This window comes from Streptopelia decaocto (genome assembly GCF_964273445.1).
Source record: "Streptopelia decaocto genome assembly, chromosome: 18".
Taxonomy (NCBI): Eukaryota; Metazoa; Chordata; class Aves; order Columbiformes; family Columbidae; genus Streptopelia; species Streptopelia decaocto.
The window spans coordinates 11,001,575-11,052,669 of record NC_138673.1 but is presented as its reverse complement, the minus strand read 5'-3'; the positions used below and the strand labels follow the sequence as shown (position 1 = coordinate 11,052,669).

The following is a 51,095-nucleotide window of genomic DNA, read 5'->3' as shown; positions in this document are numbered from 1 at the left end:
GCTCCTGCTCCTGCTCCTGCTCCTGCTCCCGCTCGCAGGCAGGATTAGAAGACATTGATTTTTTTCTTCCTTTACGATGGCCATGACTGAAACATTTCACCACCTATTTTTGTTGCTGTTGTGGTTGTAATTAGTGTAACTTACTCTGTAAAATATCAGAGTTATTTAGTAAACATGTCTGTAGAGATTTGTCCCGAATAACAGTGCTTTATTACAGATAATCCTTAGCCACTTAGCTCAAACAACTTTCAGAGCTGGAAATCTCTCACAAAGAAGGCAATTGTGAATATTAAAAGGGATTTAGAGGAGGAGGCAAAAATTACATTTTTCAGATATTCCACTGAGTTGAAGATTTAACCTAGCAGCATCCCTGAATCCCTGCGCGGGCTCACAACCTCATTTTGTTTTGTATTAAAAGACTCTTGGCTGCATTTTAATTGTGTACATAATATTATTGATATTTAGCAATTGTTTCTGTCACCTTCCACCTCAATCAGCATTGCAAAACACAGCTTGAACTAACTGGAAAGTAATTTCGTGGCTAATATTCCTTCTCATCTCCTGAGAGGAGCTGATATAACAGCCAGCGAGGCACGGATCAAACAGCCCCCGTTCCACAGATCTGCTCTTTCTCTGGGCTCCATGTCAGCTCCTGTTGAAGTGAGTTATTTTATCTTGCATAATGAGCGGATGGATTCTGAGTTCTCCCAGCTAAGCAGCTCTTCTCAGTAGCTGAAGCAGGATGTGCAACGTGACTCATAGTGAAGCACGAGAGCCCGTGGGAGTGTCGGGCGCTGCCCCGGCTCGAGGGCTCGAGGGCTCGAGGGCTCGCTGTTCCGCGGGGCTGCGGCTCCTGCTCCCCCGGGCGGAACAGGGGGGGAGAGTTTCATCCCAGCCCTCGATTGGCTGGGGTGTGCAGGAGAGACCCGAAATGCCAGCCCACAGACAGAAGTCTTGAAGCACACAGCCCTGGCTTTTCCTTAGTTGCTGTTTCTTCCTTGCAGTAGTTTCTTATAGCGGTTTTTGTAGTTAACAGAGTAATTGCATTGTCTGCTGGAATTCCCCACTTGCCATTGCCTGAATTGCTTGTTTGGGAGCATGGTGATTGTTTATTGACACTGTGAGCTCCCGTGCTGGGGTCAGACCTGCAGGCAGCCTGCGCCGCAGTGTCGGCCGGTGTGTGCTCTGCAGGCCGCGAGCCGTCCCCGTCGCTGCCCGCGGCCGGGGCTCGGGCGCTCGCTGTGCTGCTGGGCAGGCGCAGCCGGCTCCGTGCTGACAGAGTGGCGTGTAGAGAATGCTCCGTGTGGTTAGCGTGTGACCAGCTACGTGCTCCGGGCCCAGGTCACTTGTTTGGTGTGTGATGCACGTGCTGTGCGGGGCGGCGCTGGCCCTGACCGCAGCCGCAGCGGCCCCGGCTGCAAGGAGGAGGGCGGGCATGGTCGCGGTCGTGGTTGTGGTCACGGCCATCCCTACAGGAGACTCGCTGGCGTCTCTGCTCCGGCGCGCAGCCCCCGCAGAGCCCTGCTCCGCTCCCTGGGTCGTGTTTTGGCATCTGCTGCGGAAGGCGCCGCTCGCTGTACCAGGTACCAGGCGCAGGATGTGTGCGGCACAGACTGGTTGTGGTCGGCCCTGGTCCCGTTCTCACAGGCCGCTCATCGCAGCGGTTAATGGTGTCACATCCATCATGCCAACGGTACCTGTAGTCTGTAATGGAATAGACACGTCTGTGAGGGCTTTTGCTTTTCTCCTGATCACTGGTTGTTCACCAGCATTTTGCCGGCGTTTGGAGGGGACTGCGGGGCCATACAAAGCCCATTTTCTGAAAGGAAAAGCACGTTTTCTTCAGTGAGCTTTGAATCAAGCTCTAACAGTTCCAGACTCAGTCAGAAGTGGAAGAGGAGGCCATTTGGAGAGAGGTGGTAGGTCTATGTATTATAATATCTTCATGCTATATATATATAAAATCCGCTTCGCTGTTCTAATTTAAGTGTGCACAGCACGATAACATGAAGACTCTCTGGCCATCTCCTGATTATGCTGCAGCAGGGAAGTTTAATTTAACCTTTTGCTATTCTGAATGTCTCAGAAAGACTGTTTCTGCTGGGTACTGTAAGAATTTTCATATCACTAAATATTCCTAACAAGCCTGTGCTCTAGTAAGGAGCGAAGCGCTTTGGTGCCCCTGATTTTCAATGAAGGGTATCAGTGCGAGCCAGTAACCTGTCCAGAGCCCCTCGCCAGGCCCAGCTAAACCAGCGCCGGTGCGCGAGCCGGCCCTGCGGGTGGCGCCCGGGGGGCTGCGGGGGCTCCCGCAGGAGACTCTGCTGTTCCAGCGCTCTGCGCTCGTGTCAGTGGTGCAAAGGAGACGGGAGATAACAGCCAGGAGAAGGAGCATCCCGTTCAGAACAGCTGCCAGCCCAGGAGGAAATACTGCCCAGCAAAAGGAAATCCAGTTGATTTTGAAATTCACCACTGTCAGAATCACTGAGCGCTCACTCCAGGACATAATTTAATTGAGATAACTGCAACCGAATAGGCAGTGTTTCTGCTGGAGAACGCTTATCTATCTCTCGCAGTTCCTGTGCACCGATCTGGGAGTGTTTTGTCCATCCGGGAGATGCAGCAGACGGGGGGTCCGTGGGGGGAGAGGCAGGGCAGCGTGCTGCCCCCTCGCTCCCCTGGAGTATCTGCTGACTCAGCAGGCCGAGCGGTGCTGGAGCGCTCGCCCGCGCAGCCCCGAGGCCCAGGGCCTCGTCTCCCGGGCCGGGGTACCAGAGGCGGCCTTGGGTGCTACGAAACAAGAGCCCCGAATAACCAAGGGCAGCGCAGCCGCCGCCCGGCGCGCCGCTCCCGGGCCGGGAAAGGTCCTCCGCGGTGTAATAGGATTTTTTAACTTTTTCTCCACTTTGCAGGTATTTGGCTTCTTTTGCTGCTGATTAAACGTTTTGCAGCAAGACGTATCACAGAAGGGATTTTGCGCTGGTATCCATGGAAACAATAGAATGTTTCCGTCTAACATACATATTAATTTTTCCAAGCTGTTATTAGCTGTTCCTGCCAAAAGGGCTTAAAGCAGCATTAAGAAAGCAAAATAATGTAGCAAAAGAGTGGAACAGAATTGCTATTACAGGGGTTATGAGGACAGGACCTTTTTCCAAGGTTTTTTCAAACTATGTTCCTACCTAAAGCAAATTTTAGACCACATCCTTTAAATGTACGGGAGTGAAGACATGATCATAAAACACTGACAGCACGTTACGTCACACTTGTACTGTCAGAAGACCCATTTACATTCTAAGAAAGACAGTCAATATCTGAGAAATTCATTTAAGGTGAATCAGGAAAAAGAATGTCTGGTTTGATTCCATATATACCCACCCTCTACATCTCCGTAGTCTCAAATTTTGGATTTTGCCGTTAAAAGTAGCAAATCAGATTTTTTTTACAAAATCATTTCAGTTCCAGTCTGCTCTGCGCCTCAGTCCCTCTTTCCAATGAGCTGGAAAGAAGGAGGGCAGAGCTGGGGGGGAACGGCAGGGACAGGGCAGGGGGTGGGCAGCACCCCTCCCCTCCCCTCCCCTCCCCTCCCCAAGGGAAAGAGCAAAATCAGCAGCTGGGAAAGGCCCACGGGTGATCTCTCAGATAGTGTGAGCTCTGGAATGATGCTAATTGAGCAGGGCTTCCAGCTGTGTGTGCACAGAAAACCCATGAAGGTCTCAAAGCAGTCAGATGCAGGTCAGGATGGTTACAGGACAATGTCACGTTTCGGTGACAGGAACCAATTCTGTGTCTTTGTAGAAAACAGGAGACTGAAATTGCAGAGCCAGGATTGTGGCATAGTTGTAATATCATGATCATTACTAATTCCTTTAGCTTTCGTTATTGTTAGATGAATCATAATGAACTCATCTGGCATTAATATAAATGTAAAATGCAAATCCATGAAAATTCCTGTGTAATTCAGCATAATTTAATGTACCATTAAACTTCCCCGTGAGCTTCTCTGAACTGAGGTCTGTCTTTGAAAGAGTCCAGCTATTACTGAGGAATAAAGAGCTGGTAATTTGGCTATTGGGCACCTCACGGGACTAGCAGAAGGCAAGTTAGTCGCTGGCAGTGACTGTTGAGAGACTTCTTAACCCAGAAATTAAACTCACCCAAACTGGGTGAATTGGCATTTTATCTGTTTTCCAGTCTTCTTGCCCTAACAACCGCTCCCAAAAGGCTTTGGGAAACATCCCCAGGGAATCAGGTTCGGTGATGACTTTTCTGCTTTTATTTCTGGGAGCAGCTGCCCGTAATCCTGCTTTGTGTTCTGCTGTGTGTTCTCCGCTCCTCCTTCCACCCGCTCTGCCCGCTTGGGGCCTTAAGCAGCGTCCTGATTGAGACAAAATCCTCCTGACATCAACCCGTCAGACCGTGTCCTGTCAGACGGGCTGTGAAACTCCAGAGGATTTGGTGGCTGTCTTCTCAATGGAGTGCAACTTTTCATTCTAAGTGCTATCTCTGTAAATGCACAGTGAGCAACTGGGAATAAATACAGCGAGTGGCTTTCCGATCCGCCCTGGTTTGATAGATCAGCAGTTTTCTCGTCTCTGCTCTATTTCCGGCTTTTGTTTAAATGTTCTCCCCTGATAATGGAATATGTAAAACTCCCACCTTGGAGCAGCCAGGGGTCAATGCGGCTGACGCGGAGCACAGCAGATATATGGGCTGCTGGCTGCGCGTTGATGGAGCCCGGCCAGCACCCCGTGCCAAGGGCCTGGCTGTCCCCTGCCACTAAATCTGTCCCCGGCCCAGCAAGGCGAGCTCAGCTTTAACTTCAGCCACCAGGATGGTTTGCGGGCCCGACTTCCACAGTTTGCTGCATCAGGGCGTCATCGAGAACATATATCTAACGGAATTCCCTTTTTCTCCCCAAAGTGCATGGGGTTGTTTTTTTGAATCAAGTTTTCCATAACTTTTGAGTCTTGTGCCAGTGCCGTGTGTGTGAGCCTGTGTGCACCACCTTGGCTTTTCAGAAGTGGCAATTAATTTTGCCTCAGGCGCTCAAAAAGAGCCACTTGGCCTTTATGAAGGACTCACAGAGCGGGCTCCCCCTTGTGCTGGCCGGGTGAGTCCGTGCTGGTCAGGGTTGGGACAGCCCTGGATCTCGTGACAGCTTTTTCCCCGCTAACATTTTTCTGCCTTCCTTTGTAATCCTCCTGTATTTTTTTCACTTCTCCTTTTCCACGGGCTCACACAAGAAGAACACAACTTTCTCTTCCACAGTTTTTGGAAGGGGGTTGAAATAAGAAACTATAACTGCTGTCTTTCCTTTTGTGCGTATGTTTCAATCGTGTTTCACATTTGCTCATTTTTCGTTTGCAGAGGTCAGAGCACAACTGGCGCCACCAGAGCTGCCCCGCGCAGCCCGGCGCCGCTGCCGCTCGCCACCGTGGCTCTGCCGACGGGCCCTGTCCCGTGTCACACCGTCTGCTCCTCCGCGCTGGGGACGCGTCCGTCACGGTGAGCTCAGTAATGTTTTCGTTGCCAGCCCTGCAATTACTGCGTGGCAGTTCAGATCTGGGCATGGGGAACACGCAGCCGGGCTCATTTGGCATGGAGAGGGTTGTGTGAAAGCAGCAGGCTAATAGCGAAGATGCAGGGGATCGGGAAAGCCTGCCTCCCGGTTTTATGCACCAGAAGTGGGAAATTACACGCTTTCTAACTGCAAAAACCTTGAATGGCAAGTGGGTTTTGCCGGGAGGTGCTGAGGAAAGCGTTCCATCGCTCGGATGTTTCTCCCTCCCGCGCTCCCCACGGCCGGGGGTTCCCGGGGGGGGCGGCCGCAGCGCGGCGGCTCTGCAGGGCCGCGCGTCCCCTCCTCCGCAGCCAGGGCTTTGTTACAGGTGCGTGGCCGTTTGGAGAGGGATCTCAGGCCTATTCGAGATCAGTGACCGGCCTGATCAGCACCTGGCTGGTACGAACACCAGTGGGAGCCAAGCTGTGCCGCTTTACCGTCCCCACGGAGCCTGCCCGTCCTGCACCGGGGCTTTGCCGTCCCCACGGAGCCTGCCCGTCCTGCACCGGGGCTTTGCCGTCCCCACGGAGCCTGCCCGTCCTGCACCGGGGCTTTGCTGTCCCTGCTGCTCCTCTGCGCTCTCCATCATCCTTCCCCGAGGAAGTGGGAGGATATTTCAGTGTGTTGTGGACGTTGTCAAATTATAGGCAAAATACCCTGTTCGGGCACTGCCTCTCACAAGTGAGGCCAGATCCTCAGCTGCTATAGGCACCCTTTTAAATTATAGATGTGGAAATAGTCCCCCAAACTTCATCTGGTTTCCTTCAGTTATGTCTACAAACCTAGAATTATAATCAGCACTAAATTGTGGCTGGGATTGTATTACACTATTGCTTAGATCCTTGTTGCTGCTTTTGAATTTTCATTTTCTACTTTCTTTTCACAGGCTGTGATATATAGTGCTCAAATATATTCCTATAGCTGCAGGTGAGTATCACATTCTTTAATACAGTTTAATGAGACTTTCTTTCCTTTTCTAATTCCATGGAAATGGGAGTTGTACTGGATAAGATCACACATGAATGTTACCATAACTCTGCTCTGTGTCAAAGATATGATCTCATCAGAGCTTGACAGTTTTGCTAATTTGAGAAAAGGGCACAAGCATTAAAGCTGAGATGTGCAACCTTTAGCAATACTTCGGTTTGTACGGAAGGTATCTGGAATGCAAATTGTTGGGCATTATGCTCTGAAACGTTCCAATAACTTTTGAACTGCAAAGTGATGTGACTGTCAGAACTGAGGTCAGTTCCCCCCTCCTCCCGCCTGCACCGCTGCTTGGGAAAGACGAATGCTGTTAGTATTCAAATGGGTTTCCTTTTCCGTATGAAAAATGGAACACTTCATTTCTGAAAGTAATTTTGTGTTAAGCTACCTATTTATGGTGGGTCCTGCACTCAGCTTGCATGAAGTAGATGTATAAATACTCTTTCCACCCAGGGCTAAATCTCGGCCTGGCTCTAAGGGCTGGGTCCGTGTGACTGGATGCGGTTCCAGAAGAGGAGTTCTGCTGTGTTCTGTGTTCTGCTGGTCCCGCGGACACCTCACCTGTGATGGCTGGGAGGTGGAGCAGCACCAAGCATCCCTGCTGCGGTGTCTCCACACGGGCACCCAGCAGCCAAGGGACCTGAAATTGCACCTAATTTAGACAACATAGGCCATAAAATGGTGTAATTGGAAGCTTGACCGTAGGCCGCTCTGGCTGTGGCAGTTGCTGGCAGCACTCGGAGCGCTGCGGCTCGGGGCCCTGCTCCGGCGGTTGGCGGCGCGGCTGCTGCTCCTGCTCGGCCTCTCCTGCTTTCCGCTCTGTTCAGAGGAGGCTTCGGTGTTTCAACGCCACCCTTCGCTTCACCGGCAGTGCAGGGAGAAATGCTTTTGCAAACCTTAACCCGTGTTTCTATCGTTTGTTAGAGCCTGTCGTTTATTCCGCCCTCCTGACATGCAGATCTGGCCAGGCACGACACGAAAGCTCATCCTTGCCAGCTGCTCACCGCTGCGCAAGCACGTTCTGTGGGCGGCTTCCAGCAGCCGCGCAGAATGCTAACGTTACAATTACTTTATGGTGGGTTTTGATGGGATGGGCTTTAAACGCTGGCGTGTTTAGCAAATATAACAGCTCCCTTCACGTCCTTGGTGGTCAAACCCAGCTTGCGAAGTGGTGAACGGCGCAGTCTGTGTGTCTTGTTTGAAGAGAACAGAACACTGCAGTCGGTGCTTGCCCTGGGCTTTCAGATCCCTCTGGCTGTCCTTGGCCACCATGGGGTGGCCCTGTACACAGGGAAAACACTGCAAAAAGCCTGTGTAGAAATATTGATAGACTTTATGGATGTGGCTAAACACAAGTGAAACGATGCTTATAAATGTGGGTAGAGCTTGTCAGTGGCTGTTTAAAACTGAGTAATACCATTTTAATTGTTATCCTTACTGCTGTAGATCACAATAAGGTTATGTTGATGGAACCATCAAGCACAGTAAAAGCTCTAAGTACAATATGTTAGTACTAATTATAGAGTAATCTAACAAAAATGCGTATGAAGAGGGCAGTTTTGCATGCCAATTCACTACAGTAAATTTAATTGTATCAAAGAAGGGGAAAGCAAAATATTTTCAATAAAGAGTAAAATGGTAGATACCGGGTTGCTTTTCCAGTGCCGGTGGCGTTCCTGACTCCTTTGGAGGGGTCGCCACCCCTGACCATACTGAGCATCCCTCTGGTGTGTGTGTCTTTGCAGGACACAGGACATTTCGGACCGATTGCTGGAAGCAGCTCTGACCCTTCTCTGCCACAGCAAAACTGTGTCATTTTTCGTGGAGGAGGAGGTAAGCTGGGAGCTGCAGTGGTGTGGGGTGTTAGCGGAGAACGGGCACTGGGAGTCACACCCGTGGGCAATGTGGAAACAGGCCCGTTTCGCGCTGTAGCAGCCGGAGCGCGGGGCGCACGGGGGGCCCTGGAGCACGCGTCGCTCGCCTGGGGAGCCCCTGGGCCCTGCGGGGCTGCTGCTCGGGCTCTGCGGGGCTTCAGGCACTAACAGGTGAACCTGCCGTTTATTTACATAGGCCTCCCAGCAGTAATTTGAACTTCCAGTTCTTGTAAAAAGAAACGAAGAAATAACTGCACATTGCGCAGGACCAGAGAGAAATGCCGCCAGATGTGGCTCCCGGGGAGGACAGAGACCTCTCAGAGCTGCCCACGAAAGGCTCCCCCGCTTCCTTCTGACCCTGAGACATGAGAACCAGTCCATACAGGAGCCAGGTCGGTGTTCCCAAAGCCTCTCCTTAAAATCATTTCACTCAAGATAGTCTTGGTTATTAGCCCCTTATCGCACAAGTCTCGCCTCCTTCTAGGAGCCATTTGGAAAAGGATTTCCCCAGGGGCTATTAACTCCTGCTGTGATTCCCTGCTGTGTTTGCTAATTCTTCTCTTGCCTTAAATGGGTCTGATACAGATATTACAGAGATAATGCGTATAAGGTAAGGCCCACTCGGTTGCATCTCCAGTGACTGCAGGTATTCCGTGGCCCTAAAGGAGCGCATGCTCTGCCAGTTGAGTTCCATTAATGGCTCAGTGCAGGCCTCAAGCCAGAGACTCTTTTCTCAGGAGCATTCTTCAGACGCACTTCCGCATGCCCTCTTCACCCTTTAACAATGGTTGACTGCACGTTTAACGTACCTTGGTGAACGTGGACTATATGGCACCTTTGTGCTACCTGCGGACTAACAGAGCCGTCGTTTGGTGAGCTGGCTGGCTTCTTCCCACGGTCTGTTTGCGGAGCGCGGGACACCCAGCGTGCCCGTGCCTGGGCCGTGGGGGCCAGCCCGAGCACCTGCTGTGGCTGGAGCCCTTCCATCACTGTGACAGCCCGAGCACCTGCTGTGGCTGGAGCCCTTCCACTGCAACAGCCCGAGCACCTGCTGTGGCTGGAGCCCTTCCATCGCTGCGACAGCCCGAGCAGCTCCTGCGGCTGGAGCCCTTCCATCGCTGCGACAGCCCGAGCACCTGCTGTGGCTGGAGCCCTTCCATCGCTGCGACAGCCCGAGCAGCTCCTGCGGCTGGAGCCCTTCCACTGCAACAGCCCGAGCACCTGCTGTGGCTGGAGCCCTTTCATCGCTGCGACAGCCCGAGCAGCTCCTGTGGCTGGAGCCCTTCCACTGCAACAGCCCGAGCAGCTGCTGCGGCTGGAGCCCTTCCATCGCTGCGACAGCCCGAGCACCTGCTGTGGCTGGAGCCCTTCCATCACTGCGACAGCCCGAGCAGCTCCTGTGGCTGGAGCCCTTCCACTGCAACAGCCCAAGCACCTGCTGCGGCTGGAGCCCTTCCATCGCTGCGACAGCCCGAGCAGCTCCTGCGGCTGGAGCCCTTCCATCGCTGCGACAGCCCGAGCACCTGCTGTGGCTGGAGCCCTTCCATCGCTGCAGCAGCCGTGTTTTATCGACTGCTGGAGACGTGCTCATGACTGCTAAAAACCATTCATGGCTTTTGTTAAAAGTTATTTAATTCAGGTGTTGACAGGCTGGCTCCTGGCAGCACTACCCCCAGTGTAAGTGCTGTGCAGAAAGGGAACAACGGGCACTTTGGTCATGAAGGTCTGCAGCTGTGTGTAACTCGCGCCCGTGACAGCCCGTGGGCTGCTGTGTTGGTGTTCAGCAGGAAGCCAGTCTCAGTGTTGTGGGGAGGGAAGCCCCTCTCCGGGCAGCGCCCGCGCCCCTCACCAAGGAGAACAACAGACTGTCTTGGAGCTGCTCGCTGCCGGGAAAATCATTCCTGTCCCTTTCCACATCGACATCAAAATTAAGAGGTATAAAAATAGAGATTTCACAAAGGAAAAATATAATTTCTTTAAAGCATCTTTCTCAACCACGTGGTAAATTACGGTTTCAGGATAGAAAGAAACATGGTTATTTTTGAAGCAGAAGAGGACAGCGTGGACTTTTTTATAGAGTTTGTTTATTTTAGTCAATAAGCAGACACTGGGATGATACAAAGCACTGCTTGGTGTGGAAAACGGCAGGGAAGGAACCCGAATGGGGCGCAGATATGGGGGACTAATGAATTAGTAGCACAAATGGGAAATGCAAAGCATGTGCCAGTGCCAGAAGGAGACTAAATGGCCCCTTATCTTTAAGCCTGTCAGATAGCAGTGCAGTTATTTCTGCAGTGAGTTCTTAGAAAGAAAACATTGTTCAGTGACAAAAATATTCAAAAGGCTGGTTTTAATTTGGGAGAAAATGAGGCGACGTGAGAAAGCTCGGCTTGGCCTAATGAACTGAATCGATCCATTTCTTTCCTGCGGCCGTGGCTCTGTTTTGGTGACATTGCTGTTGGAACAGGCTGGCACTGAGCTGTGTTCGGGGTTCAGCCACGCGGGCCGTCCCGCCCTGGCCCCCCCGCTGCCCGACGTGCCCCGTCCTGTCTCCCCTTGTCGCGATGCGTCACAGCTGTGGAGGGAGGTCAGGAACACAGTGGGGCAGTAACAGGGCTTGAGCTGCGGCCGTGAGGACAGGACGTGGCATCGCCACAGGTCCCCGAGGTTCGGTTTCCACCGAAGCGCTGACGGGCCGGGTCGCTTGGCTTTGTTCGGGCTGCAGACGTGGCTTTGCTGTCAGCCCCAGGGCTCACAGTCCTCAGCACCGAGCTTGGTGTTAGATCCTTCTGGACGGGGCCACGCAGCCCTAACAAAGCACAGGATCAGCCAGAGTTGTTCTTAATAACACCATGCCCAAAAGTTCCTGCTCCTGCCTTTGATCAGTCACCACAGGAAGGGAATGTTGCCCTTTTACTTCCCATCAGCATTAAGCGTTTACTCACTTCAGAAATGTCTCCCCCACCTCGCAGTCCAGAGGTGAGAACAAGAGGCTGGGGCTGGTGAGGGACCGGTGGTGTTCACAGCTGGGGCCGGTCTCCTAAACGAGGTGCTGCCGTGCCCAGCTGGGGCCAGTCTCCTAAACGAGGTGCTGATGTGGCCCAGCTGGGGCCAGTCTCCTAAACGAGGTGCTGCCGTGGCCCAGCTGGGGCCGGTCTCCTAAACGAGGTGCTGCCGTGGCCCAGCTGGGGCCGGTCTCCTAAACGAGGTGCTGCCGTGGCCCAGCTGGGGCCGGTCTCCTAAACGAGGTGCTGCCGTGGCCCAGCTGCCAGCGCTGGGGGTGGAGGGGCTGCCAGGGGCCCATGCCGGGCTGGGGGCCCTGGCCGGGCTGGGCGCTCTGGCCGCTGTGCCCGCAGGACCGTGCCGGTGGCCGAGCGGGTTGCTGCCCTGCCGTAGGTGGGCTCTGCTGCGGGGACGCTGCTGGGCAGCCCCTGCTTTCTGCCCCACTGTGGGCAGGGGCTCCTGATGGTGCTTTTGCTGTGCCTGAGGCTTTGAGGAAACTCCTGATGAAGTGGAAAGTGCTGGAGAACCACAGGACCACTGGCTCTTGCAGGCGTGTTGGGTCTCTACATGCTCTGTAAGTAAAATGTTTCCGTTTTTTTGGATCTTAGTTTTGGGAAAGCTTTGAGCCGGAGCAAAGGCTCAGATCACTAGGGCAGTGTAACAAGCCTTTCAATGACCTTGTTAAAAAAGGATGGTGCTTAGAGGTTGAGCTGCCTTGGGCCAGCACTAGAAGTCCAGCTGTCGTGGCGCCTGGGCTGAGCCGGGCTGGCAGGACGCTGGCCCGTGCTCGGTGTCGCTGGCCGTGGGGAAGCAGAGGGTCCCTCCCGCACGGACCCTTCCCGGAGCCGCTCTGCCGCTGTGTGTTGTGCTGTTAGTCCTGGTAGTGGTGTTGTGTTGAGAGAACGTGAATTTGTGTGGTTGGTCTTTTGTGTTCCCCTTTAAGAAGATGAACCAAACAAGAACAAGGCACTGTGCAGCTGGGGCATTATTGAAATCTGTTTGGAAACCTCACGCTAATATTTAAATTGCATCTCATTTTAATTGAAATATTTACTTCTGGGAAGGTGGAGGCATTGCTTGCAGACGTTGGCACAGCCGTGGTGGGTGATAAACACCAACCTGCAGAAAAAATCAATATGTAGAAGCATTTTCTCTGGAGTCTTAGCGATGAGAAAATAGCGAGTTAAAATGTTTTAGCTATGTGTTGGAAAAATTAGCAAGAGCCTGTATTAATTGCAGTTCAGTTCTTTATGTATATCAGTTCCTTACCCTTTTGGGATTCTTAGCAATAAGAAAGAGACAGAGCAACAGATTAAGCTAAACGTTGGCAATGACAGGGATAAATTGAGGGTTTAAAGCCTGTGTTAAGACAAGTCGCTACTAAAAACGTGCTTGGTCTTTCCTTGTGAGACCAAAGGCTCAGTAATAGAGCAGCGCCACTGGCTGCGAGCCTGGCTGTGGCGGGTATGCGGGGTCGGGCGCTGCGGGTGCGATGTGTCGAGTTCCTGCGGGCGGGTGCTGCGGGTGTATGTGTCGGTTCCTGCGGGCGGGTGCTGCGGGTGTATGTGTCGGTTCCTCCTGCGGGCGGGTGCTGCGGGTGCGATGTGTCGGTTCCTCCTGCGGGCGGGTGCTGCGGGTGTGATGTGTCGGTTCCTCCTGCGGGCGGGTGCTGCGGGTGTATGTGTCGGTTCCTCCTGCGGGCGGGTGCTGCGGGTGTGATGTGTCGGTTCCTGCGGGCGGGTGCTGCGGGTGTGATGTGTCGGTTCCTCCTGCGGGCGGGTGCTGCGGGTGTGGTGTGTCGGTTCCTGCGGGCGGGTGCTGCGGGTGTGGTGTGTCGGTTCCTGCGGGCGGGTGCGGGCCGTGCCGCCCCAGCCCGCCCAGACGATGCTGGCCCAGACCCCGGCCCTCCCACCCCATCCCAGGTCTTTCTGCTGTGTTTAAAACAAAACGTGTGTTCTATGCATGGCTCGTGTAGGTAAGCTGATTTGGTATTTTGTGGTATTGTTCTGTTAATTTCCATCACCTCTTACCGTGCAGTTACTTGTTTAATTTGGAAGTCTGCAATCTGGCTCGGTAATATTAGTACATTTTAAATCAGCATAAATAATACAGAAATAAAACCTACGAAAGCAGGCGCGATTTGAATGTGGACGCTGTCAGAGGCTTTAGCTGCCTTCTGAGCTTTCTGCGTGTTGCTGACACATTAAAAATGATTTATAGAGCGTGTGTGCGCTATTGTTTCTGATTTAAATACGTCCCTGGCTGTTTAAGACCTGGGGGGGCTGCTCTGTGCTCTGTGATGCCGATCGAACAGGCGGTGGCCGCGGTGCCGGGGGCAGAGGACGCTGCTCGGGCCGGGGTGTGCCACTGCGGCTCAGAAGGGAGATGAAGTTTTTGTCTCTTGTTGGGTGTGATTGTTTTTCCTTCTTTTTTTCTTTTTTCCAGCAAGCTGATTGAAAAGTGTTTTGTTGAATTAAGATAATAAAAGCTCGTAACCCTGGGACCTTGACACCGATGAAGTTGTAGCTGTGGAATCTGGAAATTTAAGTCCGAGGTGCAGTGAATTCAATAGCCACAAACGGGGTCACTGGTCTCTGGATATTGGGATTATTTCTGTGTTTCTTTGATAGCGACTCGGCACCGTCGCAGCTGAGCAGCGTTTGTGTCTCTCTCGTTGAAGACACAACATGAGGCAGCGCTGCAAGAGCGGGGCTGGGGCACAGACCCCGCGGGCACAGACCCAGTGGGGACAGGCCCGGGTGACAGGCCCGGGTGACAGACCCGGTGACAGACCCGGGTGCCCCCGCGGTGACAGGCCCGGGTGACAGGCCCGGGTGACAGACCCGGGTGACAGACCCGGGTGCCCCCGCGGTGACAGACCCGGTGACAGGCCCGGGCGCCCCCGCGGGACGCGGCTGCCGGCCCGGCTCTCGGCGGCCCTGGCTCCGCGGGGCCGGATCGCAGCTGGAACCGGGCCCGGCGGCCGTGGCGGGACAGGCCGGGCGGGTCCGAGCCGCGCGGTCCAGCGCCTGCGCCGCGGTGGCACCGGGACGTGCCGATGGAGTCACTTCAGATTAAACAATACATGTCTGCGTTTGTAAGTAAACAGTTGTTAAATTGGCTCAAATATTCAATTTGTTCCATCCCAAGGATTTCCAATCAATATTGTATTCTAGCAGAAAAATAATGTAGTAAGCTGTTATTAGAATGATGTTGTTTTGGTTTGTTGATGCTCACGACTGACAGCAAATCTTTATTTTAATTAATTCTTAGATTAGTTAAATAAAATCTGCTCTTTTATTTTTTAAGTTTTATTGTGCTCTAATACAGATAAAATTGGCAGCATGGACCGGAATTTTTGTTTCTGACACTAGGTAACTCATTTCTGAACGCTGTTGATGCAGGCCTGTGCGTGTTTTTGGAGGTCAGTACAAACAGCGATATCGGTTCTCATAAAACTGTGGAAACAAGTGGTTTGGGAGTCCCACTCTGCTCGATGCTGACTGAAGGTACTTTGCGCAGGTGCTCATGCTGTGGCGGTTTCCAGCTCGGCTGTGTTTGCCCTTCGCGTGGGTCTCGCGGGAGCGGTGGGTAGCACGGCGTTTCGGCTCTGCCGGCGCGGCGCGCTGCTGGGCTGGCTCGATCACAGCGCCGAGAGTCCTTCTCGGCAGCCCGAGAACATCAGTGGGCGCTTCGCATCCTCTGTTCCAGTTCTGACCGGCCGTGTAGTACAGCACTAGCAAACAAAACGTGATTAACAGTCCTTGGTCAAATAATGCAGAAAGTACATTGAAAATAACTTTGTGCCTGCTGTACGTGGAGAGTAGATAGAGGTTGTATAAGTGTTTGTAACGAATCTCTATGTTTAAAAAAGCTCAGAACTTAATTTTAATGTTGCTGTAGATACGAGCAGGAAGTTTTGTTTCCTGTCCCAGAAGAAATTTGAGATTTTAATTTGTTGACCCTCTTTACTCTCGTATTGCTGCTACTTTAAATGAGAGAGGAGCGGACAGTTCGTGTGTCCGTGAACGTCGTTAGTCTGAGGAAGAAAACCGGCCCACAAGGGATCTTGCTTCACCTTCAGTTGCTCAAAAAGCCACCAACTATAAACTGAAATTGTCAGGCTGATGTCCTCCGAGCTCAACTGCTGTTTTTCATGAATGCTGCCTTGGCAGCTGTAGGGCCTTTTCCAAGTCTGGGTCTCAATGTGGGATGCTGTGAACGTGCCCTTTTTCCAAATGCGGTTTCTGCGAGAGCGGGAAAGGGTGCGGGACGTTCCTTCGGCGCCTTCCCGGGGCTGCTCGGTGACCTGGGCCGCAGAACCCGCGGGCCCTGGGGCTGTTCATTGTTCCAGCGGCGCGGTGAGCTGGAGAGCTGCCGAGGTACCGGTGACGGTCACCGGCACGAACTCGCAGGCAGACCAGCCGGAGCACCAGATAACGTCCTGGGGCCCCGGGGAGTCCCTGCGCATCGTTCTGGGCTGGGTGGCCTAACAGCATTTCTGTCCCTGGCAATTGGGATTAATCCTGTTCACGGATGGTCTGTCAAAGGCAGAACTTCCTGTCTCTCTCCTTTCTGAATGAGCATTAGAAGAAATAGATGCATGCTTAGAGCTTGGGCCTGTTTCACCCTTCGGTAGAGAAATGGAATCCTGGCGGCTCGTTCCGCGGGGCTCACGGCGCGGGGCTCACGGCGCAGGGCTCACGGCGCAGGGCTCACGGTGCAGCGCTCATGGGCACAGCCGGGGCCTCGAACACCCCGCTGGGAGGTGCGTGCGCAGTCACCTTGTACGTCTCTGCCCCTTCCTCCGGGAGCTGTTTGGCTTTCGAATGGGCATTGTTGTGCAGGCTGAACTCCGCTCGCCACGGCGTTTCCGCTCCCCTGAAGCGGTGGGCGCGGGTAGCTCGAGGTGCTGCGGGAGGGCATCTCCTGTACCGAGGGTCCTGAGGGTGTGGGAGAAACTGTCTAGCAAATTGATCTTTATTGGCCTTCTGAGCTAATGCAGCTCAATTTAAACATTCAAAATTGACCTTAGCGAACTGGAAAATGAAGACGCTAGTGCTGCCATTTGGTTTGAAAGTGAATTTCATCCTTTAAAGTTAACTTTCCCAGTGCTCTGAATAGGAAAGACATTTTTTTCTAATTTATACCAGCTTGACCTTCTCAGTAGCAAATGTGCTATAAAGCAAGTAGCGGTCTGTCCGCGATGCGGCGGCGCGGGCCCCGCGCTCTCGGTGAGCAACGGCCGGCGCTGCGGCCCGGACACGGCGCTGTGCTGTGCGCCCGGGCGTCCTGTTTGGTGTGGTCATCAAACACAAACCCTTCATTTATCTCCTGTTTGGGACTAAATTGTTATTAATCCTGAAAACTGAAATACTGCTTCTGCTTGATTCTCTAAGACTATAACTATGCCAGGAAAATCCTTGCGAGTAGATGTTTTGACGAGCTACGGACTGAGTGGAAAGTGGCAGCTACACAGTTCAAAATGCCGAATCCTGCCCTCCTTTGAAGGACCTCGGCACGTTCGTAGTCTGCCGGTGCTGGGCTGTGTGTAGATGTTCTGTACCGAGGAGAAAAGTACACGCTTAGTTTAGGTCACTTTTTTCCACTATGTGCTGTTTAATATTTTGACACAGCAACTTACATCATTAATATTAAATAATCGTAACCTGTCCAGAAAAGGAGTTTTCTTTTAACCTTTGAAAACTGTATTTACATGTTTTAGTATATATGAATAATGCATAAAGTTAGGCGCTAAGGTTCTCTTCAAAGTCGGCCATTTCAGGATCAGGCTGTGGAAAACAGGGAAAGGGAAGAGCGGTTTCTTTTCTCTTGCTTCCCGCTTGCTGCAGTTCCCCAGGATTCAGGAAATAGCATTGAAGTCTTATGCCATCGGGATTTCTCACTGAACTTCAAAGCTTGATTTAGTCTCTGCTGGAACGGAGAGCGGCATCAAACAGGCACGCTGGAATCCGTTTAAATGAGGGACTGTGAAAGAAATACAGTTCTGGAGAAAACCAGCGTTCTGCGCGGTCGTGTAACAAAAGGACTCGGTGGGGCTGGGGGCCGGGGGTGCGGGGGCCGGGGCTCAGCGGTGCCCGGGGTCTGGGGGTGCAGGGGCCGGGGCTCAGCGGTGCCCGGGGGCCGGGGTCGCGGGGGCCGGGGCTCAGCGGTGCCCGGAGGTCGGGGCTCAGCGGTGCCCGGGGTCTGGGGGTGCGGGGGCCGGGGCTCAGTGGTGCCCGGGGGCCGGGGCTCAGCAGTGCCCGGGGGCCGCGGGACCCGCTGCCGTCGCACGGCGCGTACTCGCACACATTTGACGTTTTTCCAGAACATCATTTTAATAGGGTAAGGCAGCATGGAAGATTTGGTTTATTTTCCAGCGTATTTGATGCTTCATGAAGGATGCAGTTTTACTTCAGATCGCTCCTTTATAACCCTACTCGTCAAAGAAATGTTCTTGTCATTAGCAAGGTGTTTCCTTTAAATCATTTCCCTATCTGTATATTTTATCCATTGTGACATGAATTTTCTTCTACGAAATGAGCTGTATAATTTTGCTAAGCCAGTGCTAAGTGCTTTATTTTAGAAGCATTATACGTTAATGCAGACTTGTGACATATCTTAAAAAACCAAAGGCTGTGATCGTTTGTTCTGCCTCTGCAGTGGTTTTATGATAATTGCTTGTAATCCAGTCAATGCGTGTATGCAGGAGCTGCTCCAGCTACGCAGTATTTCTTCCGACCCACTCCAGTGGTGCAGAACTGACCTTGAAGGATGTCGCCACCACGGCCGCGTGAGGAAACGGTTCTGCTTGTCCGTAACGCGAGAGCCCGCGGTGGCACGGCCGCTCCCGGGCGGGCCGGCGGGTGTTCCCGTTGCGCCGGCAGGACCCGCGGGAGGCCCAGCCGAGGCTTTGAGCCCCGGGCCTCGGGGGGTCCTGCTGGGGTCCCGGGGGAGCGGGGCCAACGCGGGGGCTCCACGGCGGGGAGGGGACGGGGGTCCCCGAACCAGAAATGCAGCTCTGCAGGAAACAGCGGGGTGGGGAGACCGGCTTGATGAAATAGCATTAATTAGAATTGATTTAATTTAAAAATTTGTGGGCCTATTGCACCATTTAAACTATTGCATAAAACATTTCATTTTAATAATGCACTCTAACCTTTTCATTTATGGGAGTGCTTGACACCGGTTCCTGTGACCGAGAGCAGCCGTTGTTCTCTGTGCGGTCCCGCAGGTGCCGTGGTTGGGAGCGTGCATCCACTGACGGTGGCTACGTGCAGAAATCATGGACTTTCTGACATGTTCCTTGCATTTTCTTGGACACGCATGTGAGTTGCTGTATTTGTAACAAAAATAGCGGAGTGGTGCCACCGGAGAGCCCTGCAGGTTGAATGGGCCACGGTGTTGGGCTGATTATTGCAACAGGAAAAGCTTCTGACCTGGGAAGCATTCGTCGCAAATAACGAGATGCAGAAAAGAGCAAGAGCGAATGCCGGGGGAGAGCTGCATGTGCTGCTCCGAGCACAAGGCAGGCTAAAAAATGCTTTCCTCTGAGACACTGTGGTTCAAAGGGGAAGAGCTGATTTACAGTCCATTATAATTTGTACATTTGGAAATTTGTTAGAGTAATTAAATGCTAATATAAAAAGGAAATTCAAAGGGATAGCGTCCTTAAAGATTACTCTCAACTACCCGGGGTCAAAAGTAAATTATAAGGAATGCAGCTGAGAAGCTGGATCTTTCTGGCTGAGTAAGTGTCACAACTGAGAGAAGCGGTAACTCAACTTTCTCTGTTTGAACATCTCATTATATTCGAGGCCATTGAAAGACACATTAGGTCCCAGAGAGGTGACACGTAAGGTCTCATGCTGATAATCCATCCTTTAATTATTTTATGGAGGTTAATGTTGCTGTAGTAGAGTGGTAGCTTGGTCTTAGCAGTGAGTAACAGGTTTTAGGAGGAATGGGTGTAATGGAACATTAATAAAGCAGTGCGGAATGGCTGAGCTGCATATGGAGGCTGGTGATGACGTTCATGCTTTCGATGTCTCCGTGTTGCCTGTTCTGGTAAGATCTGCCTGTTTGGTTTCCCCTGCCCCGCTCTGGGAGGGCGGGCGGGGCTGGGGCGGCGGGGCTGGGGCGGCGGGGCTGGGGCAGCGGGGCTGGGGTGGCGGTGGGGCAGCGGGGCTGGGGCGGCGGGGCTGGGGCGGCGGGGCTGGGGCGGCGGGGCTGGGGCGGCGGGGCTGGAGCAGCGGGGCTGGGGCAGCGGGGCTGGGGCGGCGGGGCTGGAGCAGCGGGGCTGGAGCAGCGGGGCTGGGGCAGCGGGGCTGGGGCGGCGGGGCTGGGGCGGCGGGGCTGGGGCAGCGGGGCTGGGGCGGCGGTGGGGCAGCAGGTCTGGGGCAGCGCTGGGGCAGCGGGGCTGGGGCGCCCGCGCTCTGCGCGTTGCCGGGGGCTCGTGCTCCCGGCTCCTGGCCGGTCTGGTGAAGCCTCGCTGGTGTTTGGCCCCACGGGAGAGTGGGGTGTGCCCTGAATGCGGGGGGGAGCAGGGCCGCGGTTTAATGGAGCCTCTGGATTCCACCTTGTTCTTTGACAGTTGAAACACTCAAGTGTTAAGCTCTTTTCTCAGAGGTAGCGTCTGTTTTGTTCTGGTTCCCCGCTCGGGACTCATTGCAGCTCGAGCTTCCTGAAGGCAGCGGAAAGCTGGAGGGGATTGCATGCGTGCTTCTGCTTCTAATATGCTACTATTAGATAAAAAATAAGGAGAAAAATGTATGTGGAGTGCACATAAACATGACTTTTAATGGTATAATAGTTTTTTTTTTTGATGAAAACATCCCAGTTAATTAAAGCTCGGTGTGCTAAGACTAGAGCTTGTTGAGTGCAGGAAAACCTGCCTTGCCCGTAAATTGCTCGGGGTGTTTTTAGCAGTTTTCTTCATCTGCCCCGTGTTTTGTTAAAATAGATGCAATAAAACCTGACATTCCCCAACAGGATTCTGCTGTGTGACAGTCCCAAATACAGCTTAATTTGACTGTTTTCAGAAGATCTATTGCTAGTGTCGCTCCCTGACCTGGCATGAAGCAGAGTCGTCCCAGTAAAATTTGGTTACTGGATGGAACAGTCTGGTTTTTCAGAGCCTCCTGTCCCCTCGGTCCAGGCTTTGGGCTCTGACCATTGTGTCATCTGCCCACAGATTATTTGCCCTTGTGAGATGGAGCTTGAGGGAGGACGCGATCCATGTCTGGTGGGTAAAAAAGGGCTATTTAAGCAAAAAGGGAGGGCAGTGGGAGCTACAGGCACGTTCAGGCTGTCGCTTTGGAGATGGTTCCTGAGCATTAGGGGACCATTGTGCGTCCTTCTTCCCAGGAGAGCGCGGGGTGGACGCGCTGCAGCTGCTTGTGAGGCCCGGCGGACAGAAGGCTGAGAGCAGACTGGTCGGGTAGCAGTCCCGGCCGGAGAAGGGCAGGGGCGGGTTCCCCCTCCCTGGCGGGAGCGGCCCCGCGTGCGCCCTGTCCCGGCTGCTCCCTGTGCCCAGCCCGGCGAGCCCTGCAGGGCTCCACAGCCTCTGTTTTGTTTTAAGCACCAGTGATACACACGCAGAGGAAGTCCGGCTCTCTTTATGTAAATTGCTTATTTTATTAAAAGTATTTTTTCACTCAAGGTTTTAAGAAACCCTTTATGTCACGTGAGCAGAGGCATCCCCCAGCAGGGCTGTGCGGCCGCACCATCTCTGAGCGGCTCTGGCAGGTCCCGCAGCGCAGGAGGAACGGGGCGCAGGGCGCTGCGGTGAGTTAGAGACAAACCGCACGTCCTGCCGGGGCGGCTCGAGAGCAGCAAGAGCTGCGGGAGGGCGGGGGGGGTCCCGGCAGGGCTGGGGCTCGTCCCGCTCCCCGGCTGCTCCGTGCTGCCCGGCCTGGCCGCTGCTGCCAGCAGGTGCCCCAGGCGCGGTGACATTGGCCCCGCTGTCCACCCGCACCCACGGTGGCTGTCCAGGCACAGGAAGCTGCGCTGCTGGCCTGGCTGGCTGCCCGCCCTCCCCCAGCCCCTGGGTCTGTCTGGGGCTGGTGGCGCCCGGGGGTTCCACCCCGGCGGGGGGATCAGCAGCCGCCCACCCGCAGCGCTCCCGTGGCCCCAGCCCGTGCTGCTCCGCGGGGAGCGCTGGGGTCGCTCCTGCAGCATCTGTGCCCAGCGCCCCAGGCCCCTTCGCCCGCTGCTGCTCTTCTCCCCCTGCACCGCTGTGGCAGGTGACCTGGCCAGCAAACCCAGGAGAAGGCAGCTCGTGGGCAATACTGAGATTTTTCTTAAATGATCGGTTGAAAACTGTTGATCAGCATTAAGAATTGTTTCCCTGCTCCTTCACATCGTCCGTTTTGAGCGCGGTCGCCGGTGAACCGGGCAGGCCGGCGGCTCTGCCGCGGCAGCGGTGGCGGGGGCGCCCGCTGCAGGGCTGCTGCGCTGGGAAGCTCCGAGCCGTGGGTGCAGAGGGACACACGCAGGTGGACACTAACGGCTTTTTGCCTTGGTTTATAACCCGATTTCCATCCTTCATTGCTCACCTTCTGGAGCACTTAGTGCCCCGAAGGACACCCAAGAGTAGAGGGGATTTCACTGCTCAGCAGACTCCACAGGTATCTTTGCTTTAACCGCTATAAAGATCTGGTCTCTTTTTTTTTTGTTTTTTTTTAAGAAAAAAGTCTTTTGTTTTAAACACAGAGTGCTACCAGGCTGTCATCTTGGCACGTACTCGCTGGGCAGCCCTGTGAAGTTTCTTCCCCTCAGGGCTTCATCCACTGTCAGGATATATCTGTTGATAAGATCTTTCATTTCCTGGGTGAATGGCTCAAAATCCTTTTGCTTAGCACCAGATCGCTTGAAATTCCCATCCCTGTTGTTCTCGACGCAGAGCAGTCTGTCCTCTGTCACCGTCACGTTCAGGAACTCCACCATTTCCTTCAGCTTGGGGATAAGGCTTTGCTTCAGGTCCTCGTAGTGCACGACGAGCAGGCGCTTCCCGTACTTCAGCCAGTCCAGGACGTGGGAGGCCCACCAGGACGCGTAGCTGTTCACGAACTCCGGCCACTCTGCAGACCGAGAACCGGGAAAGGAGGCACCGTTAGCTGTGCTGCCGCCGCTCCCCAACCCTCACCCGCTCCCCAACCCTCACCCTGTGCTGCAGCCGCTCCCCAACCCTCACCCTGTGCTGCCGCCGCTCCCCAAACCTCAGCCACTCCCCAACCCTCACCCTGTGCAGCGCGCTGCTTCCCCCAGCCCGGGGCCCTGTGGTTTGCCGAGCTGCAGCTGTAGCAACTGAAACACGTGCGGGAGAAGCGCAAGCTGGATCCCTGCTGCGGAGTCGGGACGCAGCCGTGTGTCCCGTGGGGAAATGGTGGTCACACCGTCCAGCTTGCCAGTCACACGCATGAAGCGTGGCAGACGTGTTCTGGAGTCGTTTCATGTGCTCAGGGAACACTGAATCTCAAGGCCCCTTATTGCTATTATCCTTATTTATCTGCAGTGCAGTAGCACCTGTGCAGTGCTGTAAAATTTCCTTCAGGAAATGTCATGCTCTGTTGAATCCTCCAAATCTTAAATTAGACTTCCCCGCCCTCCCCGGAGCCGCAGTGGGTGCTCCGGGGCCGAGCTGGGCTGCGCTGGACTCGGGTCCCACTCAGTTTGCAGCGCTCACTGGGGTCCCAGCGCGTCACCCTGTCCCAGGCTGCCCAGAGGCGCGTCTCAAACTGTCCCCACGGCAGCCCCATGGCTGTTACCTTTGCTCTGCCAGTTGCGGTCGGTGGCATAACCCAGGTGCCCGGCGTATTTTCTGTTGAACTCTGCCATCAGTGACTTGTATGGGTTCCTTATCAACAGGATAGCAGAGTCGAACATCTCGATTTCTGTCTTGCCGCTTTCATGTGTTTTCACGCAGATGGTCCTTCTACTTCTCCAGTGGTCTTTTTCTCCTTTAAAACCTGTTTTACAAGACAGGATTGTTGGTTTGTTCACTTGGTGGCATGTCTGTGCTCTTTCACACTCCAGATCATTCCCGTAGTGGTGTAAAACCGTTGTGAATTGCCCAGTCAATGAAACCCACCCCCAGGGCCCGGGAACCATCCCGTGCGTGTCTCGTGCGGTGGGGACGAGCACCGCGTGGCCGCTCGTGCGCGGCGCCGGGCGTCCCCCCGCGCTCCCCACCCGCCACGCGGGCGCTTGCTGAGCGTCCTCCCCCTCGGGATACTGTCCTCCCGAGTAGTTAGTGACGTTCAAATGCTCAACCCTCCTGTTCCATGTGCCAGCAAAGGGTCTTGTCCTCAGGGATGAGTCAGTATTTTAGCTACCTGGTCTTTTGGGCCACTCTTCTAGATGGGAGCCGCGTGCGCGCGTGGCTGCGCCTCCGGGTACCGGTACCTTTGTTGTAGAGGGCTCCGTCGAAGTAATAGCTCCCCGTGTAGATGCCGGTGGCGTGCTCGATCAGGTGGCGAGCCCACGTGTTCCCAGCCCCCGGAAAGCTCGACAAAGCAACAAACACTTTGGATTTGGTGGTTAAGAATTTCCTGTCCGTGCAGCGGGTGTCTGCGAGTACAGAAGATATTTCATCATTAGGAATGTGCCTTTTTAATAATTCCACTGATAGCTCTTGATTACAGGGTTTATTGCAGCTTTCTTCTCTCTTATGAATACAGAATATCAGTTTGAGTCCAGTTGTGAGTTGGCTACTTTCCAAAACTAATTCAGCCACAAGGCGCCAAAGAGATTATCCTCAGGAAGGGTTTTTGGTGGCTTTGTCTTAGGCAACGCTTTTTGGATAGCGCTGTGGCCAACCATCGCGCTCGCCCGCGAGCTGTGACAGAGGCCGGGCTGCGCCGCCCGGCTCGGCCTCGCGCCCTCCCTCCGCAAAGCAATTGCGTTCCCGGGGCAGGGGAGGCTGTGCTGCCTAACGAGAGAATGGGAAGATGCTGCTTTCCCCCTTGCAATTACCCTTGTGGTGTCAAGGGCTGTTGCAGAACTCTGGCTGGTGTGGTGGTCCAGGCGCTGCGGCTGAGCTGCCCGGGCAGGAGCTCGTACCTTGCACCGGTGTCTGGTACACGCGGCAGTGTGTCCCGGCGCCGCGGCAGAGCCGCCCGTCCGCGCCGTCCCGCAGCGGGAAGCGCGCCGTGGGGAAGCCGCAGTGGCACTCGCGCCCGCGGACGACGGCCAAGGGGAACTCCTGCGGGAGAGAAGCAGAGCGTGAGCGCCGCGGCGCTCAGGATTTTGTTCATTATTCATAAAAATAACTTCATAATATTCCTGTAGCACTTAGCATGTAATTCTACCTGCAAGATATCAGTGTGGTAAAAATTGTTCTTATTTACTCCTGAAATGAACATTTTGAATTGGATCATCTTTTAAACGTCTGTTTCTATTCTCCCAAACTGAGAAGTCAGTCAGTAAAAGGTTCCCTTGTTCAGTTGGTTTTACCAGAGTTTGTGTGCAGGAAACTTGCTCTTAAAATATTGATGCAGAGAAGATTTAGACCCACTAACTGCTGCAATCGTGTTTAAAAATGGAAAGAAAAGAGTCAAGCCATAAAGTGTGCATCTTCACTGGCTTCTTCACGGCTGCAAAGAATGGATGTGTGTAGATGGGCTGAAACGGAGTTTGAGCGCCACTACGTACACTTTTTGGGAAAACTTCCGAACTAGGACAGCGAGCAGGTCCTGGCGGGGGTGTGGAGCGGGTGGGCCGCGGGGCTGCGGTCCCTGCTGGGCTCGGGCTCTGCAGCTGGTGCTGGGCTCGGGCTCTGCAGCTGGTGCTGGGCTCGGGCTCTGCAGCTGGTGCTGGGCTCGGGCTCTGCAGCTGGTGCTGGGCTCGGGCTCTGCAGCTGGTGCTGGGCTCGGGCTCAGGACAGACACGTCTGGTTTCTGGCGCCCAGCTTCTAGAAAGGGAAACCGGCGTGGAACGCAGCCCGGCCGCCCGCTCGCTCAGAGGGGCGGAACTGCAGCTCCGAGACGTGCGGGTAGCGCGCATTGGCTGCAATAAACTTCTTCTAAATGGGTTTGGTGAAAAGTAATTCAGGTCTTGATGTACCAGTCCTACCCAAACAGGCACCAGGCTGCAAAGCAGCGTTGCTGTGTGGTGGCAGAGCAGCGCAGCTGGGCTGATGTTGGTGAGAATTAAGGAGTTTGAGGGAAGCGTGTGCTGATTGTTTCCTGGAGGAGTCAGCAGTGCCTGTGCTCAGCAGGAAGTCACCCTCGCTGCGTCGCTGGATCTGCCCCTCGGGCTCACTGTCCCCTCTCCCAGGGGCCGGGGTTGTGTTCCCGGTCTCCAGAGCCGCGTGGGTCGCTCGGCGCCGCGGGTCTCGGTGCCGCGCAGCAGATGGAGGAGGCTCAGGAGTTATTCAAGTGCAGAGCGTTCAATTCCAGCTACTCCAAATCAACGCTTTTTGCCTTTTAAAAGTCTTTTGGAGTCTGGGAGCGTGTGACAGGACTGCCGAGCAGCTTATCTCCTGCTTTTCCCCACGTGTTCCTCCTCTGATAAGGAGTCAAATACAACACGTGTGCCTTCTGTGCCCAAGCAGACAACATTTGCTTAGCGAATGAGATACGACATTCTCAAAAACTATTTACAGATTTGATGCAAGGGCAAAATAGTTCTGTTTCTGTGTGCAAACAGGAATTTCTCTTTAAAATGAAGCAGTGTTTCTCAGTTTAAGAAATCAGTAAGTGTGCTGGCACTCAGATGCAGCCTGGAATAAAAATGTACCTTGTACCTTGTGCCAAGAGGCACCTCAAGCCGTGGAGTTTTCTGCAGGGCTGGGTTTGTGAGGAGGCCTCGGCAAGCGCTTCTCCGCAGTGGAGCTCCGAGCTGGCGCTGGCACCACCGGCGGTGCGGAGCAGGGGGTGGCTCTGGCGCGGGACCCGCGGGTCGCCGCTCATCAGCAGCTGATAGTTCCGACTGCATCCGCCCGACGCAGCGCGCGCAGCCCTTGCAGAGGAACGTGCTCACGCTTGACGTCCCTTCGCTATTTCACCAAACCCACGAGCCATCCACTTTGCTCACCGGTGTGTTTATGCGTGCCCCAAGCTCTGGTTATGGCTTTAAGCAACCATGTAACATTGAAGTGCAGGAGTAGTCCTCCAGCTCAGCGCACACCAATCTGCAGTGCTTCACTTCAGTTAAACACAAGTGAAATCCATGGGCCAAACATTCCCTCCCTCCCGTAAATACTTAAGATTGTCTCATGTTCCCAGCCACCACAGTTCCACACCGAAGCAGAAATTGCGTGCAGGTGGCTCAGCACTGACTCCTCTGTTTCGCTGTGGCGATGCCGCCCAAGGGCTCTGCGGAGCAGGTGAGGCTGCGCTGCGCGGGGCCCGGGCGCCGGCGGCTCCTCCGGCCCGGGCGCCGGCGGCTCCTCTGGCCTGGGCACCGACCCGCAGGGCGCCGGGGCCGCGTCTGGGAGCTGCCGGCCCGCAGCGCCCTCCCGCAGCCCGTGTCCCCGTGAGCCGCAGGCGTGACGTGCCGGGGTTTGGCTGTGCCGCGGACACGGTGTCGATCTCCTGGCGGTCGATCCTCGTCACACAGAATGGCTTTTCTGTGCGTCATGTTTAGTGGCATCGCTCTGGCTTTCCCGCCTGCCTTCCCCACTCTAGAGAGCCACTGGGCCACATGCATCACTAGGTATTTACTCTGAGTTCTGTCCTTTAGAAACTCATTTACAAGTTTAAAGCTCTCAGGCACTAATCTCCGCTGTTCCCTTAGTAGATTAAAATTTAAAACAACAAAAGAAAAAAAGGAAAGGATGTGAAATGAGAACTGTTCTTACTTTCTTGGAGCAAAATTCAGAGCACGTCTCCACCGTCAAATTGGGTTGTATCAAAGAGGCTGGAAAGGTGTCTGTTAAATTTTCTGGAGCTCTAAAACATCCTCGATAGATAACATTCCTCCCTGCAGGGATACAAAATAGGTTTCTCTTGAGAAAACATTGTCTGTAGTATCCTGTCTCCTTCACAAAGAACAATATTGGGTTCAGAAGCTAAAAATAATAAAATAAATCGTGTGTTGCAAATGCTCTAGAAAGAAGAGAAACCATGATATGCACTAGACAGACAGGTTGCAAATGCTGTGGTGTTGAAAGGAGCACAAGCCGGCAGCCTCGTACAAACCAGGGAGAGTGGGGCTGCAGCAAGGAGCTGCGCTGAGCTCCACCAGGGGAGGGCATTGCTATTGCTGCTTTTGAAGACGTGCTTTCCCCTGAAAGACTTAACAGCCCCGATGAAAATCTGCAAAGCTTCCCCTGCTCTGCACCAGAAAAGGCATTTAAATGAATCCAGAGCCCCAGGGACCCGCCTTCCTGCGCGGCTGCTCCTGAGCTGTCCGCTCCGCTCTTCCCAGGGCAAGGGATTTTGCTGCAGCCCTCGAGATCTGGGCTGCGCTTCTGTGAGCCGTCCGGGAGAGCGCTCAGCATCGGCCCTGGGCTCACCTGCTCCTGTACAAATGCCACAGTTAGGCAGAACCGCTCCATCGACTGAAGCCAGGATTTGACCCAAATACTTGCTAGAAGCAGCGATACAATTATCCCTCCTGCTTAAGAGAGAAATGTCCCCTGAAAGAACCAGGCAGAACGCCGACGCTGCCCTGGAAGCTCCGTGCCCCAGGGAGGCAATGCCTTTGCACAGGTGACTGGTGTTCATGGAGCAAGTCACTGTGTGTGGCTGGTTAGGGAAACAGAAGTCTCCATGTTGTACGACGCTTGTGTAATTCTCATGGTTTTGTGGGCTTTACAAAGGCGGACAATGTGTTTACTTCATCGCTCTGTACTGACTATTGATAGAGGTTTCCCAGCATGACTCAATAGGGAGAAAGGTGGGTTTGTGAATGAATTTTGTCTTCTGAGTCCTAGTACCCACTCGCTACCTTAAACAATGCTCAGTAGAGCTGGTGTGGGACGTGTTGGGTGACAGGAGAGTTGTGCTTTTGAAGCAAGAATTGGGTTCTGCGTTAATTTCCTGGCTGAAGGGCCCGGATTCCCCAGCACGAGCCCAGAGCAATCTAAGGAGAAGCTTCTCAAATACTGTTCTAATGACTGTTCAAACCCGTTTCTGGAAGCCGTGCGCTGTCTTTGGGTCGCTCGGGAGGTGTGAAGATGCAGTAAAACCAGAGCTGTGCGCGGTAGCTCAGGCGGCGAGCGGGGCTGCGCTCCCCTGGGGCGGGGACGCGGCCCCACGGCGCCGCAGGGACCCGGAGCGTGCGGGGAGCGCGCGGGACGGCGCCGCGCCCGCTGCGCCCGAGCAGCCTCGGGCCGGGGCTCCGCGTCCGGCAGCGCGAGTCACGGTTGCCGTGACTGTTCCGAGTTACTCTCCAGTGTACTTGTTCATCGTGATTAATGCTTCTGTTGGCCACGCAGCTCTTGTGTCAGGGGGATTCTTCAAACAGTCAAATATCAGGTATTACTAAGGGCAAACAAAATACAAGTCTAGCTGCAGGCTAGACTAATTTGACGACTAACTAATTAATACTTAAGAAAAAAATAAATGCCGCCTTTTCTTGTGAAATATGTATGTATATTTTATGCTGAAGATTTAAACAGTGATGCATGTCCCGGGAAACATGCCAATGTGCCTGTCAGCCTGACACTAGCAATTTAGCTCTATGTACCTTTGATATATAATTTATATGTAGCTGGGCGGATTACTGTACAAACCTTGACTTGTCTCGAAGAAGAAATGAAGTACCATGAATACTGGCACAACCTAAGGTCTTGGTGCTTCTCAGCAAATAACATCCATTAAGGTCTTGTGAGCTTGCCAAAAGTAAAGACTGCTCAGCTGTTTAGATACTTTATGCGCTTTGCGTTGGTCCAAAGGTTTATCTGTGTATCTCCCTTGGTAGCTAGTTGAATGACAGAGTAAGTGTTGTCATCGAAGGCGCAACAACAACCCCCCGCTAGAACACCCGTCCTCGGAAGAGCAGAACCGGTGGCTCCTCGGAGGAGCGGAACCGGTGGCTCCTCGGAGGAGCGGAACCGGTGGCTCCTCGGAGGAGCGGAACCGGTGGCTCCTCAGAAGAGCGGAACCGGTGGCTCCTCGGAAGAGCAGAGCCGGTGGCTCCTCGGAGGAGCGGAACCGGTGGCTCCTCAGAAGAGCGGAACCGGTGGCTCCTCGGAAGAGCGGAACCGGTGGCTCCTCTGAGGCCGGGGCAGGCGTGCGGGGCTGCGCTGTGCCAGGCCGCCGGCCTCCCCGATCCTCCTCTGCACTCACAGCGCTCTGTTCAGCACCGTTTCTGAGCACAGGGTGGCACCGATAACTGCTTTTCTGCCCTTCTGTTACAAGGCACCCCCTTCAGGGTAGTTTCTTAAACACGTGTGGGATTGTCCCCATGCATGGATGCAAAAGGGAGTAGTTTTTCCTCAGCTGAAATTCTGCTGCTGTTGCAGTCGCAGCGCTCGGTATTTTCTTTCATCCCTGGTGACACTAACGTTCCGTGTGGCAGCCCGAGGCAGCCGCAACAGGCACGTCTTGCTCCCAGGGGTGCTCGGCGCTGCTATTTCGGGAGGGAGCCGGGGACCGCACCAGCAGCAAATTGGTACCTGGCCCCACGGGCACCTTGGTCCTCTGCTGTGTCAGACTGTTGGGCAGCCCTGCGCTCAGCCCGGCCGCGTCCCTCCCCGGTCGCACGCGCGCTCACCTCGCCGGGCGCCTGCCCGCAGCTCCTCCACCCTGTAGACGGAGAGCCGGTTCACACCCCCGCACACGGAGCCCTTCTCGCCCTTGCAGGCGCTGCTGCAGTCCTCGGGCGCAGCGGCGGCGGCCGGGAGCATGTTCCCGCAGTAGCACTCTGCTCCGTACGCCAGCCCCGCGTAGCTGTATGCCCTGCGGGAACAGAACCGGCGCTGTGGGGACGGACACCCTGCCCAGCGCAGCGCTCGCGGCGGGGCTGGGCTGTGCCTCGGTGCAGGAGTCGAGGGACAGCCCCGTCTCCGCTGCCGTCCCCTGCGCTGCTGCGGACACGGGGGCCTCGCTGCCGGGGTGACGCTGCCCCAACGCAGGTTTTGATCAAAAATGGTTCGGGTGGTTTAGAGTGACAGAAACGAGCAGCCTCTTTCAGAGGTTCTGTTAACTGGCATTTAAAGCTGAATGTTTCGAATCGAGTCAGGCAGTTTTCAGACACTCAGAGCGGGCAAGGCCGTTGCTCGACCAGCCGCCCAGCACTCGCTGCCTCTCCTGAGCTGCCTGCGTTTGCTGCTCGCCCCGCGCCAGGTCACTGAGGCCTCCGGCACTGGAGCTATGAGATAATCACAGTTCTCACAGGTGCTACATGCTTAATGTATGCATGCTTTTGCCATTTCAAATTCAGTTACACTTATTGTCAGCCGAGAGAAAACTTGCAGTGAAAAAATCTCACTCACCTCTCAGCACAAGCTTCCTGACAGTGAGATACTGTCATTTTTCTTAAGTCATAAAACACAGCTCCCTTCAGTGTCCTCTCCCTGGAGTCGTCGCTGAAGCATCCCACGTAGGTGCCTGTGTGCATGCAAGACCAGAGTTAGGCGTGGGTGGAGATGGGAGAGAGCAAACGTTCTGCAGTGAGCTGGTGCCTTAAGCTGCAAGCAGGGCTGTGTTCACCGAGCCCCAGATGTCTGGGGTCCTGCTGCTGTGCAGCCCGGTCTGCTGGAACGCAGCCTTGGAGCTGCTGGTGCAGGGCGAGCTCAGGCGTCCAGTGAAGTGACCGGCATGGGAATGAGACTCTTCCTCAGGCGGTTCCGTTCCGCAGACCCAGAGCGCGCGGCCGCCCGAGCTGCGGGTCCCTGCTCGACCCCCTTCGGTGACAAAGGACGGGGACTTTCCAAGGTAACAGAGGGGGTGCTCTGCAGAACGATACACGCTTGGGGAAATCTTGGTGGATTTCTCCCAAGTTTTCTTGAAAATCTCTGGTTGATCGTGAGATGGGGCAAGAGAAATACTAAGAAAACCAATTTTCTTTGGGTACATAGAGTTATATTAAAGCTATAATGGAAAGGTAATTCAGTCTTAACTGGGCAGTAGTGTCTAGCTATCGCACCGAACTATCTCTCCTGTGCAAATGAATTTCTTAAAATGTCTTCCTTTACTTAGCATATGAAAGGTAAATGTTTCTCTTAGACTGCATCCTGTGTTGAGCCTCTTGTCATGAATAAAATACTATAAAAATCCAGCTCGTATTTTAATACACGATAGGAAGGATGATGTGGAGTCCACTGTTATACAGCAATTCTGTGTATATATTTTATCATTAAAATATGAAAGAAAAAAGGAAATTTGATTTTAGAAGTAGCAGTATTGTGATGGTAACACAGGGAAATTAAATAATATGAGCTGTGGACAGGAAGAGAATAAATTATGAAAAATGAAACTAAAAAGCATTATGTTAACAAGAAAATAATCCACAAGTAAAAGTTCAAGCCACTCTAACAGAGGTTTTGGAGCTAGGAATAATAAATCAAAAATTTAAGTATTACAACCACAACAGTAGATTCAAGGACCTGCACATTGGTAATTGTCAAAAATGCAATTAGCAAATTCGCAGAGCGCTCTTGGGAGCTCCAGGCTGGTGCTCCAGGTAACTCCAGCGGTTGGTTTGCCTGACTCATGCTGTGACTCATTTCCCATACACCATCACTGTCACCTTCTTGTTCGCGTTTCTAACAATTCACGCAGTAGGAGTCACGAGGTGGCACCCATTTTGTGGTTTTTTTTGCAGAAGGTGCCCCTTTGTTTGGGTAAATGTATTCAACAAACTGAAGAGCAGTTTAGTAATGTGGTGTCTAGTCATGCAGATCCCATCCCTTTTCTTATTATCAGTGAAGTATCTAGCTCTTCTAACAGCAGCGCCCCGCGCTGTGGCCCGTGCCCGCGCCCAGGCCGGCGCAGGGGCGGCCGCGGGCCGGGGAGGCGGCTGCGCGGGCTGCGCTGCTCGGCGCCGCGGCCCGGGAGGAGCTGCGGGCCGTGTGTGCAGAGCGGCTGTGTCCCTCACCTTTGTGCTCAGCCGTGCGCCGCGCCGCTCTCAGTCCCGCCGTGTGCAGCGGCTCCTGCTCGCTGATGAACCTGTGGAACCACCTTCTTCTCAGCTGCCAGAGCTCCGAGTTGCGGTGCACGAGCCACCGCGGGCCGTGCCGCGGGCCCAGGGCCGGCTCCTGCCGCGCGGCCGCGGCGTGGGCGTTCTGCGGCACCCTGGTGTCCGCCGTCCCGGCCCGACCCGCCGCCTCCGGCGCGGCCTGGTTAGCGGCGGTGCCGCGGGAGCCTTGCTGGAGAACCAGGCGGGTCCGCTGCAGCAGCAGCAGGCTGCCGGCCATCAGGTACGCTGCGGTGAGGAAGAAGAGCAGGAACTGCGTCCGACGGAGAAACTTCTGCAGCCTGAAGAACGCTCTGGCCATGCCCGTGCTGAGCCGGGCCCTTCACGCCTCCCGACAGGCCGCCGAATCCCCGCCGGGCCGAGCGCCGGTTCCTCGCGTGAGTTCAGCCCATCGCTCAGGTGCTTCTCCGGACGCGAGGCCTCGTCCCCGCCGGCCGCGGCGCAGGGAGCCCGGCGCGGCCCGGCACAGCTCAGCCGCCGGCCTCGGGCCGGCCCCGGCGCCGTGCCATGGTGCGCTCTGCCGAGCTGCCCCGCCGCCGACGCTGAAACACCAAGCGGGGAAGGTCAGTTCACATCCCAGTGGAAAACACCCATCATTGGGGTGACGTTCCCCACCCGCACCCGTCAGCTGAGCTTTCCTCCGTCTGTTGTTTGTAACTGTGCACTTTAAAAGCTGTAATCCAATGAGGACAATCGATTAAGTAGAAGCTAGTTTCAGATCACAAGAAATACCTTTATGATGAGGTTATTTCTCTTGGGACGTTTAGAAAAAAAAGCTTTTGATTTTCTTTTGTTAATAGCCAGCATCTCCATTCCCTGTCGCTGGCTGGAACAGGCAGCCACAGTATGGGCATCTTTTTCAGAAGGTATTATCAAATTCCTGCCTTTGAGCGGAACAGTAGCTGAGCTACAAGTGCAGATCAGAAGGAAGCAGCAGTGTGGGCGTGTGGGGGAACACACCAGAACTGCATCAAATCACAATGGGTAAGACAATAATTATCAATCTCTTTGCAGCACAATAAAGTCAGGCTTCACGCTGGAAGGGTACGTGGGGGTTCTGTACTTAGGGAGCTGTGTGAGCTGCTGTGCGTGTTGCTTTAAAATAAACCAGAGATCCTGCTATTTTTTACTAGATTTCTGTTGCCAAATATCAATGATGCCATGGACAAAAACTAGTGAATATTTGAGAAGTCGTCGTTTCAAGTTTTGCAGATATCTGTTGACTGCGTCTGAGCTCTGCGGGCTCCACGTGTGCGGGTGTAACCACGCTGGGATTGTCTGGGCAAGAAAAGCTCCTTTGTGCTCTAGGGAACCTTTAACCTCTGGTAGCAAATACGAGTTGGCATCTCCCACAAGGGCTGTGTTCCCAGTCAGTCCCTCCTCCTCGGAGCCGGCGAGCGCTCAGAAAAGACGCAGTGTTTTCCAGAAAAGAAAATATTATGGCTTTTGCTTATCTCACAATTGGGGCGTGCTCGTGAAATCTACAGTCCTGACAGAAACATCCGCTCACTGTATTTCCGGGTTTGGTGTCTGATTTAGAATTTTGTGGATATTCACTTATGCCTCTCTCTTAAGTAGATGCTACCAATTAAGTTTCCACCCATTCCCTTTTCATTTAGTTGTGCAACTTCTGTCTTAAGTGGCAATCAAAACCAAAGCCCAAAAACTTCTAGGCCAAAAATACATTAAAGCTCAGCTGAATCTTTCGTAGGTTGAGCCTCAATTCCTTTTGTTTGACCTTTCAGCCTCAATTGCTAAACAGCTTTGGCACAAGGCAGGAGTCCCTGTCTTTTGATCTTACAAGTCGGGTGGTCTTGAGGACCTGTTTTAGGTGCTTTTTAAAAATGTTTGTTGAAGTTCATGTGTGGTGATCTCAATTTTATAGGGCTGCGTAATGTCCAGTAGTCTTCTGTGTGTTCATCTCCAGACTGGGTGCAGGGCTCAGCCTGCCCAGGGCTCGCTGCTCTCCATGCAGCGGCACTGAGCCCGGGAGCAACGCTGCGCTTGCACGCTCGAGGAGGTGCAGGCCGCTTTCTCCACTGCGAAGTTACCGCAGCTCCCTTCCAACAGCTCTGAGGCCAAGGAAAATGCATTGATTTACGCCAGCTGAAGAGCTGACCCTTAAAGTTAGATTATTGAAAATCTCTGATCAATGTTGTGAGTGCTCGAGAATTACAGTAAAAGGGTCAGAAGTACCTAGACAGATGAACAGGAAATTAGCCATAATTAGATACTGCAGATTGTTACTGCGCTAATTTATCTGAAGAAATACTATCTTATCTGCATAGGTGTGACTTGATTCACTAGTTGTTGCCAAAAGGGGCTGTTTGATCTAAGAGAAGGTGCTGGCTGCGTGGGGCTCTGGCTGCGTGGGGCTCTGCGGGGGCTCTGGCTGCATGGGGCTCTGCGTGGGCTCTGGCTGCATGGGGCTCTGCGTGGGCTCTGGCTGCATGGGGCTCTGGCTGCGTGGGGCTCTACGGGGGCTCTGGCTGCGTGGGGCTCTGTGGGGGCCATGGCTCCTGGTGTGGGGCGGGTAACTGCCCAGGAGACCGGAGCTAATTACGTGTGCAGCAAGCTCTGCATCCCAGCACCAGGGAACACTTGGCACAGCTCCTGTTGATCTGCCTAGTTTGCTCATTTACTTATTTCCTAGGGAGAAGCTGCTCCTGGGTCTCAAAAGACTGACTTTGCCCAATGGTTGAAAAAGTTTAAATGGTACAAGCCCATTTCACTGCAGTCAATGTGACATATATAAATTACCTCCAGATGCATTCGCCCTCAGTACAGTTGCCATGACAGTACATTGTGGTAAAAACCAACCAAATAAATAAGCAGACTCTCCGCCCACAGCAACTGCTGCAAATGTGCAACTCAAAAATTAAATGTTGCTTTCTAGTGGGGAAATAGCGGAGAGTGCTTCTGACATAAAAAATGTCATTTGACTTGTTCCATAAACTGCATATTGCAATATCATCAAAGTATGCCTAAAAGAATTGAAGTGCATCACTTGCGATGATATTAACAAAGAAAGAGGATATGAACTAGTATCTGGTAATAGAAAATGTATCATTTGTCTTTTTTTGTACATTTTGCTTAAAATGAACGAAGTGAAATGGAAGAAAAGTAGAGTCTTCTGTTCCTGTTTATCAGTTCTCCTAGCCCAAGGGGTTTTAGGACCATGTTAATTGAGAGTTGAATTAGTAACATCATAGAAGGATAATGGAAAGGACTTTGAGACGGGCAGTGAGAACTGTTGAACAGCAGAGAAGAGCTCTAGCTGAAGAGAACAATGAAAGGGTTAATGCTGCAACAACAAAAGGCAAATAACGAGGACCAGCTTGGGAGACGCAAGCGCAGCCAGCTCGGCCGGGAGCTGCGCCGGGAGCTGCGCCGCCGGGAAAGGGCCCTCGCACCGCGCCTGGGGCCGCGGCTCTACGAAAGGGCCGCGTCTGTGGTTACGGAGGGCGGGAGTTGCCGGGGTTCAGAGACGCCCCGTCCGCGCTGTCCGCGTTGCTGTCCGCGTTGCCGTCCGCGTTGCTGTCCGCGTTGCCGTCCGCGTTGCCGTCTGCATTGCTGCCCGGTTGCGCACGGCGTGGGCAGCACCGGGGCGCAGACTGCGAGCTCCGCGCGTCGCGCCGCAGGGCGCTCGGGGGCGCTGAGCTGCACACCCCACGCGTTCTAGGTTCGATTGCTGGTTTTCTTTTAATCCTTATTTTCCTTTCATTACATGTGTAATACTAGATTTATAACTGCGTTAAAAAGTTGCTCTAAGAAAAAGCAGGTCAATACCTTGCTTCCAAAATGATTTTGCAAAGTGTGACAGAAGATGTCATACTAGGCAGCTACGTTAATATATTTGTAAAGAGAAATAGAAGAAAAATGGTTCTTGTTCTTGGCAGTTCTACTCTACTATCCAAAGGAGCAGTTACAGAATATTCAAGGGAAGAGTAAATACTGTCAGTGATGCTATTAAAGCCGGTAAAGGCTGCAGAACAGCCTCAGGCTCACAGGTGAAGAGCTGCTCGGTTGAGGCCTGTCCCTTAATAGGTTGCTCAGTGCAGAAACTGAGGTCAATACTGCACTGACGGCTGCAGCTCATCAATAATTGATCTTGTCTAAAGACCAGCAGGATTTTGCAAATTCAGAGTTCTTGGCACAGAAGCAAGACTATGTTTTCTATTGCAAACTGAAGGGGATTGGACTCATGAACACTATTTTTAGAAAAATCCATCCCTCTTCCACATTTCTCCCTCCTTTTGTCAGCTTTCCTTGAGGACCAGCGCGGGCAGGGCCCAGCTAGGGGTTCTGGCTCACAGCCTCTCCTCTGGACACACACGCTGTGTCCTTGAGGCTGGCTGGGAAGGCCAACATACCATACTGTGTGAATTCACGTAGGAAGGAAAACTCTGGAGAAGCCGCAAATTAGATGTTTGGATCCTGTCAAACATTTGCCGTTCCCTTTATTGCAATAGTTAAAGCGCCCTGCGTGACCGTGCCCGTGGTGGTGCCAGTGACCGGCAGCAAGTCCTTCCATGGCTGCACTTCCAGACGCAGCCAGAGCCGCCTCCGGGCTTTTGAGAAGGAGCCAAAACAGATGACAAAGGCGAGTCCCCTGAGCCGCGAGAATTCCACACCATCCCCATTCCCAAATCACAGGTTAAGAGAGAAAAAAGAAACCACGGATCGCATCTGTGTGGAAAGCAGCACGTGCTAAAAGTGCCGCCTAGGAGAAACATGCTGGTGCTCTACTGTCTTAAGCCAAAATCCACTCAAATGAAGATACAGGTTGATGCTGATGGATTTTGGCTCAGATCCATCGTTACTTCTTCTAGCTCTTTAAGAAAGTGTCATGAGGAATCATCTCACAAACTTAACACTATAATTTCTGAATTTATGCAAAGGAAAGAAAAAGAGGTGATATTGTAATTCCATCATCTTTCCCAGGATATTCTTTCACCAAGAAGAAAGGAAAATTCCTGTGAAGAGTTACTAGAGCATTTTCCTTCACTGACTTGAACATGGGCTTCTCTGTGAGAGCAGGTCTGTGGAGTGGAACCTGATCGCTGGTTGGTCTGGCAGTTCCAGTGCGATGCTCGGCCGAGACCCATGGGTGCCCAGCCGCCCATGGTTGCGAGGCGCCTGGATGCAGGGGCAGGCGCAGGGGACAGCCCTGCCGGCTGCAGCAGCTGTGCCGCTGTGGCGCCTGGATGCAGGGGCAGGCGCAGGGGACAGCCCTGCCGGCTGCAGCAGCTGCGCCGCTGTGGCGCCTGGATGCAGGGGCAGGCGCAGGGGGCAGCCCTGCCGGCTGCAGCAGCTGCGCCGCTGTGGCGCCTGGATGCAGGGGCAGGCGCAGGGGGCAGCCCTGCCGGCTGCAGCAGCTGCGCCGCTGTGCCCCCGCGTTCCCCAGCCCTGCGTCCCGCGGGCGCAGCTCCATCGCGCCGGCAGGGCGGGCGCGCGGCCGAGGGCCGAGCAGGAGTCGGTGCCTGCGCCGCCCGCGCGTATCCTGCGTCACCCCGCGCGGAACCGCGTCATCGGTTCTGCTGCTGCAGAGCTTGCTGAGGCTTTGTGTTGAAATACAATGCAAGGGTTTCTTCCTCATCTCTTCCCAAGTCACCTCCAGTTGTTTGATTTAGAGAATAAGTTGCCACTTAACTATTTATAGAAACTAACTCTTCTACCCGTTTCCCATCAAAACCAAGATTATTATCTAGGGGTTTTCAATGAAGTAATGAGATGACCAGTGAGACACAAGTGAAGGGACCTGTCCTGACCACTGAATCTCCGATGCGTCCTCTCAGCTTCCCTCCCACAAGATGTGGCCGTACTGCCTGGGCTTTCAGAAGCAATAAGCGCTTCTTCCAACTTACCAAGTTTTACTTGCGTAGCGGATGGGTCTGTGCTGACTGTACACACGTGTTGCCCTCCTGAGCAGCTTTTTGCTGCCACGACGCTGCTCTGAGCGTCACTGGAAGCGCAACACAAGGTCTGTCAACTAACTAGAGGTGAGGTCGCAGCACCGCAATCTCTCTGCAGGCTCCAGTGGCAAATGTTGCAGCTTGAGAGGGCTTCCAGCAAGCTGTTTCCTCTCTTCCCACTGTGTTCAAAGTGCACTTGCTACAAGATGTAATAGATTGCAAAGTTATCTCTTCGATGCTGATATTGTGTTAAAACTGTTAAATAATGTTGAACTGTGATAAACCAGAAAAAAAATGGTTTTGCAGATGTAGCAGAAAAATGGAGAAAAACTCCGTAGTCCATAAACTAGTCAAATGAAGTTGAAACTAGGCAAGTTAAAAATATACATGATATCCACTGTATCCAATATGGGAGATACTTTACAGTTAAGAGGTAATCAGCTTTGGAAGCGAAGGCCGTGTCACAGCGGCTGCAGCCTGAGAGGCTGGGGACGCCGCGCTGGGCGCCCGCAGCAGCTCTCACTGCACACTCGCTCTCGGGCAGCTCTCCTGGCCACTCGCTCTCGGGCAGCTCTCCTGGCCACTCGCTCTCGGGCAGCTCTCCTGGCCACTCGCTCTCGGGCAGCTCTCCTGGCCACTCGCTCTCAGGCAGCTCTCCTGGCCACTCGCTCTCGGGCAGCTCTCCTGGCCACTCGCTCTCAGGCAGCTCTCCTGGCCACTCGCTCTCGGGGCAGCTCTCCTGGCCACTCGCTCTCGGGCAGCTCTCCTGGCCACTCGCTCTCAGGCAGCTCTCCTGGCCACTCGCTCTCGGGCAGCTCTCCTGGCCACTCGCTCTCAGGCAGCTCTCCTGGCCACTCGCTCTCGGGCAGCTCTCCTGGCCACTCGCTCTCGGGCAGCTCTCTCTCCCTGGCCACTCGCTCTCGGGCAGCTCTCACTGCACACTCGCTCTCGGGCAGCTCTCCTGGCCACTCGCTCTCGGGCAGCTCTCACTGCACACTCGCTCTCGGGCAGCTCTCCTGGCCACTCGCTCTCGGGCAGCTCTCACTGCACACTCGCTCTCGGGCAGCTCTCCTGGCCACTCGCTCTCGGGCAGCTCTCCTGGCCACTCGCTCTCGGGCAGCTCTCCTGGCCACTCGCTCTCGGGCAGCTCTCCTGGCCACTCGCTCTCAGGCAGCTCTCCTGGCCACTCGCTCTCAGGCAGCTCTCCTGGCCACTCGCTCTCGGGCAGCTCTCCTGGCCACTCGCTCTCGGGCAGCTCTCCTGGCCACTCGCTCTCAGGCAGCTCTCCTGGCCACTCGCTCTCGGGCAGGTCTCCAGCGCAGCCGGCGTGGCTCACGTTGGCGCTGCCCGCGGCAGCGTGCGGGCGCAGAGCAGCGCGGAGGCGGCTGGCGTGAGACAGCGGCGGCTCGGCCGGTGCTCCGCTCCAGCCCGGCAGCTACCGCGGCCAGAGGGTCTTTGTTCCATTAGCAATACTTTGTACCTAGCTCAGTGATACAGTAATCATCAGGAGAACTGATTCGATGCCAGCATGGAAAAAATGCAGATATCTGCATATGTACATTTGATATGTATACGTACACACACATCTATATGTGTGTATGCATTCTGGGCATAGATGAATGTGTTCTCTAAAGATAACGTGGAATCTGCTTTCACCCTTCACTGATAATCTGACACCCAAACAGTATTCTCAAACCTAGGAAGTGTCTTGATCAATAATAAACCATTCATGCATAATGTACATCCCTTGATATTAAGAACTTAAGCACCCAGCAAATGATGCTTTATCTGCAATTTCCAAAAAACCCACAATGTGGTTCTGTGGCTATAGGCTGAAGTTTTGTAAGAGATTGTTGTAAAAAATGTACCATATATTGATTTTGCCTTATCCCACAGTAGCTAGGGATGAGATTTTTTTTTCCTGTGTGCAAGGAAACCTACTGGAATTAAAATAACATGCAAATCTGTAACAGAATCATAGGTGTTTAGAAAATGTCTTTCGTAAAACCCTCAACATGCAAATTCCTGCAACATCCACCTACTAGAAATCGTTACAGTATTTATTGAGCACAGTGATGCTTCAGAAGCTGTTCAGAGGAACCGAGCTGGCTGGTCTGTGTCCCCAGGCTGCGTGATACAAACACGTTATTCACGTCCACTTTTCGAGTGAAATGTTTTGTGGATGCTCAGAGAAGGGCATCTCGAGAGCTGCAGTTGTGATAAATAATGCAGCTCGGGCTCGTGTGCTTCGATGCTGTGGGTAAATTTAATAAATCAAACAACCGTTCAGACTGCAATGAATGTTAATACCTCAGCCTCTGCAAAAAGTTGCCTGGTTATTACTTGTGTCAAGGCCGGCTGACAAACAGCTTGCGGACACAGATAATAATGGAACAGTGCAAGAAAAGGAGCAAAAAACTCACCTTTCTTTTATGGCCGATGAACTGTTGTATCCAGGCAAAGTTGTAGACGATCCAGCGGAATGTTATCAAACCCCGTAATGCCTATCTGGAAGGCTCTAAATCCTGCTCCTCTGCCCTTCCCGCTAATCCGCTGCTGCTCCCGCTGCCGGCGGAGCCGCGTCCTCCCGGCTCCTCCGGCCCCTCCCGCCGCCGCCGCCGCTCCCGGGGCCGCCGCTGCTCCCGGGGCCGCCGCCGCTCCCGGGGCCGCCGCCGCTCCCGGGGCCGCCGCCGCTCCCGGGGCCGCCGCTGCCCCGCGGGCCCCCCGGGTCCCGGGCTCAGGGGGCCGGTGCCGCGCGGGGCCGGGCGGGGGGGCGGCGCTCCATGGCCTCCTGCGCCAGCAGCGCGGGTCGCTCCGGGATCCTCAGCGCGGCGCGCGTTTCGTAACGCTGCCGGTCGGGAGCCGGGGCCGCCGCACGGCTGCCGCACGCAGGGCTCTGCAGCCTTCCGCAGCTACAGACGTTTCCAGAGCTCCCGCGCACGCTGTGCGTGTGTGCGTGTGTGTGCGTGTGTGTGTGTGTGCGTGCGTGGTCGGCAGGCTCGGGGGCTGCGCAGGCAGGTGTCGGAGGCGGCAGCACCGCGCAGACCCGGCGCGACCAGCTGAGCGGATGCTCCTGTTTGTTCGCGGCGCCTCTTCCCACTAGGGGCAGATGTCTCTGAGACCCAGACCCTTCCCAGCAGCTCCAGAGGGCCCCGGGGAGCAAGACCCCGCAGCCTCCCGGCACCAACTCGGAGATTTCAGGCGGCAAATTGTTATTCTGGGCACAGGTAGCTAGAAGTAAATTATTTATAAATGTGAGAGCTGAAAGGCAGTTTGCTGGGTGTGCTTGCGTCTGCCTGCTCTGCCGCCTCCGCTGCACGTACAGGCTTCTTTCTGCTGCTGGTTCACATAGAGATTGATCCGTTTATAATTATTCTTCAAGCATCTGCATTTAAATGGGGGTAGGCTGCACACTTGTAACTGCATGTGGTTTTGAGGCACCCCTTGGATTTGCATATTTACATGAAACCAGTGGAGATCTGTCCCTTGGACTCGACACTGGATGCAGTTGTGGGGACCCTGGTTTACTCCCTGTGCTGAGGCGTGCGGGTCGGTAACGTCAGACCGAGCACAGCCTGGCTGCGAACGCCGCGCTCGGGTTTCCTGGGTCTGAGGGGACAGATGGACGTTGGATGCCACATGGGGACCGGTCCCCTGTCCCCTGTGCTGCCGGCCCTGGCGCTCAGCCGCCCCGCGGTGCCGGCGATGGCGCGGCTGGTCTGGAGCTGACACACGTGCTGGCGCTGCCGAGGTGACATTGGCCTCCCCGCCCCTGCGCAGGTCAGACGGGTGGGACCGGCGGTTGGTTCCAGGTCTGTGCACGCATGTTGGCTAATGGGCTGAGCAAAGACAGGGAAAACTAGGGAAAAAGCTGAGCAGGATGCAGACATGGGAAAATGATATAACAGCAAGAGAAAAGGGACAAAACTAGGAAAATAAAGCATGTGTGCAGTATGGTAATGTTTTAAACCAGCCTTTTGGTGGAGTGAGGGTGGCTGGAGGCGTTCTGCATCTGAGTGACGTCCTAAGCACTTTCTTTCCATGCTTGGTGGTTCTGCTTGGTTGTTCCACAAAACACAGCACAGAAATCACAAAATGAGTGGCATTACTTTTAGAATCCTGTTGTGGGAGCCGTTCTTGCGCTAAATGACTCAAACTTCCAGTCACTTTAGAAAATAGGCTCGGTTGTAACAGTAAGGATCAGCCTAGGAAGTGACAGTTTTACTAGTGTGGTTTCAAGAAGAAACATCTGAAAGGCTGTGGTTTCATAAGTGAATGTAAAGTAGCAAATAGTTTTCTGGTCCTTTTCATTTAATAATCCTAAATACTCAGGGATTAGGCATTTCATGTAGTGCCTACCTACAATTTTCAGTTATTTCATGAAACGATTGAGCAAAACAGCTGTTTAGTGCAGTGGTTGATAACGTCATTCTTTTTTCAGAATGACTGATCTCATAACATAAATGCCATATTATGTGTAACATAGGGAAAATGATCAGGTCTGATACAATTACTGGCAAAACTCCCAGCGATTTGAGAGCACCCCATGTGTCAAATAGCACGCATGGAGCGCTCGTGGAAGATTGTGCAGGTCAGTAAAGAATCTTCCGCTCCTAAGACATGTCTCGAATCTGCTGAAGGGAGAGGCAGGTGCTGGGCCGGTGCTGATCCGCGCAGCGGCGCCGTGTGACGCGCCCTCCGGCGCTGGTGCCCGGTCCAGGCGGCGCTGGAACGCGGTGCGGGGCGGAGGAGCTGCCGGACGGTGCCGCGCGGATCGGCCGGTCTGGTCTGCAGAGCCCCCTCTGTCTGCTGCCCGTGCTGCCGAGGCGGGTGCTGGGGTGGACGCGGTTGATACCGCTGCTGGTTTTGGGGATCTGACAGGACAGATTCTGTTCCCACTGACGAGTGCTTGAAGAAACGACTCCTTAAACGATGAGTGACCAGAAAGGGTGGCATAGACGGGTGCCTCGAACACACTCCCGCTGTCTAAGCGGAGGTGAACTAACATTCGAAAATACGAGAGACATCATGAAAGAAAGCCAAATTCAGGAGGGGTTTGGAGGGTGAAGGTAGATTCTCGGCATCAATAAGGATTACCCTAACTATAGCTGGTCCTACTGCTCAACTTCCAGTTCATTAAAGACTGAAGTACCCTGTGAAAAAGAAACGGGTAAATATAAAGAGTTTTGGTCAGGGTGTCGCTGGGGTCGTTAAGATTTTGTTTCTCACCTTTAACACAACATCACATCAAGCGGTGAGAGGAAGCTCCAGGTGAATCCGGCGGCGGTTCTTGGCGCTGTGTCGTTACGCTGCGCGGCTCCCGAGAGCCTCGGCGCTCGGCACCGGGCGGCAGCGCCGGCATCCGCACCGCAGCACCCGTACGGGGCCTTTCCTCCTTCCCAACACTGCAGACTTGTTGATGTTCCCTTACTTCAGGCATACATTATGTTGTGTGACATTTTTCCTCATGTTTCATTTACACTCTTAGAAGTTCCACAGATATTTAAATATTTTTGAAGAAATGCCAGCTACACAGATGGCAACTGCACATACTGCTGCATGAGAAAGTGGTGGTGCTGTGGTGAGCTTCCCTGGGAAAAGAAACGCCACTGGTGGAACAAAACTTAGACGAGGACATGACTGTTCTGTGCTGCCGACAAGGAGCGGGTCGGGCGGGTGTTGTCAGCGAGCAGGAGGGCCCAGGGGGCTCTGCGCAGAGCACACAGACGTGAACACGAGTTCTGGGGTGAAATTTATTGTTAGTTTTGCAGTAAAACCCGGCATTTTTGTGATCTCTGCCGCTCTTTGAGCTTGCAGCTTCATACACGGTCGCACCGTGTTCCGAGAGCAGGGCAGTGGAGAACGCGGGGCTCGGCCCGTTGGCGGCCTGGTCCTGAGCGCGAGCACTGGGGCTTGCGAGGCCACGCAAACAGCGCGTTTGCAGTCCCACGGCGTGAGGCACAGGCTTCCTGCCTTCAAGTGCCTCCCAGAGTCACTGGGATGCGTGTTCCTTCCTGGAATTGTGTGTGAGCTGTGGGGCCCCTTTGTGCTGAGCTCGAGGGAGATGGACAGTCTGTGGCCAAATCAGCTTACTATCTTTGTCCTTCCTATTCGAGTGTTTTTCAACCTCAGAAAACACATTTAGCTTAAAGTACTGGTATTTTTCTGAGTGGTGCCTTTTGATGTTCTCGCCTGGTATTATCTTTCAAATGCAGCTGTTTGTTGGAGAGAAGTGCCCCGCAGCACCCGCAGCGTCCACAGCGCCTGCAGCACCTGCAGCGCCCGCAGCACCCGCAGCACCCGCAGCACCCGCAGCGCCCGCAGCGCCTCGCGTCGCTGCTCTGTCGGGTCCCGCACCGGGCGCTGGAGATGCTGCTCCTGCCCGCGTTCGACCCAGCGCTGCGCTTCACGGGCTGCTTTATGGGAGCTGCGCAGCCAGTGTGGGAGTATGTGGGTAAGCCCTTACGTTGTGGTGATCACCGAGCAACGCCAGCTGAAGTCTTCAATCAAATCTGCTTTTGTTTTCTGCTTGAAGGCTTGTTTTTCTGGCAAGTGTTAATAATGTCTTGTTCTTTATTTTTAGTGGACCATAATAAACCTGAGTACATAGAAAGTCACCTGAGCCATAAACATTTGAATGTCCCCAATGTCTGCCTATTTCATAAAATATAATAGCAGCACCAGCACCTCTCAGAAACCTTCGTAGCCTCCCTTTGCAGATCCTGCAGAGAAAAGGGAGGTTGTTAGATCATGTTGTCCTATGCTGGCTCAATCAGTCATTATCAGGAACCAACAATTAATGAGCTCTGAACACTCAGCACAGCAAAGATGACGCTGATTCAGGGTGTAAATGAGAGTCGGGGTTCCGTACCGCGCTCTTTGCAAGCTGGCCTTGCGGTTAACACTCACCGCCCTTCCGGCTTCGAAAGGAGAGATGGAGCCCTGGCAGTCGGTCTGCTGCCTCCCCTGCCCTGGATTCCCTGGCTGTCTGGTTGTCTGGCAGCACTATCGAGCTGAGCAATTAGTTCTTCTGTGGCGAAAGGTGCCCCCTCCCTCCAGTTTGAAGTGCATCACAAACAACAAACATGGAGGATGGTCAGAGGTGAAGCCAGAGGGTCGGGGATCACGGGGGAAGGACAAGGGCAACACCCCAGAGGAACGTGGGAACACCAGTGCTAGAGAAACCGAACCGGAGGCGCGGGCGTCCAGGGACGCTCAGACTGGGTTTCAGGACTTACAAAAACTGTTTGCACGTTTGCCTGGTGGCATGCAAAGGGGTGAAATACATTATGTAAGGAAGTAATAACAGTCCCGTTAGTGATAGTTAACAGAATGAAACAGGGGTACAGCAAAACCTTTCTTTTCTCAGTTAGGCACAACAGTTTTCCTGTGCACTTCGAAGGTCTGTGCAGGTCGTCAGCATCAATGATGGGACGCTGAACTGTGTGGACAGCTGGTTTGTGTCCCCGCTCCTAATTTTTACGTGGTGACCAGAGCAGATGTAGATGGGCGTGTTTGGTGTTGGTGTCCTTAGCAGTTCAACATTTCATCACCGGCTTCAGGCCAGAGGTTTGAACGCGGTTCGGCGCGGCGGGGTCTGGGGACACCGGTGGGGCAGCGTCAGGACGTGGAGCCGTGGGGCCAGTTCCCTGGAGATCAGACCCTTGGACAGCTCCTGGTACAGCTTGGATATAAGCTTAGATTTTTGCCAGCTCAACTCAGAGTCTAAACCAAGCACATGTTGTGCCTAATTCTCGTTTAGAACAGTAAGGGTGGTAACAAACCGGCTCATGGATTAGATAAGTGTAATGATATCCGTGTCTGGAGTTACTGGGATGAGACACTGGAGCTCTGGACCCAGCGCAGTTGTGGGAACCAGTTTGGAAGTCTCAGGTCCCAGGAGGTTTAGTTTTCCTCTTTCCATTGCTAGATCCCCGAGCCATACAAAATCGTGCAGAACACTTCAGTGTGTCCAATGCATGTGAGAGCTCTTAACTTTCATTTACAGTTTTGTTTGCTGTTTCCCTTAGTTTTAGTAATATACGTCAAATTATGCTCCTAGTTACACCCACATAGAACTCTTGCTCTGCTGCGGCAGTTCCTGGGTTCATTTCAGATTTCCCCCTTCTCCTGGTTCCTCCATCAGTCTCTCCAGTGAAATGCATCGCTGGGTTTCCACCCTCGCTGGGTGTTCTGGAGCAGCCCCAGCTCCACACGCGCCTGCTCTGGGGGCACTGGGGGCCCTGGGGACACGGGGGGTACCTGGGGGCGCTGGGGGTACCTGGGGGCGCTGGGGGTACCTGGGGGCGCTGGGGGTACCTCGGCTCGGCCCCCCGGCCCCCCCGCGCGCGAGGCGCTGCTGCAGCGGAGCAGGGGCTCAGCAGTTGCCTGGTAACCGCAGCCACATTTCAGAAATGTACCCTTTTACAGCCAGCTCCCAAACTAATGGCTGTGAAAGGAACTGTTGTTCTTTCAGGATCATTTTCATTTTGTTCTTTCTTAAAAAAAAAAGAAAAAAAGGAAAAGAGTCTTTCAGTTCCAGCTTTGCTTTTCTTCTCCGCTCTTTCCTCGCATCTGGTCCCACAAGGGGGACACTGTCACATGCCCGGGAGCGAAGCCCCTTCATCCTCCTCTCAGCGGGTTCAGCTGTTATCATTGCTGAATTGCACTCAGAGCGGAAGGAAACTGCGAGTCCTTCCCATAGCGTCTGCATTGTCGTACCTCCGTGCTGATGGCTGCTTCTTCTAAGAGTGATGACACGTTTCATCGTCCTCGGGGGGTGGGTTGGTGTGGTGGTGGGAGTGTTGAGCGTCTGCTCTGGTCTCTCCCGGCGGTTGCTGGGGTCCCCGTTGGACCAGCGGTTTGCTCCTGGCGCCCGCGGGGCCGGTGCCCGCGCTGTGCTGGCCCAGCGCAGCCGTGGCCTTTCCGTCCCCAGCGTGGGCTCAGGGGCTTGGTCCCGCGGAAGCGTCACATCAGTTGTAGAGCACAGGCGAAGAAAACCATCACTGCCCTGGCACTGCCCCGCCGCCGAGCTGCTGTCAGCCGCCCGGCCCCGCACCGGAGGGACAGCGCTCCCCAGGGCCCTTTGGGAGCCCGGGGTCGGGCTCTGCGGTGGCAGTCGTGGTGCGTTCGGTGTCTGCGCCGTTCGTAGGCAGCAGAGTTCATCTCCTGTTTGTTGCCTTGCCTTTGTCCCGCTCTTTTGGACTTCACTGTGATGAACAACAAATCTATAAAAAGTCTCTATGCATCAAAATAAATGCCACTGCGTAAAACAAGATTGCTGTTCCACAACACAATTAAGAACAGGTATAATTCGAGCAACATCAATATTCCTTCAGAAGGCGGTGCTGCATTACAGAAGTAAGCACTGCTCACGTTTATAAACATCTGTCAGAAATATTTCCTGAGGCAAGGGAAGGTGACATGCAGCACAATCTCTTGAATGAATTTATTTGGAGTCCCAGCGCTGCGTGTGTAAAACCCGCTTACCGCAAGTGCCGTGTTGTGCCGCAGGGAACCGGGCTGGAGGAGGCGCTGGCGGCGCCGCCCCGCGCCGCAGCCGGGATTAGCGCCCTGCAGACCCCCTGCCAGACGAGTCTCTCCTCATCCCCCTCTGGTTTCTGCTGTCCTCTTCAGCTCCCACTGAGGTCCCCAGGCCCTTCTGCTCTGTCCTGCTGTGGTTCTTCAGCATCCCTGCCTGCCGTGTGATTTTGTAATCGTCGTAATCATTTAGGTGCCCTCACTTGGTTTTATATGACAGGGTGGGACAGAGTTGGAGATCTGTGTACCCTTGGCACCACTACTGAGTCATTTCCACACCAGTTAATGTCTGAACCTTTGGGTGCATTAATATTTTAGCAAGATGGGCAACGGGAGGCTGTGAAATGTCAGTTATCTTTGAAAAGCAAAAAGGATTTGCGGGTAGATGATGGGCAGGTGGTTGTCTTAGTTCAGCAGTGCAACCGCAGAGGTAACGCTGACTCCTGTCTCTCCCCCCCACATTTGCGTTCCCTGGCGAGCTGGCGATGTGCTCCGAAGGATCTGTATCCGCCCGTAAGCACAGTCACGATTCCCCCCCTTCCCCAGTTCTGCGTTAATGACTGGTTTCCCTTTGCTCCTCAGATGATTCAGTCTCTTTAAAACATAAGCACTGATGTAATAAATCAGAAGGGAAGAAGCGCACGCTCGTGTTGCGGGGGCTCGCTCGAGACAGCAGCGTGAAGTCCAATGGCACACGAGTCACCGCGCGTTTCAGAGCGCCGGAGTCGGGCCTTCCAAGTGCACACTTAGTGTCCTTTTAGGAGCTGTTCATTCATCAGAGTGTTTCATATTACCTGACAGGAAACTATATTTACGATGCTTTTAGCTCCATTTGGGACATTTTTTTAATACTACTTCTGGGATGTAAATTATTTAAAAATCATCTATTTAGTTCTTTACATGAAGAGATGAAAGCTTAACCAAAAAGCTTTCCTGTTCATGGCAGCCTTAAATTCTGCGGGAGATCTATGTATTTTTGCTTAATTGAACACCTAAAGAAAAAGAAAGAGCTTGGCCTCATAACATTTTTAGGAGAAGTACATGTTAGATTTATTTAGCCCCATTGACTTTTGAAATACAACCACTAATAGCATCTGTTCAAATATTGTCCTCCAGAAGGGATAAAACATTTTATCACAAGGCATTAAATTCACCAAGAGAGCATTTTACGCACCCGCGTCCCTTGTGCGGCTTCGCTGCCGCGTGTCCCCGGTGGGGAGCAGGGACGGGGCCCCGCGGCAGCGGCCACCGACCCCGGCCCCGAGAGCCCCTTCCCTGCCGCGGGGGCTCAGGACAGGGCCTGGAGCCCCGCTGCTCCGCGCCCCGTCCGAGAGCGGCCCCTGCGCTGTGTCGCGGGCTGCGCCGGCTCCGGGCAGCCGCGTCCCACCACCCACCTGCTCTGGTGCCAGCAGCACTTGTCCTGCCTGGACCTGTCTGGTCACACAAATGGATATTCTTCTTCCTTAGGTGATATTTTTGGTAGCATATGATTCTTTTGTCTTGGTAATTCTTTTAAAGAAGTGATGGGAGCAGTGTCCGAGAAATCCTTGAGCTCAGACGCAAGCTCAATGGAACTGCAAAGTCCCCAGACAGCAGCGACCTGTGGACACCGTGTTCCTCTGAGCAGTTCCAGCCCCACACTGGCCCTGGGGAGGTGGCCGTGGGATGGAGCCACAAAACCGGCTGCTCCTAGAAAGGGACCGACCCAACTGCACAAGAGAAGTGCGGTGAATGGTTTTGACATCTTTTACATCCGAAATACGTCTGTCATGAATAAGAGTGTGACAACTTGCTACATATTCCTGGCTCCGGGTTTTCCTCCGTGGCAGTTGTGCGGGGGGAGCGCGGGGTCGTGTGTCGGTCCCGTGGGCGCGGAGCGGGGGCGGGGGAGCCGGGGTCGTGTGTCGGTCCCGTGGGCGCGGAGCGGGGGCGGGGGAGCGCGGGGTCGTGTGTCGGTCCCGTGGGCGCGGAGCGGGGGCGGGGGAGCCGGGGTCGTGTGTCGGTCCCGTGGGCGCGGAGCAGGGACGGGGACACGGCTCGCACCGGGACCTGCGCCCCTGCCCGCCCTGAAGTCGATGTGGGACAGTGGTGCTTGCAGGCGAGTGTCACTACAGCTGCACCGGAGCCCCGGGACTCCCCATCGTAATCAGCATTGACTCCCCTCTCGTTTGGGGACTTTGTTGTCTGTGAACTCATTAAATTGTGACCTGCATGCAAGACTTGCATTTATACTCTAGAAAAGTCAGCATATTTGCTGTGGGTTATTATACTCTTGGGGCTGGAGTTGTTTAAATGCATGTGATGAGAGGACTGCTCAGAAATATTTCAAGTAAGAACTATAAAAGCAGGTTCCAAGGGTACTTTTTTACAGCCAGAATCTGTTCTCTTGCCTAAATGCGACATACTAAAAAGGCAGCATTCTGTTTATAAAACCAGCGTGGAATCTCAATGCCGCACTCGTTCCTGATGAATAGGGGCGGCAGCAGTGCTTGGAGCGTGCTTGGCGGTGGATTTGGCTCAGCTACTGCTTTCCTTAGGAGGACTTGACTGTCCTTTGTGCCGCATTGGGTTCCAGGCGGTGCTGGCGCCCGGATCCAGCAGAGGAGCGGGTGTCGCGGGACACCGGGGGTGCGCTCAGACCCGGCTCCTGGCACCGGGCGCTCGGGAGGAGGCTCCGCCTGGATACGGCTCCATGTGAACAGACGGTGTTGTCCGAACGAGTGAGGGAAGAAAGGTACTTTGCATCCAAGAACAGAGTTCAATGAACTCAGCTGTGAGGCATGAATCGACACAACAGATGATCGAGCCTTTGGTTTCCATGTACGTTTAGACTGATCTGTGGTATAAAAGATAACATGCTCTCGTGCTTTTCTTTAACACAAAATTATTTCAGAATTCAGCAGATTTTAAAACTTGGGATTTTATTCCCTGTGTTTCAGGGAATTAGAATGGGGAAAAGGAAAGCACAACATGATCATCTTAGGGCAGCAAGACGGTGATTAGGCAGCTGAAAAGTCCCCCTGAAAATGCATATGTTGTGAAGGTATAAATGACTTATGCAGAACCATTTCCCAATGCAACATAAAGAGAAACCCTTATTAAGAGATGAATCTTGTTGTCCTTACA

General features: G+C 53.9%; 1 protein-coding gene and 1 long non-coding RNA gene across 3 annotated transcripts; one reads left to right on the top strand and one right to left on the bottom strand.

Moving 5' to 3' along the window:
• The first annotated feature begins 5,476 nt into the window (after window positions 1-5,476).
• Window positions 5,477-8,378, top strand: LOC309447831. Its single transcript, XR_014185673.1, has 3 exons — window positions 5,477-5,508; window positions 6,450-6,490; window positions 8,296-8,378. It is a non-coding gene; the product is annotated as an uncharacterized lncRNA (long non-coding RNA).
• Window positions 8,379-20,265: 11,887 nt separating this feature from the next.
• WSCD1 (WSC domain containing 1) lies at window positions 20,266-41,039 on the bottom strand. 2 transcript variants are annotated; one of them, XM_082068550.1, is made up of 10 exons: window positions 40,853-41,039; window positions 38,382-38,628; window positions 32,416-33,056; window positions 30,812-30,926; window positions 30,091-30,275; window positions 27,230-27,351; window positions 24,490-24,631; window positions 23,833-23,997; window positions 23,196-23,396; window positions 20,266-22,508 (listed from the first exon to the last, which is right to left on the bottom strand). In XM_082068550.1, exons 3-10 carry the CDS (start codon window positions 32,813-32,815, stop codon window positions 22,156-22,158), a joined length of 1,683 nt encoding a protein of 560 aa, XP_081924676.1. In that variant the 5' UTR covers window positions 32,816-33,056; window positions 38,382-38,628; window positions 40,853-41,039; the 3' UTR covers window positions 20,266-22,155. The 2 variants fall into 2 exon arrangements, with proteins under 2 accessions (XP_081924676.1, XP_081924675.1); XM_082068549.1 differs by lacking the exon at window positions 38,382-38,628.
• Window positions 41,040-51,095: the final 10,056 nt, after the last annotated feature.

Coding starts and splice junctions, on each gene's coding strand:
- WSCD1 (XM_082068550.1), bottom strand. CDS start 32,815: ATGGCCAGAGCGTTCTTCAGGCTGCAGAAGTTTCTCCGTCGGACGCAG. Junction 30,927..32,415: donor GCGCACGGCTGAGCACAAAG/GTGAGGGACACA, acceptor GCATGCACACAG/GCACCTACGTGGGATGCTTC. Junction 23,397..23,832: donor CGGAGCCCTCTACAACAAAG/GTACCGGTACCC, acceptor CTTGTAAAACAG/GTTTTAAAGGAGAAAAAGAC.